The sequence below is a fragment of the Pinus tabuliformis genome, chromosome 6 (assembly GCF_031772625.1).
Source record: "Pinus tabuliformis cultivar Carrire ecotype Pingquan chromosome 6, CPIR1, whole genome shotgun sequence".
NCBI lineage: Eukaryota > Viridiplantae > Streptophyta > Pinopsida > Pinales > Pinaceae > Pinus > Pinus tabuliformis.
This window is the reverse complement of record NC_142292.1, coordinates 560,750,095-560,822,183: the sequence shown is the minus strand read 5'-3', so window position 1 is coordinate 560,822,183 and position 72,089 is coordinate 560,750,095. Positions and strand designations below refer to the sequence as shown.

At 35.9% G+C, this 72,089-nt stretch overlaps 2 pseudogenes; one reads left to right on the top strand and one right to left on the bottom strand.

Annotated features, from left to right (window-relative positions):
* Positions 1-21,095: 21,095 nt before the first annotated feature.
* LOC149259749 (NDR1/HIN1-like protein 6) lies at positions 21,096-21,850 on the top strand (annotated as a pseudogene).
* An 11,450-nt stretch (positions 21,851-33,300) lies between these two features.
* LOC149259748 (non-specific phospholipase C2 pseudogene) lies at positions 33,301-46,785 on the bottom strand (annotated as a pseudogene).
* Between the last annotated feature and the right edge of the window lie 25,304 nt (positions 46,786-72,089).

The following is a 72,089-nucleotide window of genomic DNA, read 5'->3' as shown; positions in this document are numbered from 1 at the left end:
CTCCTACCATTTTTCTCTTACATGCTCTCTATATGAATATATTTAGTAATAATTCCATTGGGATGCAGAGGAAGCAGTGTTTTAATATTAATTCAATGTTAATTTTGGTGGGGAAACCAATAATTAGATTGGACGAAATATTAAAATAGAGTGCAATTGTTTTTCCAAAGCCATTTTTGAATTTAAGGAATGTTGAAATTATGTGTAGATTTGCAACTATCCATGAAGTATTAATCAAAATCACAAGACAAAAGCCTACTTTACTGTTCTACAGAAAGTCATTCAAAATTTAGAACAAAAATCATAAACATACAATGAGAAATAACACACATGCAAACATAATTATTCATGGGGAAAGAAATATGGTAAAAACCCAATGTTTGTTTGCATTAATTTGATGAATAGAGATTTTTTATAATTCCTTTACTCAACTGAGCACACCCTGCAAGTGAATAACTTATCTCTCTACTCACTGAGAAGCTTTGACCCAGACTTAGTCAAATTATGCCTTTGCTTGAGCCTCTATTTCCTTGCGCAATTCCTGAGGAAATAAGCTCCTATTCTTTAGGAATCCCCCCCTATTTTCTTGCGCAATTCCTCTAGTTTGATCACTTGACCAAGACAATAGCTATACACGCAATCTACTATATAACTAATTTTACACTGCCTTAGAATGTTCATCACAACTGAGAAAATTTAATTATTTGCACACATGATCTAATTATTAGTTGATTGATTAGTTAAATAGATGATCTTTGAGTTATATTGTTGCCAAACTACTTAACTAACCACCCAGTAGTCCAATTAACAATTAGGATAGTTTAACTTATTACAAATGAAATTAACTCAACCTAGTCTCCTAAAATTTAGGAATCACTACATACCACTGAACTTCATGCCCCTAAGTCAAATTATCTAATTTAAAAGAGTGACAAGTGCCATGTCACCTTAGTCAACTACTCCAAGTTGTTTGCTAATTTGGAATTTCAAATTTCCTCAATTTGACCAAGGAAAAATAAAATTAAAAATTTCTTGTTGCATTTTTCAACACTCTCTCTCAGCAAGAAAGGGATCTTTTGTATCTTGTATATTCCAATTACTAACCACAGTAGCCATTTTTTTGTTTCTACGTTTCAAATCTATAACAAGAATCATCGTTCTTGTTATAGACTTGAAATGTCGACACACAAAAATGGCTATTGTGGTTAATAATCTGAATATGAGAGATACACAAGATTCTCACCACATAAATACTCAAACACTCAAGAAAGGGATTATTAACGACCCTTATCATGCACCTATGGAATGTACTGCATGAATCACCTATCACTATTTTTGTTTCAATTAAAACAAATGCAGCTAAGAAGCATTAAAAAAATCATTAAATCAATCTACAACTATCTACTAGGAAAATTGTGTTGCTACTGACTCTGCTACTGAGCCTTCTTCTCTAATGTAAACACTCCTTTGCACTAATCATTATCTGACTAACATTGATCCTCTTGCTACTGAATACTGTGGACCCCTGTAGCAAGGTAATGATCCATAAGGAGAACACATCAATGGAACCTACTCAAATTTCTTCAATTCTAGGACTAGAGCTTCACATCGCCCCACCTCACACTTGGAGGTATGGATGCATGTGCCCCCTCTTTCCCACGTAGCTCAAAATCTCCTCTTACTATAGGTCTCTAACTGGTCCTCTTCATCATCATCCTCCTTGTCAACCCAACTACTAACTCGATGAGGCTCCCTCTTGAGAGCTAGATCATGCTCCCTCTCAACCACAACATCTCTAATCCCTGCCTTGCTCCTCAAGGTTGTGAGGGCATCTTCCTCTAATGTGCAGAGGCTCTCGATTCTAACACCAAAATGATTGATTTGACAAGAAGAAATATTCTTTAGGTAGACCTTCCTGTTGGAAATAATACTGAGAGGGGGGGTGAATCAGTATTATCTAGTTCTTTTTAATAAATCTTCCTTATTTATACTTTGATTTATTCTTGTATGTCAGTACCATAAAACAATGAGCATGAACAAGAAAAACAGATAGTCACACCAAAGAACACCAGATATAAGGTGGAAACCCAAAGTGGGTGAAAACCACCTGCTGCAATATGTCTCTATCTTCTTTCAATTAGAAACTCCTTTTACAATGATTTTGTACGGGTGCAGTCCTTTACCAGTACACAGGCTGCAACCTGCAGAGAGCTACAACTCTCTCTCATTTTCCAGTCTCTCCTGGAAGGGAGCTACAACCCCCTACTTCTTTTCTTTCAAGGACCACTTTTCATAAATTTTCAAACTGGATCCATGAACATCAAATAATCATCAAGTACAAGTAAGTCACCCAGTCAACTGCAGTAACCAGATCAATAGTAACAGTAAACTAAACCCAAAACACCTTATCAACAGAGAAAAGTCAGTCAAATAAATGCCTTAATACAGATCCGCAGTTTTTCTTTATCTGGCATGCGTTGCTACGCACTTCACCTTCTGCATCTCTGCGTATCCCCGCAGAGAACCTTGAACTACACTGCGTATCCACATACTGTTCTTTTAAATGCGCCGCGTAGCTTCACTGTGCCCCGCACCCACTGCTTCTATCGCGCCGCGTACTTTCACTGTGCCTCTGCAGCTACTGCTTCTATCGCGCCGCGTACTTTCACTGTGTCTCCACACCTGCGGCTTCTGTCGCACAGTGTACCTCTGCGCTTCTCCTTTCTCTTCACTGCGAGCCACTGCACCTGAACTTCTGTTGTGCTGCGTACCCACGCACTGCTCCTTCTTTTGGGATGTGTACCCCCGCACTTGCACCGTTAATCTCCTGCGAACCTCTGATTAGGGCCAAATTAGCAGTCCACCAGTGTGCCACAGACAGTTAGATGCCCAGATCTTATCATGCGCCCAAGAGATCACACTTCATAGATTCACTTTCAACTTCACTTTTATATAGATCAAGCTTTTAAACTGATAACCCAATATTGCAGATCTTAAGATATTCAATTTGCAAAAGATACTTTAGCCAAGTGATCTCCTTCCCTATTTATAGTCAAGCCCTTATTCACACCATGGGACAAAACCATCAATAATCAATACAAGGGATCCAAACCGGGGCTAAAATAGATCCTATACCACGGGCCAAAACCATAGGATCAAGAACGGCGGGGTAAATACCACGGGCCAAAACATAAGAAACCCCTCGAGAGCGTGTTTTTCTGCCTTAAAGTGAGTGAACTGGGGGTCCGCACTTTCTAAACAGGTGACTTGCGTGTATGGCCACCGCTCCTGCACGGCGTACCTGCGGGTACGCACGCTTTTCACTGAGCACATGCGGACCTCTTAATTTTTATCATTTTGAGAGCCTGATCAGAGTTTTGCCACTTGTATGAGTTGCCATCAAGTACAACACATGAACCATAGAGCCAAACCAAAAATCATAATGCCAACAATCTCCCCCTTTGGACTTGATGGCAACCTCAAAATTCTCCATGTCATTCTCCCCCTTTGACATCAAGGGCAAAGGGTTATGCTCCCCCTAAGAACATGCTCCCCCTGACTATAAACCAGATCTGCAAAGAAGAACCATAATCCACCAAACACCATAAATGACCATGAAAGAGATAGAGGCATATTGCAGCAATATTCAGACCAGCATCCATGATCTCCTTCTGTACTTCCTTCATAATGCCAACAATGCATTATATGCTCCCCCTGAACCTGTGCCATTCGATCTTTGACCAATCCGCAACCCAGCACATGTACGCATATACCCCAGATGAGCCTTGCGTACAACCAACAATCAGAAGAGATTCAACAACAAAATGATGCATCAATAACCCCTAGCTTTTGCCTAAGGTATTCAAAAGTCTCCCTGGGCAATGGTTTGGTGAGTATATCAGCAACTTGTTCCTTAGAAGGAACATACTCCAACTTGACCTTTTGTTCAAGTACTTGTTCCCGGAGAAAATGATACTTGATCGATATGTGCTTGGTCTTTGAATGCATGACTGAGTTCTTTGAAATGCTGATTGCACTTGTATTATCACATAAGATGGAGATGGGTGGTATACAAGTGATTTGAAAATCCTGCAAGGTCTGCATCGTCCAAAGGAGTTGAGTGCAGCAAGATGCAGCAGCAACATATTCCGCTTCAACTGTAGACAAGGCAATCGAACTCTGTTTCTTCCTGAACCAAGATACTAATCTGGAACCCAAGAATGCACCACCACTTGTGCTCTTCCTGTCATCCACACTTCCGGCCCAATCTGCATCTGTATAAGCATGAAGTGTGAGATCTGTATCTCTAGGATACCATAAGCCATAGTTTTGAGTTCCTTGAAGATATTTGAAGATTCTCTTTACTGCCTGAAGATGAGTTTCCTTTGGACTTGCTTGAAATCTTCCAACTATTCCTACTGCATGCATTATGTCTAGTCGGGTACCTGTCAAATAAAGTAGACTTCCAATCATAGATCTGTAGGTTGGTTGATGCACTGCTGCTGATTCATCATTTGCACTGAGGCTACATCCTGTGACCATGGGTGTACATACTGGTTTTGCATCTTCCATGCCATATTTCTTCAAAATCTGCTTGAGATACTTGGTTTGAGACAAAAAGATCCCTCCTTCTTTTTGTTGGATTTGCAAACCAAGAAAATATGTCAGTTCTCCCAGCAAGGAAATTTCGAATTCTTTCTACATTACCAAGGCAAAGCTTTGACTCATAGCTTCTTCATTGCTGCCAAAGATAATGTCATCTACATACACAACAAGTATTAGCAATTTGTCATTTTCAACTTTTATATAAAGATTGCTATCTGCTGATCCTTTTGAAAAACCTTGTTGATGAAGATATTTGTCAAACGATAGTACCAAGCCCTTGGAGCTTGTTTGAGACCATAGAGAGCCTTTTTCAATCTGCATACAAGATTTGGATCATTTCCAAGAATGAAACCATTTGGCTGCTCAATATATACTTCTTCTTCCAAGTCTCCATTCAGAAAGGTTGATTTCACATCCATTTGAAATACTTTGAAGTTTTGAAAGCTTGAGAGAGTAAGGAACATTCGGATGGCCTCAAGTATTGCAACAGGAGCAAAAGTTTCTTCAAAATCTATTCCTTCTTGCTGCGCATACCCTTTACAAACAAGTCTAGCATTGTTTCTAATTACTTCTCCATTTTCATTCAATTTATTTTTGAAGACCCATTTTGTCCCTATAACATTCTTATCCTTTGGTCTAGGAACCAACTCCCAAGTGTTGTTCTTTTCGATCTGCTCAAGTTCTTCATCCATTGCTTTGACCCAACATTCATCTTTGCATGCCTCTTTCACAATTTGTGGTTCAGTGGAAGAGAGTAATGCCAAATAGCTTGAAGCTTCTGCAATTGTTCTTCTTGTTTGTACACCTGCTTCTTTCTGCCCCAAAATCTGAGATTCTGGATGATTCTTCTGAACATATCTGGATGGAGTCTTCTCTTCTATCCTTATCTGCTCCTCTGGTTCTTCTTGAGGTTCTTCTTCTTCATCATTCTGTCTTTGAGGGTAGTCTTCATCTTCTTCGATGTCTTCATGATTTACTTGCCTAGGAATGTATCCCTTCTCATCAACCACTACATCAATGCTATCAACAATTCTTCCAAGTCTTTTATTGTAGCACTTGTATGCTTTGCTGTGTGGAGAATAACCAAGAAGAATGCCTTCATCTGCTCTAGGTTCAAGTTTTCCAAGTTGCTCATCAGTATTCTTAATATAGCATTTTCTCCCAAAGATTTTGAAGTGCTTTACTAAAGGAGTCTCACCATACCAGAGCTCATGAGGGGTTTGAGTGCTGTTCACCCGAACATTTGTTTTGTTGAGAATAACAACCGCAGCATACGCTGCTTCACCCCAGAAAGTTGCGGGAGTTCCAGACTCATCAAGCATAGCACGAGCCATTTGTTGGACTGTTCTGTTCATTCTTTCCACCACTCCATTTTGCTGAGGAGTTCTAGCTATAGAGAATTCTCTTCTTATCCCATGTTCTTCACAGAAATCGAAAAATTCATTTGAGGTAAACTCCCCACCTCTGTCAGATCTGAGGCACTTAATTTTGTATCCTGATTCATTTTCAACTAAGGCTTTAAAGGATTTGAATTTTTCGAATGCTTCATCTTTGTGCTTCATAAGTCCTAACCAGACAAACCTGGAGAAATCGTCAATGAATAATATCAAGTATTCTTCTCCTCGAGGTGTCCTTTTCCTGAATGGGCCACATACATCTGTATGTACTAGCTCAAGAGGCATGCTAGCTGATCCTTCCTTCTCCGGAAAGTTAGTTCTGGTTTGCTTTCCAAACTGACATGATTTGCATATGGTGTTGTCTGGAATTTTGATATCTGGAAGACCGCGAACTGCCTGATATTTGCATGCTTTCCTTATTTGTGAAAAGCTTAGATGCCCCAACCTCCGGTGCCATAACCAGTGTTCATCATCCTTGCTTAGATAGCATTGTTGTTGTCCTTCTTCAAATATGTATAGATTATTTGGAGTTCTTTCACCTTTGATCACTGTTTTACCTGTATCAAGATCACAAACAAGACATCCATTTGATCTAAATATCACCTCGATTCCTTGATCACACATCTGGCTGACACTCAGAAGATTATGCTTCAATCCATCAACATACAAAACATTTCCAGCTTTGACCTTTTCTTTTAACTGAGCAGTGCCTTTTCCTTTTATAGCTGCAGGAGTATCATTTCCAAAAGAAACTTTCTTTCCCTTTTCTAAAGCAGAATATGATTCAAGTTTTTCTTTATCACCTGTCATATGCTTTGAGCATCCACTGTCAATGTACCATAGATTTTCCTGTCCTTCTGCATAAAATGCTATCCTACATCTTTCTGTTTGTGGTTCCTTTATTCTCCATGTTTTGGTGCTTGAGGCTTGTTCCTTTGTCTACTGAAACCTGCTCCTGCATTCAGAATCTTCATGACCAAAGTTATTGCAAATAGAACATTCAACTTCATTTTCAAGAGCCGAAAAGTTGTTATAGGTCCTTTTTGTAATCCCGGTCATACTTCTTTGTTTTTGAGCTTCTCTAGTCATGATTGTTTTATATGCAACACATTGAGCTGCTTTGTGACCAAAGTTATGGCAAGAGAAGCATTGTCCATTGAAGAAACTTCTGCGGTTATCAAATCTTCCGGCCAAATGATTGTAATTTCTATTGTCATCCATTCTTGAAGCAAATTGAGAGGATTTTACCTGTGGCTGGTTGTAGCTTTTGTTCATCCTTAGGACGGATTGCCCCTGGTTTACCTGATAGTCTTTGTTTGTAATTCGTCCCTGCTTTACCTGGTGATCTCCATTGTACTTTTGCTCATTCCTTCTTGCTGCATCAAGATAACTTCTTGAGGTGGATGCTTGAGAAGTTTCTCCATTATAGCCCAGACCTGTCTTGTTTAGAGGAGAACGTTGTACATTGATGATCTCATCCAGAGTTTCAGATCCTTTGACAAACTTAAGATTAATAACCTTTGTTTTCTCAATCTCTTTTCTAAGACCAACAATTTCACCTCCTAACTTTTCAAGATATTTTTCTTTTTCATCAATTTGAAATTGTAGGGTATCAATGATCCTATTCTTTTCTTCTATACATGTCTTGAGTCTAGAAATTTCTTCATAAAAGCTATCCACATCTATAGCATCCATGTAATCATCATCTTCAAATGCCATTAAAAGTTTATAGTCATTACCTCGTTCATCTTCATCACTATTTTATAGACCATCACTATCTTCATGGGTGTAGTAGCTTTTTGCTTTCTGTTTCTTGTTCCAACTAGCAGGTTCCTTTCCTTTGTCAATCTTATCCTTATGAGGACATTTCGCAGCATAATGACCTACTCTTCCACAAGAAAAACATTTAAAAGGTAACTTACCTCTGAACCTTCCAGTACCCCGTTGAAGATTTCTGACAAAATTTAATTCTTCTTCTTCTTCTGGCGCGTGACTTGCTTCATAGTAGTCTCCTTTGCCTGAAGCCTTGAAAACAACTTCTCTCCTGTCTGATGGACCTCCTTTTCTCATTTCATAAGCAGTTAGAATTCCGTGTAGCTGAGACATAGTAAGAGTTCGTAGATTTTCATTTTCTTCTATTGCAGACACTTTAGATTCAAACTTGGGGGACAATGATCTTAAAACTTTTTCAACCACAATAGCCTCTTTTATTTCTTCACCCAAGTTTTTCATGCAATTAACAATCTCGTCTACCCGAAGGAAATAGTTAGCCACACTTTCATCATTATACATTCTGAGATTCTCATACTGAATCCTGAGGGTTTGAAGTTTAGCACGCTTTACCTGTTCATCTCCTTCGTAGCTCAAGACAATCTTGTCCCATATTTCCTTTGAGGATTTATATTGCATAACCTTCACGAATTCTGTTTGAGATAAGCATCCTAGCAGAATATTGATTGCTTTAGCATTTGTTTCATATTTCTTCTTCTCGGCCGTATCTGTAGGAGTAGCTGAAGGAAAAGTGTAGCCTGTATCTATGATATCCCAAACTTCTGTACCAAGAGATTGAAGATAGGCAGTAACTCTTACCTTCCAATAATTGAAGTTTGTCCCATCAAAAATTGGTGACCTGATTGATGCTTCCCTCTCGTAGTTGCTCATGATGAATGATCCTCCTTCAAGCGATCAAGCTTCTCTGAAGGACCTGCTCTGATACCAATTGTTGGAAATAATACTGAGAGGGGGGGTGAATCGGTATTATCTAGTTCTTTTTAATAAATCTTCCTTATTTATACTTTGAATTATTCTTGTATGTCAGTAAAATAAAACAATGAGCATGAACAAGAAAAACAGATAGTCACACCAAAGAACACCAGATATAAGGTGGAAACCCAAAGTGGGTGAAAACCACCTGCTGCAATATGTCTCTATCTTCTTTCAATTAGAAACTCCTTTTACAATGATTTTGTATTGGTCCAGTCCTTTACCAGTACACAGGCTACAACCTGTAGAGAGCTACAACTCTCTCTCATTTTCCAGTCTCTCCTGGAAGGGAGCTACAACCCCCTACTTCTTTTCTTTCGAGGACCACTTTTCATAAATTTTCAAACTGGATCCATGAACATCAAATAATCATCAAGTACAAGTAAGTCACCCAGTCAACTGCAGTAACCAGATCAATAGTAACAGTAAACTAAACCCAGAACACCTTATCAATAGAGAAAAGTCAGTCAAATAAATGCCTTAATACAGATCTGCAGTTTTTCTTTATCTGGCATGCATTGCTACGCACTTCACCTTTTGCATCTCTGCGTATCCCTGCAGAGAACCTTGAACTGCACTGTGTATCCATGCACTGTTCTTTTAAATGCGCCGCTTACCTTCACTGTGCCCCGCACCCACTGCTTCTATCGCGCCGCGTACTTTCACTGTGCCTCCGCAGCTACTGCTTCTATCGCGCCGCGTACATTCACTGTGTCTCCGCACCTGCGGCTTCTGTCGCACAGCGTACCTCCGTGCTTCTCCTTTCTCTTCACTGCGAACCACCACACCTGAACTTCTGTCGTGCTGCATACCCACGCACTGCTCCTTCTTCTGGGATGCATACCCCCGCACTTGCACAGTTAATCGCCTGCGAACCTCTTATTAGGGCCAAATTAGCAGTCCACCAATGTGCCACAGATAGTCAGATGCCCAGATCTGATCATGCGTGCGAGAGATCACACTTCATAGATTCACTTTCAACTTCACTTTTATATAGATCAAGCTTTTAAACTGATAACCCAATATTGCAGATCTTAAGATATTCAATTTGCAAAAGATACTTTAGCCAAGTGATCTCCTTCCCTATTTATAGTCAAGCCCTTATTCACACCATGGGACAAAACCATCAATAATCAATACAAGGGATCCAAACCGGGGCTAAAATAGATCCTATACCACGGGCCAAAACCATAGGATCAAGAACGGTGGGGTAAATACCACGGGCCAAAACATAAGAAACCCCTCGAGAGCGCGTTTTTCTGCCTTGAAGTAAGTGAACTGGGGGTCCGCACTTTCTGAATGGGTGACCTGCGTGTATGGCCGCAGCTCCTGCACGGCGTACCTGCGGGTATGCACGCTTTTCACTGAGCACATGCGGACCTCTTAATTTTTGTCATTTTGAGAGCCTGATCAGAGTTTTGCCACCTGTATGAGTTGCCATCAAGTACAACACATGAACCATAGAGCCAAACCAGAAATCATAATGCCAACACTTCCCATCTCTAAAGACTACCTTATAACCTTTATCTTCAATCCTCAATTTTTTCATCAATTGAGGGTCTTCCACATAGAAAAGGGAGTCTCTTTTCCATGTAGTTTCAAGACTATGTGGTATCTCACACCCTTTAGGATGATCCTCTTGGCTCTAGTTGCATCTTTCCTCCACTAAGTTAGGTTCTGAGCATCAGATGCTTGTGGTTTTGCACAATATTTCTTGATGTATTCTAGCAAGTCACTGTCATCCAATAACGCCTCCATGTGATCCTTCGATGCGATGAAATTAGAGATGCCTTCCAAGGTATACTCTAGCCTCAACCTGTTAAAGCTCATCTTCCCAACTCTGTAGAGATCTTGCTAAACTGAACTGCAAATTCGAACCTCTTGAGAAAAAAACTTCCAAATCAGTGCTCTAATGTGAACCTTGCTCCGATACCACGTAGAAATTATGTGTAGATTTGCAACTGCTCATTAATTTTTAATCAAAATCACAAGAAACAAACCTACTCTATTGTTGTGTAGAAAGTAATTTACAATTTAGAACACAAATCATAAATATGCAATCAAAAGTAATGCACATGCACATAATACTTTTCCTAGGTAAAGAAATTTGCTAAAAACTCCATTTTATACTTGCATTAGTTAGATGAATAGAGATGTATTACAATTTCTTTACCAACTGAGCACACCCTGCAAGTGAATAACCTACCTCTCTGTTCACTTAGAAGTTGACCTAGACTTAGTCAAATTCTATCTTTTCCTGAGTCCATATTTCCTTGTGCAAATCCTAAGGAAATAGGCTCCTATAGTTTAGGAATTTCCCCTTGTTTTCTTGCACAATTCCTTTGGGTTGATCACCTAACCAATATAATAGCTATATGCTAAATCTAGTATATAATTAATTGTACACTGCCTTGGAATCTTCACGACAATTGAGAAACTTGAATTCTTTGCATATATGAGCTAACTATTAGTTGATTGATCAGTCAACTAGATGATACCTGAGTTAGATTGATGTCCCGCTACTTAACTTACCACCCACTAGTTCTATTAACAATCAAAACTAGTTTAACTCATTACAACTAAAATTAACTCAACCTAGGCTCCTAAAATTTAGGAATCACTACATACCACTGAACTTCATGCCCCTAAATCAAATTAACTGAGTTAACTAAGTGAAAATTTCCATGTCAATTCAATTAACTACTCCAAGTTATCCAAGTCAATTCAATTAACTACTCCAAGCTATTTGCTGATATGGAATTTCAAATTTCCTCAAATTGACTAAGGTGAAACCAAATTAAGAATTTCTTGTTACATTTTTCAAGAAGAAATTGTATTTGAATTGTTTGGCACTAGCACTCGCTTAATGTGTATTGATACACTCATATTGCTTTAAAATTCTATTATTGATTTTGTATTCATATATATTTTATATATTATCATCTATTTATAATTTCCAATAGACTTTCAAACATTAACCACTTATAATTTTCCTTTTGCTTCAGCCATCAAAATCTCTTCTATAAGAGTCTTTGAAATTGAAGCCGCATTTTTCATTTAGTAGAGTTTGGCTTTATAACTAATTGCATTTATTAATTTTAAGACAACTTTATTTGTGCATGGCTCCTTCAATCTAGATTTGTTTGTGTCATACTATTTAAATAGTTTAGCGATGAAGTTCTCATTCTATTTATTTAAATTTAAAGTAATTCTTCCTTGTGTGGTTGATTGCATTTTTTAATCTTCCATAAAGGAATGTATGTTTCAATTCTGTTGGCCTCTTTAGAATCCAATGAGGAATAATTACTAGATTTGACAGGAATAATCCACGTTAAGACCTTGGATGTCGACCCATAAATCTTGCAGGATTTTGTGTTGATAGGGATCTCACTTATTTTCGACGGAAAGGCCTATTTCCACCTCTATAGATCCATTAATACACTTCAAGTATAGTACAGGGTGATAGTATGCCATGGCTGTCAACCCGTGTGCATCCTTTCCCCGACGAACAGATTCCGATTAATAAGAGAATGTGTCGATGTCTCTGTATGTATTCGCATTCATCCACCATGACTTATGCATCCATGATGGATCCCAAAAATTCCGTTGACAGTACGCCATGCTTTTGGAGGTTATGGCATGGAGCATACATGATTGTATATGCTCAAGTTTTTAAATTATGCACGGGCTAATGAAATTCAAATTTGAAATCGTTCTAGAAAATCAACTCCACCCTCATTTTCTTCAAAACCCAAACCTCTATGAGAACCATGCTCATTATCATCGACAGAAGAACTCTGGAATTGGTAAAACTTCATCTAGACATCAGTTGATCGAGGAGAGTTCCCACATGATGCCCTGTACAGATAACAGGGTCTCCTCAGCCCGCTTGTTGCCGAAGCACATACACAAAACAATGCATAAGAAAGTGGTTCGAAACTAGTACACAATACTAACCGCTCCAACTGCTGCGGGTAGCTTCGTAACTCATTTTTTCCACCGGGCGACCTATGCTACATTCCCTCACCTTCCAAAAGGCAGATTGGAAATATTGGTTGCCGTGAACTAACATCTCTTTTGTGGATGCTCCACGCCTGTAGAATTCATTCCCATCATTGCGTGAAGGTCTTTAAGTTTCCGGGAGCCCCAGGATCGAATCTCATCAGCCTAAGTCGGTTCATTTTAAGTTTTGGGAGCCCCAGGATCGAGTCTCGTCGGCCTAAGTCGGTCCATTTTAAGTTTTAGGGACTCACAGGATCAAATCTGGTTAGCCTAAATCAGTTCATATCACTTTGTTCGCAGCTCAGGGCTAGGTGCCATGATGGCAGATCAATAGAGATTCTACCTGATGTTATGGGGAAAAATGCCTATGCAGGACGATCCTATCCACCTAAGGTGTGACAGTGCCTTAGCAACAAACAGAGACAACTATTCTAGTATTCTTCCTTTATGAAATGTGACAAAAGAGAGAGATAAATAGACTTACCGATGTCTTCCGTTTGTCCCTCGATCCGGTCTCTCTTCTCTTTGGGAGTTCACAGCTACTTGCCTTCTCGCTCGTCCAGCTTCAATAGATTCCTGCAAGATCACAAGAGAACAGCTACTTGCGACAAGAGAACAGCTACTTGCGATAAGAGAAGAACTCTACACAAAGACAGATATTCACATTCATAACTGATTTAGGATTAGAAATAAATCAAATACACTAATGCAATCATACATCAAAGATACACCAATGTATAGGAGAAACCAAGATAGCTTTATTGATGAATAACAAGGTTCAGGAAGAGATACAACCCAGAGAGGCCCAATCCAGCATCTCCTTCCCGGCAAATGGAATTCCTATCTTCACCTCCCTTCAAAGCATTAAGCACCCAATGATCTCAGTCTCAAACCAGCAACAATTCTTTGAAATAACAAAATTCCAGCCTCTAGATCTCATGGAGGAGAGATCCATATATAGATGTTTGGAGAGAGGATGAGTCAGCTTGAGATCTGACTAGTGTCCTCTCCCTCTGTCAGTTCTTGATTCCACTTGGAGGTTCTTGCTTCCACTTGGAGATTTGGAACCTCTTACTCATCACCAGTCGAATTCCCTGAGGCAAGTGTCATTTTGGAAGCTTCCTGGGTTTTAACACCTTGAGAAATGAGCTTGCCACATGTCCACTCTCGTTCAGCGCAGGTAGCCAGTGTTCCCTTTGACATTCAACGCAGGTAGCCAATGTTGTCTTTGACATTCAGCGCAAACAGCTAGTGTAGCCACTGAAATGATCCTGAATTGACTTGTTTTTGAGCAGTTTCTGGTGGAGAACTTCTGTGAATTGCTGTGGTTTGTTAGCCTTGTTCCTCTAGGGGTAGGAACAACATGTTTAGGGACTTTGGATCCCTTAGATTATGGACATTTCATGCTCAATGCTGTAAGGCACAAAAATGTCTATAACAGTTGCCCCCTAAAGTATGAGGCCGTTTATCAGGTGAAATGCTTTATCCAGGAGGGTCCAAAGTTCATCCAATGCTGGGAGGAGACCTGTAATAAGATACAATACAATACATTATCTTTCATACTGTTTTCATGATCTAGCTGAGGCGGGCATTCCCATGCTCAGCTTTATAAATTCATTTTCCTGTACATAGAACAGACAATCGTCTGATGGTAGACTGATAATTTTGATGAAATTATCATCCTTTAAGTAGGATTATTATCTGCTGCAATGATGTACATGTCAATGTCTTTATCTTTCCTGAATATATATCGCAGCCCAGATGGATGAAACTAGATCTGGGGTCTTCAAACTCGTTCGTTCTTCACTCTAAGTACAAGTCGATCCATGTGAGAATTGTTCTGAAGTCGAACATGGAAAGACATCGCTTGATTACCGGTCAATGAGGTAAACCGTTAACAAGCGCGAGAGGAATCACCGATAATGATAATGACCCTCAAGGTACTGCAGTACAATTCATGTGGTGTGAATAAAGGACTTGGCGTCGAACACCACGCAAAATCTTTTGGTCGAAGGTCATTGATGTATACCTGTCGCCGAAAGTGAGAAACTTGCCATTGAGGCATGCAAGCTTCAAAGTACTGAAGGGGTTGTTCCTAGATCAACTTCTTGGATAATGAGCTGATGTCGACAAGAAGCGATCCGTCAAAGGAGGGCCCTAATGAATCCCACATCAGTGACACGGAACGGAGCTAATGATTTTGATGGAGGTGAAAATGATTTGTGACATATGATTCAGGGTGGCGGTCATGAAAGGATGAAGGATAATGTATGGCAGTGGATGGGACACAGTTGACTTTTCTGAACGACTTCTCTTGAACATATGGCGACACTGATGCGATGGATCGGTAGCATTACCCCAAATATGGATGGTATGGCGAGACCATGGATGTGACCGGTGAATGAAACAACCCAACCCGATTGTGGTACGGAGGAAAAGTGTCATGTTCAAGAGCGACTTGCTACCATCAAAGTTTTCTTGAGTTTCTCCCAATTTTTCCCCGGTCATTGCTAACCAGTACCTCTTTATTTTTGTCAAGCTTGAGGAGGATAACATATGCTTGTTCTATAACCTGCCCTTTGGGCAAGCCCATCGCTATGTTTTAACGAGCCTAGCGATAGTGAAACTCGTTCTCGTCTAAAGACAAGTTTGTCGCTATTTAATGATTTTAACGAGTCTAACGACAAGGATAACTCGGTCCTTTTCATTTTTAGAGAGTCTGAAAAGGTACATAAAGTTAACTCCAAAAGTCCTTTTTCGTCATCTAATCCCTTAAGTCCGAAAAAGTATAAAACAATACAGAAGGGATGAGTTTTTGATAGTTTTAACGAGCCGAATAAAACAAGCGCTCGATCTTTTTGTGCAATAATCCCTCAGGTCCAAAAAGATTAAAATCTAGAGGAGGGATAGCACTTCTGGTCGCTTTAACGAGCTGGAAGGCCAAAACTCGGCAATCTTTTCATATTTTACGAGTCAGATGAAAAGAGCTTAAAGAAGACTCGTCTTTTGAGGAACGAGTGATAAAGCAGGTTAGCAGTTGATTCCATGTACAGGTTGGAATTTTCCAATCACGGCAGTGTCACAAGGATAGCTAGGTGAAATCACTCTTCGCAGCTGTTCCTCAAAATTGGTAAACAATCATATGGAGGTGAACGATCGGCCAAATGAAAAGTGGAGGTGATGGGAAAACACGACCAAGGCTTTAATGGCTGATGATATTACATTCACAGTGGTTATTTACCGGGATAGTTCATTTTTTAACGAGCTTAAATGCGGGTGGAAACATTTGCTCGATCTTATGTTTATTTTTTAACGAGCATGAACTATGCGCTAAAACTGCTCGGATCTTGCGTTTATTTTTTAACGAGCATGAACTGTGTGCCAAAACTGCTCGATCTTGCGTTTATTTTTTAACGAGCATGAACTGTGTGCTAAAACTGCTCGATTAACCCAGTCATATGATAAGAGTGTCTCATCAAGATTCTATTTTTTATGGAGCTTCATCTTACTAAGCTTTGCTCCGCATCCTTTCTTTATGCAAGTTAGGAAACGGCTAACCCAAAAAACAGATAAATAATCGCTCTTTGCTTGCACTCCAAAAGGTTTGCATGCCCCCAGGTATAAAGTACGGTTTCAAGGTTACCTCTACTTCTTTTCCGTCAAAACATTTGTTTTAACGAGAGAGGCTTACCTCTTTCAGGTTACCCAAAGATTGTCTCGTTAATATTTCAAACAAAACACTTCCTCGGCAATGTCTACCGAAATAGGCAAAGGTGAGCAACGTAGCCCATCAACTCACATAACTTTGACAAAAGAATCTTATTCTAGAACAACCCTCTTCCTAGACGAACGGGGTACGGACTAGTCATATTCTCCCGCGGAAACCTACTCTATACCCAAAGTTTCTCTGCCGAAGCAGACCAGGACGCATGCCCCCTGGGTTCCAGTCATATCCTCCCGGATTACTCGCGCTCATCAGGAGGACGGACCGTGGGTTGAGACACTTCTTGCATGAATAGACCATTTAGGGATGGTATATGACTATTTGCGATGCGTGATCCGGGGAATGAAAGTTGGTCCACGAGCTTGACCATTCTTCCTTCATGCGGAAAACACATTACTCTAAAGAGTGATGAGACGATGGCTCCCATGCAATATATATAGTCTCGTCCAAGGAGTAGGTTATAATCCAAGGGTCCTTGAACGACCATCACGTTCATTTGAATGGTCTTCCCTTTCAATGTTATGGGCACATTGGGGAGGATCCCTAAAGGTCGGCTGGTTCCTTTATCAAAGCCCGATAGATTTCTCATTTCAGGCAAAAGCGCTGGCGAACCAAGCGCTTTCCAAGCAATAGAGGAAAGGATACTCACAGATGCCCCCTCATCAATGATAGTGCCAGCCATTACCATTCTGTATATTTGAACGATAATTCTGAATGGTATGCTTGCTGGCAACCGGGGTCTGCCTAGTTGGTTCCAGTCGAACGAGACAACTAGGTTGCTTGGTGGTGGGACCGAATAGACGGCCAGATATGACTCTGACGAAGTTCCTTCCTGCGATAAAGGAATGGGCAAATTGCCCCCTTGTTCGTCGGAGTCTGTGTTGATGAAGAGAACTTGGACGGTGTCGTCTTTATTCTCCTTTGTGATGGTATCATTCGAAGATAGAGCCTCTGAAGGAAAAATCGGGTCAACTGCCGCCTCAACCTTTTGAATTTCGTCAGGCATGGATCCAGACGGTTCATCTTCGATGATAGGCGCTTCGGCTGACCACCTGGGCGGGCCAGCCGGGTTCTCAACTAGTGAAGGACTTGGCAGGAGTTTTTGATATCCAGGAGGAAGTTGCACTGGTAAAACCGGGCGATCTTCCAAAACTCTTTTAGCCTCGTCTAAGAAGGGACAACGATGGATGGCATGGTCGCCTTCACACAGTTTGCAGGGAAATCTAGCTTTCCCTCCCTGTCCTGTGACTTCACTTTCAGTAGTTGACGGTGAGCAGTCAACATGGCTATCAGAGGTTGATGCTACCGAATTGTGCAAACGGGGAGACCAGTCCCTTAGTATCCGAGGGATGCAGGGACAATCTCTGTGGAAGTGGTCTCCCTTGCATATGACACATGGCGATTTAGGCCTGGTCAGTGCTGTGTGTGGATTTTTGTCAGACGACACTTGTTTGCCCCCAGTCGCCTTTGGCTCCTTCTTCTTCTTCTCTTTCTTCTTCTTTTCCTTCTTCTCCTTAGGAACTCGGTTTTTTGTTTTACCAGTTCCGTCAAGCGAAGAGGAAGGACGAGAGGAAGATGAAGTAGAAGGCTGGTGGGAAACTCTGGTCTGGTCTAACTGTTGACTTGACTGTTCAGGAATAGTGGTGTTCTGAACGACATTGGTTGAAAAGAGCCAGACAGGCAGGCCAATCGTCAGTCCTGGAAGCGACAATGTGGCCATGTGGGGCGCACCAACATCTCCCCAAGAGGAGAAGGGACTAGGATTTCCACCAAGGGGAATTCCTTGGTTGGTGGGCTCCATCTTTTCAACCTAAAGATCAATGCGGGAATAAAGGGTGATTGTTCCCTTTAAAATAAATTGTTAACGACGCTTAGACACAACTTGCTTTTTCACTTTTAAAGAGTCGAGAAAAAGCTAAAGATGACTCTAGTCTCCTTCGATGTTTTAACGAGCCCGAAGTGACAAATGCTCGGATGGACTTTTTCAGTTATAGAGTCTAAAAAAGGCCAAAAGGAACTGCTCTGGAGTTCTAGGAAGAGGGTGTGCCAAACTTTTCGCAAAACTGCAGAATACCTTTTAGGGTACGGGCGGTCGATCTTCCTGAATGCTGTGTTCAGTGCATTGCGATCAGTAGGGCGGCCGACACGGCTTCCTAAGGATAAAGGTTTTATGCCTATAGGGGTCTCCCAATATATACGCGATGGTACGTGGGAGCACAATCCGTACTGGCGCTATCGTCCCTCAGGAGGAATCACCCACCTTCAACTAGATCGACAGTCACCAGGCTTTACGATGCCGGAACATGTCTCTAGCCTAGACCTCTATGTTGTGCGTTATGTTGCAAAGTGTTGTTAAGTTCATTCACTTTATTTTAGGTTGATATTTTTAGAAGTTTGCCTTTCAAGGTTCACCACGAGATGTATGATACAATTCCTAAATGCAGTCTAAAGATGATAAGCAAGCTTTATATCTTTTCAACTTTGAAAATCCTAGCTACTAAGGGAAAAGAAAGACACCATCTTTTCTCAAAGAGCAATCAGCACACTCTAATGCACTTTTCCTAAATCAAGCATGCAAACTATCAAAATGCAAATGCACAATGCAGGTGTTTGTTTTCCGCTTTCTTAGTATTGATGTCTACAAAGAAAGCTTTTTGTACAACTTTGAATTTGCTTTTAAATGACCAATACAAACAAGTTTACTTTTCCGAAATCAGAGAGGGTAAAAGAGATTACAACACTTAACGATTTTCGAAATGAATACTTGTTTCGACACTTAAAAGAGACAAACTCAAAACCAAATGCAAAAGCGAATGTATAATCAACTGCAAACAGCCAATGAACTCTCTCCTAAGATCACAATCAACAGATCTGAATCAAGGGCTACAGGATGATTATTTCACTCATGCAAAGGAAAACTGTAAATGATGCCACAAACACATAAAAACACTCACAGTCTTTTTGTACAAAAGGAGGCGGAATCTAAGCAGAGAAAAGGAGTTATCAGACTGGTACCTATGCTGGTTACAGGCTGCAAAAATCAGAGATCAAAACAAGGCAAAACAGAGCAGAGAACCCCAGCTGCACAAGGCCAAACTAGTTCAGCGCAACCTCAACACAGGGGTTTTGACATTCAACGCAGGTAGCCTTCATGGGAACTGCGTTGAAATGCAGAATCCCTTCACTGGGTCTGCGCTGAAGGAGAAACTCTCGTTTCCCACAGGTTCTGGGTCACAGATTGCTATTTAATTCACTGTTTCAGGCCAAATCAAAAACACAAGCAAGGTACAATCAAAGGGATGCTTTGAGGGGGTACTAAGATCTATCACAAAGGATCATCAAATCATTTGTGAGTCCATTGTTCAGATCATAGACAAATCCAGTGATTGGATCAAGGCAGCAACTGTCTACTTTGCATCTGGGAATAGCAGATGCAGTTCGATTGTTGCTGTCAAGTCTATGAAACAAACAATGATAGAAACACAAATAAAATGACTAAAACAAATCTCCCCAGCGGAGTCGCCAATTTGTTGTGGGGAAAAATGCCTATGCAGGACGATCCTATCCACCTAAGGTGTGACAGTGCCTTAGCAACAAACAGAGACAGCTATTCTGGTATTCTTCCTTTATGAAATGTGACAGAAGAGAGAGATAAATAGACTTACCGATGTCTTCCGTTTGTCCCTCGATCCGGTCTCTCTTCTCTTTGGGAGTTCACAGCTACTTGCCTTCTCGCTCGTCCAGCTTCAATAGATTCCTGCAAGATCACAAGAGAACAACTACTTGCGACAAGAGAAGAACTCTACACAAAGACAGATATTCACATTCATAACTGATTTAGGATTAGAAATAAATCAAATACACTAATGCAATCATACATCAAAGATACACCAATGTATAGGAGAAACCAAGATAGCTTTATTGATGAATAACAAGGTTCAGGAAGAGATACAACCCAGAGAGGCCCAATCTAGCATCTCCTTCCCGGCAAATGGAATTCCTATCTTCACCTCCCTTCAAAGCATTAAGCACCCAATGATCTCAGTCTCAAACCAGCAGCAATTCTTTGCAATAACAAAATTCCAGCCTCTAGATCTCATGGAGGAGAGATCCATATATAGATGTTTGGAGAGAGGATGAGTCAGCTTGAGATCTGACTAGTGTCCTCTCCCTCTGTCAGTTCTTGATTCCACTTGGAGGTTCTTGCTTCCACTTGGAGATTTGGAACCTCTTACTCATCACCAGTCGAATTCCCTGAGGCAAGTGTCATTTTGGAAGCTTCCTGGGTTTTGACACCTTGAGAAATGAGCTTGCCACATGTCCACTCTCGTTCAACGCAGGTAGCCAGTGTTCCCTTTGACATTCAACGTAGGTAGCCAGTGTTGGCTTTGACATTCAGCGCAAACAGCTAGTGTAGCCACTGAAATGATCCTGAATTGACTTGTTTTTTAGCAGTTTCTGGTGGAGAACTTCTGTGAATTGCTGTGGTTTGTTAGCCTTGTTCCTCTAGGGGTAGGAACAACATGTTTAGGGACTTTGGATCCCTTATATTATGGACATTTCATGCTCAATGCTGTAAGGCACAAAAATGTCTATAACACCTGATGATTGCAGATGTCAAAAAGGATGTAGGCGAATATGTAAACGAGAAGCCGAGCGCTCCATTGGCACCCAATTCTAGCAATCTTTCGTCTAAGAAGGGCGGAGTTGATCCTGCAGAGAGTTAAAGATTCCAAAGGACCAAGTTATCTCCAGAAGAGAGCATCCCAGATACTTGTCACCACCTCCCAAGCGTCGGTGCTCCTGTTGCCGCTGCTTGTGTTGCACCATTTGCTTTTTAATCGCGCTTGTCTGTGGCATTCTATACTTGGTCTTCCAGCCCAAGATCCCCAAATACTCTGTCGACAGCATCCATATTACTAATTTCACCATCAACCCCGTCGATTTCAGTACAAATTGCCAATTCGATGTGAAAATAAAGGCCCGGAATCTCAACAAGAGGATCGGTATATATTATCTCAACAACAGCCCTCTCGCAGTTTTGTATTCAGGCTCGGAGCCTTGCATAGGCTTCCTGCTGGTATTCTACCAGGGCCACAAGAACACCACTTTGTTGGACGTGGAACTCAATGGGACCAGTGCTAAGCTCACCAACGCCATGAAGTCTACACTCAATGCGCAGATAAATCAGGCGGGCATTCCCCTAAAATTGAAGGTCGATGTTCCCATGAAGATAAAGGTTGGGAAGTTGAAGTTATGGAAGATAACAGTTCGCGCGCGATGGGACCTTATCGTCGACCAGCTCGATGCCAAGGCCACAGTGACTGTTAAGAATTCCAAGGTGCGGGTGAAGCTGTGAGGATTGCACGCGACTTAGGATGCATTGAATTCATGGTTATGGCACGGTTAGGGTTAAGTGTTTTTGTGATAGGACCATATAGATGCTACGACTGCAGATATATTTTTTTGATATACAATTTGTTTTGTTCAGACTCCATATAAAATATTAACTGCAAACTTTCAGTTGGCAGACATATTATTTTTAATAGCGTGGCCCTGTTTTTATGTAGACATGTTTTAGTATTTCCAAAATATAATTGGATTCTTTACTCTCTATTGTTCTTTCCTTGCTCTCACGGATGAGTAAGTATTTTGTGGGTATGTTGGTGAAATTTACAATTAAAGATGGTATATTTTAGGAATATTTTAGAATGAGATTGGATGTAGAGTAATTGTTTGAGCCATTACTGTCAGTCTAAATATTTAAATTTTCCCATGGAAAGTTTGAGGGTTTGACTTTAGGATTTTGGGCTTCGTCGCACACAGTTTTTTCAAACCATGGTAGCTAGCATGAATGTATAGTATAAGGGAATTCCTCCGAATGAAGGCGTCCTCCAACTAACAGTGAAGCACCCACCAAACCCTGCTTAATGCAGCTATAAGCTACAATAACCAGACTGTACATAAACGAAAACTATGGAAGGAATTCTGTTAATATGTACACAAATCACATAGCCTCAAACTCATAGGCTACATACAAGAAGAAAAGAGGGTGCCATCAAACTCATAGGCTGCGCACATTTAAAAACCAAAAAAAAAATTCAATAATATATGCTAAAGTCTATTTTGAAGAGGATCAAAAACCTTGAAATGCAAACAATTTTCGTCTTAATATTGTAAACATTAAAGAAGGATCAGATACTTTGAAATGTAAACTATTTTTATTTTAATATTGTAAAATTCGAAGGAAATAATTGTATTGGGAGGAATTGGATTCCTTAATAATTTTGAATTTTGTTTTGTTATTAAAATGTTGTTAATTTCTAAGAGAAAAGTTATTGTTTTAATAGGGGATTGGATCTATGGATCACAGAATACATGCGCATCTTTGACATTAAAAAGTTGGAAAAGAAAAATTTTAAGCAGTGAAAACTGAGCAAAAAAAATTTAAATTTACACACTATGGATCACAGAATACATGCGCATCCTCAGTAAGGCAACATTTCAAGATTTCCGTTCCCTTTTTGCAAGTAAACTAAACTGCCTGAGTAAAGCAACAATTACAGATTTCTATTCCCATTTTGCAAGAAAAGACGCTGAAAAATACTACACCTTCAATAGGATCCGGATTCCCTTGAACTAAGCCTCAAAATCTCCAGTTCCGCAACGGTTCTACAGGTTGCTGGCGTGTTCTGGTCCTCACCTGATTTTGACATAACCGCAAAGTTTTTATTGTTTTAATAGTGGATTGGATCTATGGATAACCTCAAGTTTTTATAGTTATTTTAAAATGGGTTAAATTTTTCAAAAGTAATATATATAGAGATATATTTTCTTAAATCAAATGAATAGATTAAAATATAAAGTTTTTGTTTATTAAATAAAATTATAATTTTAAACAAAAATTTTATTTATTTAGAAAATAAGGCTAATTCACTCACTTGAGTGACTTAATAAATGGCCAAGTACAAAGTTTTATTCTATTAAATGAAATTATAATTTTAAACAAAATTTTTACTTATTTAGAAAAGAATTTCCACTTCTCATTAAAGTCATTCATGGAGTAAGATAATAAATTGTCAAATTACTAAAATACAAAGTTTTTATCTATTAAAAGAAATTATAACTTTAAACAAAATTCTTATCCATTTAGAAAAGAATTTCCACTTCTCACTAGTTAATTCACTCTTTGGAGTGAGTTAACAAGTAGTCAAAATGGTTAAGTACAAAGTTTACATCTATTGAATGAAATTATGACTTTAAACAAAAATATTATTTAAACAAAATTCTTATTCATTTAGAAAATAATTTCCCCTTCTCACTAGTTAATTCACTCTTTGGAGTGAGTTAATAAGTAGTCAAAATAGTTAAGTACAAAGTTTACATCTATTAAATGAAATTATGACTTTAAACAAAAATATTATCCATTTAGAAAAGCATTTCCACTTCTCACTAGTTAGCTAAGTGGACAAACTCATCCTTTAAGTGGATCTATTTTTTTTTGGTGGAGGCAATGTTCCCCCTTTATCTACTCATTTTTTCAAAATTATGAGTGAGTATTTGGATTGTATTAAAATAAGATAAACTCTTGGGAGAAAATTTCTAACTTTAAAATTCCATCATTCAATATGCATGAGAAACTTTACTTTTAACTTATCAAAGAAGAAGTGCAAATATTTTTATTTTTATTTTTCTTAATGCATGTGAGCATTACATAGGAGATGGATGTTACAATCTCTTCTATACTAGGTTGATAAGATTTTATTGTTATTTTTTAAATTATCAATGATGAGAGGAAATATTTTTATTTTTATTTTTATTTTTCTTCATGCAAGTGAACATTACATAGGAGATAGATATTACAATATCTTTTGTAATGGGTTATAAAATGAGTCTCTCTTTGCATCATAGAGAGTCAGACCCATTTTGGGACACATAAAACTCATCCAAGTTAGAGATAAACCCATTTGAATAGATTCATCTTAACTATGGATTTACTAAGCAAGAAACAAAATCAAATATCTTAGCCTCTAGAGTAGAGCCAGAGCCACTTTTCATAAGTTGACATGAGGGAGATTTGTAATCCTGTTGGGCTCTAAGTATAAATGACAAACAACATTTAAATTGCTTAAATAAAATATTACAATGTCAACCTTAATTTACAATTAAAAACAAATATATGTATCTGTATGTATATAAGTATGCCTATTCAATATTAACTTGGGTGGTTGGGAAGAAATATTAACTTTACTGGTTGGGAAGAATGATGGTTATCTTAAAGGAGGAAACAAATTTGATATGTAGATAATATAAAAAGACACGAGATAAATTAATAACCAACTAACTATAGTTGTTTATTACTTCAAAGATTTTTTCATTCTTTATGTAGAGTTATTTAGAGGGCCCTCCAACTCATAGGTTGAATACATGAATAAAGAAGGGTGAAGTTAAACATATAAGCTACACACAAATAAAAGGAGGAGAAATTTGGATAACATCTCCCTAGATCCATCTTAACAAGAGGATTGAATCATTTGAGATGAAAGCCTTTTTAACAATGTAATAATTCGAGGAAATGATTACATTTATGGATTAGCTTCATTATAGGTTAAGATGGATCTATGTTGGTGGATGTGTGTGTGTATTTATAGAATGGAACCCTCTAAATCCAATTGGGGGATTCAACTTTTTTGAAAGAATGATGTGAGCGTGGACTTTGATCTATTTATGTGTGGATGAGCTACTAGATCATTAATATATCTCCTTGAGTGCAACCACACATGTTTCCAATTATTATTTCATTTATCAAAGACAATTGAGAATATTATTTATTTACTTGTAATTTTTTTATTGATATAAGTAAGCATTAAGAAGGAGACGATGACAATGTTACAAATTATTCTATAGTGGGATGTAGAATGAGTTCTCTAATTATAAGAGCATTTGGGAAATATGAAACTCTAAGTTTCAAGTTGAGTTTATGTATGGAACATGAAACTCCTAATATAAATCCATATTAAATATAATCTTATTAAGCATGAAGAGAGATTGAATGTTTTGAATTATACATTTTTTTATAATTAAAAATGGATTTAGATTGGTTGTATTCTCACTTAATTTGAGAGAACTCCAAAATCACAATTATGTAAATATTACTATGTAAACATGTAATTTTGATTATTGTTATATAATTATATTTAATTTTTTATAATATTTCTAAGTAAATATTAAATCTATAATATTTTTTTTATATGTAAATTTGATCATTTTGAACATAATCATTTTTTTGTAAGCTTGGCAGGACTGCGTCTTCATCATGTACAATATACCCCATTCACAGTAGGGAATTGAATCGGTGACTTCACATTGAGGAGTTCCTTACAAAGCAACTGATCACCATCTATCCAAGGCCCTGTGGACTTCAACATAATCATTTTTTTAATGTGTGTAAATATTAAATTTATCTCTCCATTCTAAGATTTTTTATTGCCATTCATATTTATATTTGGTTAACATTATTATTGGTTATAAATATTATATATAGATGTACATGGTTACTCATTATGAAATTTTATTATTATTATTATAGTTCACATTTAATGCATATATTTATTGTATTATTATCTCTTAAATGATTGATGGCATGTATTTTGAGTAAATGATGACACGTATTTTGAGTAAATGTATTAGTATGTGTATATTTTAACTTTGTATTATTGTTGATATCGTAATTATTTATAGTTTTATAAGTACTATGTATCATCTCCATGTTGAGCATGAAATGAATTATATGCCTCCTTCATATTGCTTAAATTTAATTTTCAATTTAAATGTTTTTACTTATTTTGAAAGTTTTATTTCTATGGTACTCAAGAGGAAACCATTAATTTTGAAATTGCTAATTCATAAATTTTAGGGTAAGAAAATGACCTCCAATCATTTTCTCCTTATAGGGGTTCCCTTCATATTTTATGGTTTATCCAATAATCTAAATATATATATATATATATATATATATATATATATATATATATATATATATATATATATAGATAAGCCATAATAGAAGGAGAAAGCATTAAACTAGGAAGAAAGAGAAGTTGAAAACTTAAAACATTGATCTCTATACTAGGAATGACAAGGATTGTGTAAAATACCATTCCAATGGAATTCATGTAATGCCACACGTAAAAACCAAATGGAGAAAAGACTTCCCTAAAAAAAAAAGATAATGTTTGTGTGATCATTGGTCTTCCATGGGATGAAATGCACCATCTTTGAAAATCAAATAACAACCATAAATATAAAGTCAATATCTCTTTTCATTCTTGGAAATACAAAATTATAATACATACTAAATTCCTCCCATAGTCTATTTAGTAATGAAAATGGCATATACAATTCATTGTTTTGGCTTCCTCCTTTGCATGTTCACGAATTCAACAACCATCCACCCATTTCTTCACATTAATGGAAACTTTGGGGCAATAGTAAAATTTCCATATCAAATACTTTCTCTCTACAAATTGATCTCCTACGATGTTGTTATGCAATTCTTTGATGAGTTTTTCCTTCATTGATCCTCCTAGAGTAATTATTGATAAAAAAATAGACCCTCTTGGAATGCATTTTCATTTCTTCATTACATGGTTGTTTACAAGCCTTCAATGATTTACTAAAATCCACATCCCCTTCATACAACTATTACAAATTTTAAACGCAATTTCCTCTCTCGACATTTTGGTCATCAACGTTGTGCTTTGACTCAATGCATTGTCAAATCTAGTGGTTTTTTTCCTCTATGATCAATACAAATTCATAGATTTCAAAACTCAACCCACTTCATGTAGTTTTGATTCAATTTCTCCTGGGTGTTAATAAAATTCAAACATTAGCAGTTAGAGTACAAAACAAATCCTTTGGAAATACATAATTTGTCCACTTCTCCAACACTTGAACTATTGCGTAAAATATAAGCTTTATGGATATAGATATGGGGATGGTATTTGAAAAGATACATGGTTCTTTTAATAAAATGATTATATAATGTGATATAATATGCATAGGATACACACATAAAGACATACACAAACACACACAAGTGGTTGGATATTGACTAGTAAAATCTAGCACCAAGGCTTGAGATGGTATTGTGTTTGATACAAATGGGTGAGCTCTTTTCCTAATATGGGATGAATTTTACAATGGTAATAGCACAACACTACTTATACATATATGTAGGAGTTATCACAAATGAAAAAAGGTAGAAATATCATAAGTGATATTGACAGGAAATTTAATTGTTTAAATTGTTGTACATTAAATTATCAACCAGGGAATCATAAACTTATGAGGCACTAGAAAAATATATGTAGAAATAGAATTAATTGGTTAATACTATATCAAAGGTAACAACATTATAACAATAATATATTGTAACAAAGAATGGATTCATCCCTCATATGTCACATGAAAGAATAAAATATCTAAATTCAATATTCATTTAATTCATGAGCACCAAAGGGACGTGCGATCAATCCAGTAACTAAAACAACAAGCTCATTCGTACAAAAAACTACACAATGTTAGTTATAACAACAATCCAATCAACTGAAGAATCTCAATCTAAGTCCTGAGGTTGTGTTCACAACCTCCATTGGATCCTTGAGTCATGATTCTTCCACACATGGGGTCCTTATTCCATTCAATAACATGATTCAATTCGTAGTAGTAAAATTACTCATAAATAATGCAAGTCCTCACTTCTACAGAAAAGAATTCACTCAAGATATTCTACACAACTTTTATATATGCAGAGATTCTGCTTCATGTGCAACTTTTCTCAGATGTTTTTTCAATTTCAGTGTGTGAACTAGCCATCTCCATTTTATATAGAAACCCAAATCACCGACCCTACACAAATGCGCATATCTTTTGTATATGCACATATCTTATATATACATGCAGCTTTCGTATATGTGCATATACAGATGTTGCACATATATGGAAGATATGTGCATATACAGATGTTGCACATAAATGGAAGATATGTGCATATACAGATGTTGCACATATATGGAAGATATGTGCATATATGGAAGTCACATATACAAAGGTTAAAGTAGTGCACAACTTTTGTATATGTGTAGCTTTCGTATATGCACATATATGGAAGTTGGGCATATATGGTAGATTCACATATACAAAAGCTACACATATATGTAAGACGCAAATATACATAAATTAGCACAACTCTAGCCACTGTATATGCGCAGCCACCGTATATGTGAAATTTTTGTATATGCACAATTTTTGTATATGCGCAACTTCCGTATATACGAATATATGTTTATGCATATATGGAAGATATGCGTCTATACAGAATTTGTGCCTATATAGAGACTGAAGTTATAAACAACTTTCGTATATGCACATATATTCCGTATATGCGCATATCTTCCGTATATGTGCAACTTCTGTATATGTGCATCTCTTCTACATATGTGCAACTTCTATATATGCACATATCTTTTGTATATGCACAAATTCTGTATAACTTGTGCATATACGAAATTTGTGTACAACATCCGTAATATACATATACGACAACATCCATATATGCACAATTTCTGTATACGCGCACATCTTCTGTATTTACACAACTTCCGTATATGCGCATATCTTCTGTATATGCACAAGTTATGCAAAATATACATAATTTAGTGCAACTCTAGCCACTGTATATGCGCAACCACCATATATGTGCAATTTCTGTATATGCACAATTTTTGTATATGCACAACTTCCGTATATACGAATATATGTTTATGCATATACGGAAGATATGCATCTATACAGAATTTGTGCCTATATAGAGACTGAAGTTCTAAACAACTTTCGTATATGCACATATATTCCATATATGCACATATCTTCCTTATATGTGCAACTTTTGTATATGTGCATATCTTCTACATATGTGAAACTTCTATATATGCACATATCCTTTGTATATGCGCAACTTCTGTATAACTTGTGCATATACGAAATTTGTGTGCAACTTCTGTAATATACATATATGACAACATCCATATATGCACAACTTCTGTATATGCGCACATCTTTTGTATATGCACAACTTCCGTATATGCACGTATCTTCTATATATTCACAAGTTATGCAGAATATACATAATTTAGTGCTACTCCAGCCACTGTATATGCGCAGCCACCGTATATGTGCAATTTCTGTATATGCATAATTTTTGTATATGCACAACTTCCGTATATACGAATATCTGTTTATGCATATACGAAAGATATGCGTCTATAAAGAATTTGTGTCTATATAGAGACTGAAGTTCTAAACAACTTTCGTATATGCACATATATTCTGTATATGCGCAGATCTTCCATATATGTGCAACTTTTGTATATGTGCATATCTTCTACATATGTGCAACTTCTATATATGCACATATCTTTTGTATATGCGCAACTTCTATATAACTTGTGCATATATGAAATTTGTGTGCAACTTTCATAATATATATATATGACAACATCCATCTATGCACAACTTCTGTATATGCGTACATCTTCTATATATGCACAACTTCCGTATATGTGGATATCTTCTGAATATGCACAAGTTATGCGGAATATACATAATTTAGTGCAACTCCAGCCATTGTATATGCACAACCACCGTATATGTGCAATATCTATATATGCACAATTTTTGTATATGCGCAACTTCCGTATATACGAATATCTATTTATGTATATTCAGAAGATATACGTCTATACAGAAATTGTGCCTATATAGAGACTAAAGTTCTAAGAAACTTCTGTATATGCACATTTATTTCATATATGTGCACATATTCCATATATGTGCAACTTCTGTATATGTGCATATCTTCTACATATGTGAAACTTCTATATATGCACATATCTTTTGTATATGCGCAACTTTTTTATAACTTGTGCATATACGAAATTTGTGTGCAACTTCCATAATATACATATACGACACCATCCATATATCCACAACTTTTGTATATGTGCACGTCTTCTGTATATGCACTACTTCTGTATATGCGCATATCTTATGTATATGCACAAGTTATGTGGAATATATATAATTTAGCGCAACTCCAGCCACTATATATGCACAACCACCATATATGTGCAATTTCTGTATATGCACAATTTTTGTATATGCGCAACTTCCGTATATACGAATATCTGTTTATGCATATACAGAAGATATGCGTCTATACAGAATTTGTGCCTATATAGAGACTGAAGTTCTAAACAACTTCTGTATATGCACATATATTATGTATATGCGCATATCTTCTGTATATGTGCAACTTATGTATATGTGCAACTTCTATATATGCACATATCTTTTGTATATGTGAAACTTCTGTATAAATTGTGCATATACAAAATTTGTGTGAAACTTTTGTAATATACATATACGACAACATCCATATATGAACAACTTTTGTATATGCACACATCTTCTGTATATGCACAACTTCTGTAGATGTGTATAACTTGTAATAGAGGAAGTTTAAAGAGATGGATGAGTCAGAAGTTGCACGATTGAATGCGGTAATAGAGAGGTTGGTCTCAGAAGTAATGGTGATGATAAAAAATCGTTGGGTTAAGGCAGCAAGGACCATGATCTGCATGAAGGAGTGTTGGGTTTACCTTGAGGTAATACAAGCCATCTTTGTGCTCCAACGCACGTCTTCAGTGAGTAAATGGAGGTATGGGACTCAGGAAGAAGTGTGCAGGTCACCTAAGAATTAATTTCTCAGCATGGAACTCCGCACAGTCAAACAATGAAGGGCTACTAGGTCAATCTCCGCTTCTGCTCTATGACAAGCAACCACTGTTGATCACTCACAACTCTAGAGAGTGGGGAAGTCAGGCAATTAAGGTAAAATCAATAGGTGAACTGGTCGAACAACAAGAGAGGCACATTGTGGTAGAGACATGGCCTGATCAGAGGCCATAACAGGAATATCGTGGAGTTATTTTCCTCAAATCATAATTCAATTTTCCTTTTTCTTTTATTCTGTAATTTCTGCATTTTAAAGAACGGAATCAAATCTGATTGCAATGATTTGGGAAGCAAAACCATCACATTCTGAGACAGCTAGTCGATTAGACAACTGGAGCTTGGCTAAGATATTTTGTAACTATTGTTCAAAGCTTCCTCTCTCCTTATAAATAGGGGGAAGAAACACTTAACGTGTTCCCGAATTCTACACCCAAGAGACCAAAATTTTGTGGTTTCCATTTGTTTTAATTTGCCTATTCGTGAGGGGATTGAGCTATACAATTTCTAAATGTAATGGACCGGTGATAGGGAATCCATCTTGAAGGTTAATGAAATTATTTTATTGATTCCTATCATAGAAATGCACAATATGTTTTCTCCTATGTATATCACTTCATGTATGTTTTTCTTCCTATGAAATAGTGTAATGATGCTGCCAGTTTCACTCTGATACATTATCCTTTCCTAACAAGAAAGGATTATCCTTTAATCTTTATTACATTATGCCTACTTGAGGCTATGGTGAGATTGGATCCTACAATCTATGGTCCTCCCGCATCTTCTGCTTCAGTTCTATAGACTCGACTGAACATGAGATAGATCATAATCCTAGCCCCACTACTTAGATGCCTCTCGAAGCCCTATCTGAATTCAAATGTGAATTCTCATTTTCGCTACTAAAAAATCTCTACGAAGGAATGGAGTGGGAGGGGGATCGAACCTTGGCATTGAGTGATGATACCAAACACCAAATCTTAGTGATGGTGTTGCATCCACTCACAAATGAACTAAAAAGGGAAAAATAAAATGAAGAAACTAGAAGCCCATACCCAACTATAGCCAACATGATACAAGGTATCACTAAGGTAGTCATACTTTAGGATCAAGCGCGGCAGGGAATGAACCCATATTTCTATCTACGCCTATTTCTTTTCATTTCTAATAGGTTCAGAACAAGCGTTAGGTAAGGCAAACCGGTGGGTGAATGCAACAACCAGGAAAGAGAACTCAGGCAAGTAAGCACAGTGACAAGTTCGGATCCCTGTGTGATTCGATAGGAGACTACAATGATGCATATAGTTCAAGGTGAATTCTTCGACAGTCAGTCAGCATTCATGAAAGGTCAATACTTTGATAATCAGGTTACCTAACTATCATAGTCAACATACGTACAATATATCCATGGGGTCATTATACAGTTGGCATTTCATTTTGGATAGTAATAATAGTATGAACTTATTGTTCAATAGAATTATTAATGGGCATTATTCAATAGAGTTTTTAGATTTTTCTATGTTTAAAAAAAGAAAATCAATATTTTTGCTCTGAATGCACAGATCAGAGAACTTCCTTCCAAATTTCGTATATGTACATTTATCGTATATGTGCAACTTCCAAATATGTAAAGATATGGAAGATATGCACATATACAAAAGTTGTGCATATACAGAAGTTATGCGCATATATGGAAGTTATGCATATCTGAAAATTGACATAATATGCATATACGATAGTCTCTAGATATGCATAGGTTTCGGTTATGCGCAACTTCTGTATATACACATATCTTTTGTATATGAAAAAATTCTGTATATGTGCAACTTCTGTATGTTTTTCTTTCGTAGATAGATGTGAAGAGGCGACAACGCAATAGGAGAATAGTGAAAAGAAAAAGGGAGAAGCAAAGACTTGAAGAAGTAGAGAGGAAATTGCAGGAAGTCTAGCAGAAGCTCAAAGAAGAACAAGAGCTGCACAGAAGAGAGAAGGAAGCGAAACATGAACATGAATAGGAAGAAGTGCAAGGCGCACAGACAATGCAAACCGCGTCGATACAGGTTGAAGACTCTGAACCAGCAGCAGATGAGGAACAGGGTGAGTAGCCACAGGAACATGAACTTGCTCTGCAGGATGAGCCGATAGTAGAACAAATGGACATGGAGATGGAGCAGCCGGAACAGGATCAGGACACCGAATTGATGCTAAAAGCAACTTAGGTCACCCCACAGGCTTCACCAGCTCCAACGATAGAGAATGTCCCGAGTGAACAAGGGGATACCATTCTCCTTGAGGATAATCCAGGAACAGATGTGTACAACATATCCTTTGATGAGTCACAATAATGAGTTGTACAAGTACGTAGAGTGCACACACGGATGAGCATGCATCACCTACTTACTTTGAAGAACAGGTGATTGTGTCAGATGTACGAAGACATCCAGCTGCCTTGGCATATGCTACAAAGGCTTATGTCACTCTCAACCGAAGGATGAACTTGAGTCGTCTCTTTCCTATAGTAGAGGCATGCACAACTTTTGTAACTGAGTTAAGTTGTACAAAACTTCTTTATATGCGCATATATAGAAGTTGTGCATATATGGAAGCTACGCATATCCACTATATAGGCACAACTTCCATATATGTGCATATCTTGTATATATGCACAACTTCCGTATATTTACATATGCAAAATATGAGCATATATAGAAGTTGTATGCAACATCCGTGATATGTATACATAATAGTCTCTATATATGTACAACTTCCCTATATGTGCATATCTTTCGTATATGTGAAACTTTTATATATGTGCATATATGAAAACGTCTGTAATATGTCTACACAACAATCTTTATATATGTACAACTTCTATATATATGAATATATTTTATATATGTGCAACTTCCGTATATGTGCATAGATTCTGCATATGCACAACTTCCATATATGTGCATATCCTCCGTATATGCACATTTCTTCTATATATGCGCATATACATAAGATATGCACATGTATGAAAGAAGCACATATACAGAAGATATGAACATATAAGGAAGTTGTGCATATATGAAATGTTGTACATATATGGACATGTGCATATCTCCTATGCATGTGCAACTTTTGTATATACACATATCTTCCATATATGCATATATGACAATCTCCATATGCACCTATCTTCTATGTCTATATTGAAGAAATGCATATACGGAAGAAGCACATATACATAAGGCATGCACATATATGAACTATGTGCATATATAGAGGGTGAAGTTCTACACAACTTTCGTATATGCACAACTTTTATAAATGTGCATATCATTCGTAAATGCACATATCTTCTGTATATGTACACATTTTTCGTATATGCACAAATTCTGTATATGTGCATGTCTTCTGTATATGAACATACCTTCTCTATATGTGCAACTCCCGTATATGTGTATACACAGAAGTTGCACACATATGAAAGATATGTGCATATATGGAAGTTGTGTATATACAGAGGTTGAATTTGTGCATGGGTATGTGCATATACGTAAGTTGCAGATATGAAAAAGACATGCATAAATAGAAATTGCGCAAATATAGAAGATATGCACATATACAAAATATATGTGTATTTACGAAAGATATGAACATATACAAAAGATATGCATGTATGAAAGTCACACAACTTTTATATATGTGCATTTTCTGTATCACATATATTCCATATATGCACAACTTTGTATATGTGCATATCTTATGTATATGCACTTATACAAAAGAAGCGCATATATGGAAGTTATGTGCATATACAAGAGAAGCACATATATAGACAACATGCTCATATATAAAAGACATGCACATATATGAAATATGTGCATATGAAACCCATATCTTCCATATATGCATAACTTCTGTATATGCACAGCCTCCGTATATGCACATATACGGAAGCTGCGCATATATGGAGGTTGAAGTTGTGCATAGCTTTTGTATATGCATAGCTTCCGTATATGCACATATATAGAAGTTACTTAGATACATAAGACTATACAGAACCCACAAATATAAAGAGGATGAAGTTTTGTACAACTTATGTATATGCGCTTATCATCCATATATGCACAACTTATATATATAAACATATCTTTTATATATGTGCAACTTTCGTATATGTCGTTATATTTCGTAGATATGCATATCTTTCATATATGTGCAACTTCAGTATATGCACATATACAAAAGTTTCGCATATACAAGCATAGTATGCAACTTCCATAATATGCATATATGGAAACCTCCATATATGCGCAACTTCAATATATGCACATATCTTCCGTATATGTGCAACTTTCATATATGCACATATACATAAGCTGAGCATATCTATAAATTGTGAATAAGTAAAGATGGAGACCAAGGTTTGCAAGAAGAAAATAAGGAGACAAACACTTTATATGCCATAATATAATCTTATTTGTCTTCAAGGGAGTTTGACTTGACGGATGGACAAAAATTTGTGTCAGGGTCAAAATAGGTCTTGATATGACTCAACTTGATCTAATTCTACTAAAGGAAGAGTTTGACTAGGTTATCCCCTTCTTAGGGGTTTTTCCCTGGCTGTGTGCCTACATCTTGTATTTTGTGTTGTGATATTCCTTGTTTGGCATTTGTTTTGATGATAGTAATCTAATAAATTGAAAATAAGAATTAATAATCATCACAAGAAAGTGTCAAAGGAAGAGAAATCAAATTAATGATAAACCTAACTAAGATGCCCTAGATTTCTCAACAAGTCTAACTCTAGACTTTATACGGAAGATATGTGCATATACGGAAGTTGCGCATATACAAAAGATGCATATATACAAAAGTTATATATACTAAAGTTTCACATACATGGAGGTTATGTGTATATATGGAAGTTACACATATACCTGGAAGATATGTGTATATAGAAAAATTTCGCATATACAGAAGATATGCGCATATCTTCCATATATGAAAAATTCTCATATATGGAAGCTGCACATGTACGGTAGATGCACACACATAAAAGATGTACATATATGGAAGATATGCATATATAAGAAAGTTACACATATACGGAAGATATGCACATATCTTCCGTATATGCACAATTTCCGTATATGCGCAATTTTTGTATATGGAAATTGCGCATATATGGTAGATGCACATATATAAAAGATGTGCATACATGGAAGATATGCACATATAAAAAATTTACGTATATACAAAAGATATGTGAATATACTGAAGTTGCGCATACACTACTACACCAAGGGCACTTTTAAGACATTTTTTAAAGACAAAAGAACTCTTTTGTCTTAAAAAATCAATTTTTTTATTTTAGTTATTTTACATTAAAATTTAATATCAATTGAATTGTCTTAAATATAAACTTTAAGACAAAAATAGTTTGAGACAAAAATATTTTAAGACAAAACTTTATATTTAAGACAAAAATAGTTTAAGACAAAAGCAGTTTGAGACAAAAATATTTTAAGACAAAATTTTATATTTAAGACAAAAATAATTTAAGACGAAAATATTTTGAGACAAAACTTTATATTTAAGACAAAAGTAGTTTAAGACAAAAATTTAAAGACAAAGCCTTATATTTAAGACAAAAATAGTTTAAGACAAAATTATTTTGAGACAAAAACAATTTAAGACAAAATTATTTTAAGACAAAAGCAATTTGAGACAGAAATATTTTAAGGAAAAAACTTTATATTTAAGAAAATGACCACTTTAGATCAAACCTATTTAATACAATGAACAATTAAGACACAAACATATCAATTTAAGATGATATTATCTAACAACTACAAAATTGACTGTGACAGTGCGCCCTATGTCGGCCAGGTTGTAGACAACTACTGTCTTGCGCCTATACCAAGGTTGTTATTTTACTTACCATTCACGTTATCTTATATAAAGGCAATGATTTGTTGGGCTCTTTTTTTTGTGGGGGTAGTCGACCAAGAAGAACGTGACAAGTTTTACTGACAAGATTTCTCGGACATCAATTCCTCTTCTATCCCTTTCATATATGCTGATTAGAGACAACTTGTCTATTGTTGCATTCAGCACTACTACATGGAGGGGGACTTTAAGACAATTTTTTAAGAGAAAAGAAATATTTTGTCTTCAAAATTTCAATATGAGGCGATAGTAAAAAATGGTAAAGGTAAAGGATTAGGAGTCTGTCTACTAGCATTCACTGAGTGGTTGGTTTACCATGGTTGTGAAGTGATATTCAACAAAGGAAAAGCATTCCTGAGACAAATAGCCATAGGTCTAGAGTCATATACAACATGTCGCTTCCACAAGTATGGTTGTCCTAATAATACATCACAAACTTAAAGAGGAGAAAGATCACACAATACCTCATTCGTGAAGGGCTTAATGCTACAGGGAAGGTGACAGTGTTGGCTAACGCGAAGATCTCATCCTTGGTGAAGCCACCCGATGGTGTATGGCTATGGATGTGCTACAGTCAGTAGGCCCAACCCCTTTACGACCTCTATTGAAATGAGGTTCTTTTGGCTCCCACTGTCGACAAAACTGCAGTATAGAACACTTCACCCACATCTGTCAGTGGAAGAGGCGTTCCCCCTCCTCTGGATCTTCAGGCTCAATCTTCTAGATCTTGGTGGTGGCCACAGTAGCACTGGGCTCTGCGTCAATGATTTTCTTCCCTTTGTCATTCCCCTTGTCAGTTTGAATCAAAGTCGAAACATGTGTCTGATTCAGAACCCTTCAACTCGGCCACCAGTGATTTCTTGGCCCAACACACACTTGTGTTATGAGTGGAGCTCTTATGGAACTCGCACCACTTTCCCTTGTCCTTCTTTATTTTCGTGTTGTTATTCTTTGCTTGCGGCTTCAGCGGGTTATCCTGGGTTTCCCCACCTTGGCTTTTTCCTTTGCTATGCGGTTTGGGGGTGCCTTTCCCCTACTTCGAATTCACAGATCCAAAGTCTTTCTTTTTTTGTTTAAACTTATGCTCAATCTTGACAGTGTATAGGTATGTCGTGTCAAGCGAGGAGATGTCCATGAACTCCATATCGTCATGGATGTACATGTGTAGGCAGTGGCGGTACTTGAGTACCCAATGCTGCTCAGAATCCTTAATACCCAACTTCGTACGGAAACATTGGTAAACTCTGACACGTCTTGGTCCCTTCCCTATTGCAGCATGATCCACTTTATGTATTTATCCTCATAGCTCTCGACAAGGTAATACTACTCCTTGATGGTGCCCCAGAATGAATTCCAAGTGGGTGCGGCTGAAAATAGTGAGGGTGTACTTTTGTCCTTCTTCTCACAGTAGATTTCCCACCAGTCCTTAACATGGGGGGCGTCTTTGAGAAGTGCTAAAATAATATTTTCTTGGATGGAAAAATCATGAACAGAAAAATATCCTTCTAGCATATTTAACCTTTTTTCTACGGCGTTCACATCTATTTGACCTTCAAATATGGGGATGTCAAAGTTAAGTTGTACCTTGAAGGGTGTGGTGCTTCCAGAGTAGCTGCTGGAAGGATATGCGTCACCTTTGGGTAGTCACTAAAGGATCTGGGAAAAGTTGTCCATCATCGCATTCCTCTGTCATTCGAGGGCTTCTTTGAGCAAGATTTTGAAAGGATCTCCTGCCCCTTCATCTTTCTTCTCTTCCGCCATGGGAGGCTGTCGGGATTTGCGAGGCTGGTCTCGCAAAGGTTTGACCACTTCGAGCCCTAACTCCTTATATCCCGACCTCATTAGGGACATGCAAAGAAAAAAAATAAAGAGAAAACCCCCCGGATACCACTGATCCAAACTTAAAAAGGAATGCAACAAATTACATATATAACCATAAATATAGAGATGCAGTAGAAATAACACTTCATTTCATTAATATCAAATATTGAAATATGCTTACAAACATAATGGAAATAAGACTAGCTCGACCGATGTTATCTTATCTCTGAGAAGAGATGTGGTACTACATGCCTCTAAATTGTGTTACAATGGGGCTCGAAGACCTATTTATTATTGAGAAGCAATGGAAAACCCTAAACATCCAAAAACCTAACCCTAGGAGATGAAGCGCCAAAACTATGGGCCCCGTTTTAGTAAATTGGTACATCAACTTCCCGGGGTCGTAACTTTGGCATACGATCTCCATTTGACGTGCACAATACCTCATTTAGGGCCAAAAAAATGTCGTTTATGGCCTCAAAATGGCTCCAAAAGTTCAAGACCCGAAAAACTGCCAAAAATAGTAAATTGTGCTACAATTAACAAAACTAAAAAACTGAAAGAGACAGTGGTGGGGGGCCCAGTGGAATAGGTGGGTGACCACCAACATCCACCTGGATCACCATTTGTCTTTTCTTCATTTCCATGACTGATCCTCAACTGTCCCTACTTTTGCAAATTTGAAAGGCTCTAAAGGATGACTACATTAACTTCTGCTTGCTTTTCCTGAGCTTTGGCAAGTCTTTCCTATGCCTCAACCAACTTGTTATTATCTGCCTTACAACTTCTGATTTTTTCCTTCAAACTTCTCAGTGTATCTACTATATCAGGAGAGTACTCTTCTCCTTGCTGATCAATTGACCTTTCCCATTCCACTAATTTCATATCAAGCCTGTAAGGGGAGTCATTTGAACTGTTGTCCACTAATATTTGATGTTCTATTTCCTGCAATCATACCATGTTAGATAAACCAAATAGAAGACATAATCAAGATCATACCTCAGTGTATCTCAGTGGAGGCTATCACATCTGCATAACTCAATCCCTATTAGTACAACACATTATCACAAGTATACTGATGCATACATGAATATAATAACCATAACCATCTGCGCAGGCCAATCCAAATTAGCATGATACATAATAATATCAAGAACTTAACCGCAATGACAATAATCATCATACATATGACTACAATGCATATAACAACAAGTTAACTATCATGCATGACTAGCAGATGCACTTGCATATGACTGCACTAATCAAATAACATCTATCATGCATGTATCCACAACAATAATAGAATGAAAGGCATGCATATAACTTCGATGCATATAAAAACCATTCACCATCATACTTGCATGCCCAACACACAAACCTTTATGATTATCTACTTTTACTCTGAGGTCTAGTGCTACAACCTCGCTTTGATACCAATTTGTAATGCCTCCTCCCACATCTACCCACTTTTACCAGCTTGCCAAGGTAAACATGACAATAATGTCACTATGATATGACCTGACCTCCAATTTCCAATTATGGAAGTGGGGCTGACACACTGACAACTTACAAACATTCCTCATGGACTACAAACCACCCAGGAGCTTGGAAACCACCCCAGGTGATCAATCCCTGAGATAGAGTTATTTTCACAAGGGTAACTCCCCAACAACACGCACAACACAACATCAGTGCATTTATGAGGTCCCAACCACACGCATAGACCTGCTTCCATGTAGTTATGACCCAAAAACTCTAGTTTTTTGTCAATGGTTCTAAGATCTTATCCACTTATTTAGGCTAGCCTCTAGACCACTACACAAAACTACTTGTAACATTCCAAAAACAAAAACAAGATGATGACAAGGCCAACCAATCAAAGCTCAAGCAATAACTTGACCCAGACATGCCTAATCCATGATATACATTTCATCAAACATATAGTAAACATAGAAGCTACATGTCATGAATGCATATCTGATCATAAGAGTTTGCACTTCATCGAGAATCACCAAGAAGGTCTAATACCCTCTCAAGATAGTTGTAATAACACTTGTTATTCCATGCATTCATCAACCATCTAGCAACTTATCAAAACATGTCAAGAGCCATAGATAGAATATATCATATAACCAACATATAAACAAAATGGAAACCATGGAAAATCAACCATAAAATCACCAACATAATCACTATAGTGCTCATAGATCACAATAGGAAAATATCTCATACTAACGTATAAAAATGTCAACCAAGTCAGGGACTTCCACGTACCACCAGACCATAGATTTAGTTGAACCAAATCTCTCTTTCATCCAATCACCCCTGTGCCACATTCCAAGCATGAATGTGGGAGCATAAGGGATAAATCAAACCAAAATCAACCAGGGCTTCTAGAAGCCAAACCACCTCAACCCTCAACCATAGTGATCTCACCTATACGATCCAAAAATCACTAACATCAACCACATCGGTCTCTACCCAAGCTGTCCAAGGTTCCAAGAACTAGTAACTCAACCCATAGCTAAATGAGGGCTCCAGAGTGTTTGTTCCAACTTGTGACTCCAATGACTAGTAACTCAAACCCCAAGGCTCTAGAGAATTTGTCCTAACCTGCAAGCTCCAGGAACTAGTAACTCAACCCAAGTTGTTCTAGGGCTCCAAAGTGTTTGTTCCAATCCACAACCATAGGGAACCTAAGAACCAATCAGAAAAACAAGTGGAAAACCCACAACACCATAGCTATCCAGGAAATGACAAGGCAAGGTTGAAACCACTTTCAATCTAGGAAAATCTCCATGCCAATGACAACACATAACTGAGGAAGCACATGCATATACCATGCATCCAAAAATCAACAAGGAGATCACACATGCAACTTGTTACCTGCAAAGTAAGCCTGTTGTAGTTGTTGATCCAACTGTCTCCTTGCACTTCCTTGCTTTCCCTTTCTTGCTTCTCCATTTTCAAGTGAATGCTAGAGTGCTCCAAGCATGCTCCAATAATGCTCTAATTGTGCAAGAGTGTAAGAGAGCCAAATGCTAAACTGACAAAAGTTGTGCAAAAGCCATGAGTTGATTCTTTGACACCTTTTTATCATTGATATCTCCTTTTTCTTCATTTTCCTTCATTTTCCTTTAATTTCCCTTGCATGCAAATCTTTGTCTCTTCATCTTTTTTTCTCCTATTTTCCTTTATTTTCATAATTAAATGCCATTTATTGTCTCTTTGTCTTTGCCAATGCCTTTGCCAATTTTCATAGCCATTAATAAGTTGCAAGTGATGCCCATTATGATGTTTTAATCACTATTCAGCTTGGAATACGTATCCCATGACCTTGGTCTTATTTTTATTTACATGAAAGATCAACCAAGGGATGTTACAATTATACATTGCTATATCTAAATAAAACTAATTAAAAATTAAAAATATTTATTTATTAAATTCATTTAATTAACATTAAAATTTTTAAATTCCATCTTTTCTATTGACAATATATTTTTTTCAATCACTATACATCCCAACAAAATGTAAGATGTTATACTCTTCTTATTATAATTGAACTCATCACGATCATGAAATAACACATAATCACTAATTTAAAATCACTTTGTTGTTGGTAAATTCGATTGTCCAACACAATGGTTGTAGGTAATGTCCATGCCTTGAATGGATAGAATAAGGAAATTCTTAACTAGGGAAATATATATAGTATGGAAGTAGAAATTTATTTTGTAATGCATTTATACAACATTTAAACCAAGAATTAACGCACAACTCATAAGAAAGGACAAGAGTTAGTGCATTATTAATTCAACTTTGAATCCATTGAATGAAGGAATGAAGGAAAGTCTTGTAGGTGTTTAGCAACTCAAAAGTCAAACACTTTTAGTGACTGAATTATGGGGATTAGTTCATAAGGTTCACACAACCTAGAACGACTTGTTGATTATTAACATGGAATAACATCTAGTACCAATAGTGCTTCTTTACTAATGTTTCTAGTGACCTAGTAACACAACACTTAATTATTCTCTCCATGCCACCAATCAAGCAATTGGAGGATTGAGCTATGGGTTTCTTCCATCTATTCCATTGAATAAAAATAGGTGATGACATATGTTTTAAATTATAGGAACATAACACTTAGTCTTAGTAATTCGTTGACCACATAGATTTTCAATGCACCATAAACATAGAGCATTTTTATCCATGTAAAGCCCAAATGGAAAAACCAGATTTTATGGAGATTTTATTATGTAGGAATTGATTAGAAAAGGGTGGGTTGTACACAGATTGGGTGTAATATTACTCACTGGTAGGAAATTTGCAGATGACTATGGCTTAACAAAAATCCTGTCTCATTATGGGACCAAGTCAATGTCTTATTCTATTATGATCATCAAGCATACTGCTTCCTTGAGCTCTCATCTCTGTTATTTTCTTTCTTCATTTTCTCCTCTTTGTTAAATGCCCCACTTCTTCATCACAACCTTCATTTTTAAGGGGCTACATTGGAAGGTCAACCATCACAATGGTTCAATCCAACTTCTAAGTAAATTTTTGGGCATTTCCTCACTTTGCTAAAAAAAATAATTAAAAGCGTATTATAAAATTTGCAAAGAAATGGTGTTGAGGATTCAATTCGGGACTTGCCTCCATTCCTTCATTCCTCCCACATGCATACCCATGATACCAAAAACTTTAACATTGTTAAATATCCTTTACAAATACATCTCTTCTCCCTTTGTGATCTTTCAAAATATTTTTGTAAAATTCCTGCTAAATTATTGCAGCTTTTACTTCTTTTACTTTGGAATCCATTCTAATTGAACTTCATATTTATAGGATTTCATGTTTATGTTTTCACATTAAAGAGAATTTAATTTAGTAGTTGCATTCATAATTTCTACGTTTAATGAAATAGCTATTGAAATATAAAGCAAGGAATTTCAATACAGTAAGAATGATGATATGAGGTAGAACAATGTTTGTAGTAGTCGGTACCTCGTAGTAAAGTATTCAAGGCTAAAAAAATGTTTGTGGCACCATATAAGGTTAAATAGCCTAGAGTTCAAAAATCCCCATAAATGAATATGAGTAGATTGATATTTTATTCTCACACACAAATTTTATTTGTTGCTTGATAATAATATACATTTTTATTAATTAATTAATTAATTATTATTATTTTAATAATAGTTCAAAATAGCAAGGCGTATTCCTTATAACCATACAATATTGTTTTTACATTTTTATTAAAAATATAAATAAATTAAATATAAATATTGAAATTCACATCAAAATATGTAAAAAAAATTGAAACAAAATATCATTCATACTTTATCTTGGAAAACCTTAAAATACAAAAAGTGTAAACAATTTTCCATATAACTAATTAAAATAAAATTTATCAAACATATAAAACCAATAAAACTGGTCAACCATATAAAGCAAATTTCAAATATATTAATCTTGAAACATTAATCAGCATAATAAATCTAAGCTTGAAATATAATCCCAAACCTTTTTTATAAATTAAAAATATTAATGAGCATAATAAATTTTGAGAATCTATTAGTCAACGTAATGAATCCTTACAAAGCATCCAGTAATTGTTTGCTTTCTTACCTCACATACAATCTAAGCTTGAAATATATCCCCATTATAAAAGATATTAATTAGCATAATAAATCTTGAGAAGATATTAATCAACGTAGTGAATCTTTACCAAGCATCTAGTGATGGTTTAACTTCTTACATCGCATACTAACTCCACATAATTCCTATTCCTTTGATATAAAATTAATTAATAAAATTCGCTATGGCATTCCCATTCCCTTCCTTCAATGACACTATTTATGAAAATAACGTTTAACGTATAAATCTTAACCAAAATTAGGGTTAGTGGTTTTAAATTAATGTTGTTCTCAATAACGCATATCTTGAAAGAAAAGAGGGTAGGCATAACTGGCTGCAACCCACTTTAACATGTAAATTTCATGTTCAGTGCAAAAATTCGTGTAGGATGGATGAATTTTAAAGGCAGAATGCATAAAAGAAGGGAAGAGAAAAGAAAGAAATAAAATTATTTTAATTTTTATGAGGTGAAAGATAGTTTATTGGATAGATTATTTTTTTTATCAAAGGCGTCTCTCTTGCTCAGGAAATCGAACTGTAGATTGAATAACTTCTTGACTGTTGCAACAATGGATGAATGCTCAAACTGAGACGATGGATATGGTCCGTTAGCCCCATGTACCACTACAACAACAATTTATTTAATATAATACTCAATGTTATGGAAAATAATCGAATTATGGATGAAGGGAAGAAGATAGCGCCAAGAGAGTCGAAACCTGTTCCTTTGTCAATCCATGGAGAAATCATGATAGTGGGGACTCGAACCCCTAACCTGTCGAATTTGAAAAAGAAGGGGTCGAGGCCGATAATGTCGTCGGGGCTAGGCACGTCCTTCACAGGTGTGGGAATGTGATCGAAGAATACGCCGTGCTCGTCATAAGTTATAAGGAACAATGTCTCATTCCACTGAGGGCTGGATCTGAGCATCTCGTACACCTCCTTCACGAATTTCTGGCCCTCGGCTACATCGTGCGAAGGATGGTCATCGTTGGCAGGGAAGAGCTTGGAATCCATGTAGCGCTGCTCCACAACCACATAATTGGGCAACTTCCCATTCCTGGCATGGGCCTTGAATTGAGCCGAGTAGGAGTGGAAATCGCCAATATACTTGAGTTTTCTGAGATTTCTATAGAACAGAGTGGCCGGGATGTTCTGGTAATAAATCCCGAACGACAAACCCGACTCGACTATTGATTCAAAGATGGTTTTCTGTGGGTATCCGTTGGCCAACAGCTTGGGGATATTGCTGGTGGCTCCATGGGAAGTCGCAGAATGAACGTAGAGTCTGTTGGGTTGAGTCAAGGCCGGTACCGAAGCAAACCACCGATCGAATACTGCGAACTCACTTACGAGAGTGTTATATACGGGAACAACCTCGGGTCTGAAGCCATTCATGACAGTCTGAGACATGTTGGGACCCCCCAAGGAAGTCGCCTGCTGGGCGAATCTGTTCATGGGTGCAGGATCCACGGAGGTGTTCTCGGAGCCAAAAATCTGGTCTCGTATGGCCTGAAACGAGTGCCCCAGATCCGGATCCACATACTCTGCCTCGTCTTTGAAGAAAAGACTCGCAGAATTGGGATCAGTGGTGGATATGGGATTCGACTCCTGGCCGGTAACCCCATCGATTTGTGGATTCAGCCGCTTCATCCACGGCCAAATTCAAAATAATGTGGGCAGGCATCGATTTGTGGATTCAGTCGCTTCATCCACGGCCAAATTCAAAATAATGTGGGTGGGAAAATTTCAAAACTTGTTGGGAAAATTCAAATCTCGGTAGTGGTTTAAATTAATTCAATTCACATGTATCATGCGCATGGGGATGATGCATCTCGCATTGGCATAAGTCATGGATCAGTTCACATGTATCATGCACATGGGGATGATGCATCTCACATTGGCATAAGTCATGGATGGATGATTTACAAAGACATCAACCCAATCCCCGGAAAGTATTTGCCGGAGAAATTATGTCCACGAATTGACAGTCAAAACTGATGTCAGAGTCCTTCTCCAAAAGCGTCCTTAGAGGGTGTATTAATGGATCTATAGAGGTGGAAATAGGCCTTGCCATTTTCGACGTGCCCAATGATTTCATCTTGCGGTTACATTCGAATAGGAGCTAGTTGTTTTGCTGGTCTTCATGCTCTTCCAAGACGGGTTATTGAACTACAAAGACAATCTAATCATTGAAGAGTGAATTCTCTAACTGAGAACTCCCAAATTTAGTATCTATTAGTATTTAGAAGAACTGTATTGATATCGTGGACTCTGTTTTTTTGAAATGCATATTTTCTTTTCTTCTGAATTTGACTACTCCTATATTGATACAAAAATAAAATTACAGAGAGGCAGTGGCCTCGAGAGGACTAGCCCAGAGGAGCGGCATGCTTACAAAACCTCGCTTGAACATTGACCAAAAAGACTTGCTTAATGACTGACCAAGAAACAAAGATATATCTAGAGACTGTAGCTAAAGACTGACCAGAGATATATCTAGACCAAGACAAATTGATTGGGCCCATTCAAGTAATCAGTAAAGTGCTGCCCTTTAAAAACTGGAATCTAACCCAAAAACAGTTTGATCCGAAACTGAGACCCAAAGACAGGAGAATGCCACCCACGCGGGGGAAACCAACAATTTAACATTGGAAAAAATGGCCTAATCCTGAGAACTATAAATCATGTAATGACTATAAACCCGAAGGGAATTGAGCATCTTCGTATAGTGGAAAAACAAAAACCAATAAGCGTAGACATGATTAAGCTTCATGAGAGGTTGGAGGCAACTCTTCAACAATTCGACATCCATATTGGTAGGGGTCTTCATCCTCAGAGGGACGGCCCTCTTTGCTTGAAGAACCACCACCTGTAGGAACGCTCGGACTGGCCAGGGTGTTCATGTGCTGGGTTCCAGAGCCACAAGGGTCCTTTCTCTACGTATAGGAAATCTAAGAATTATCACGCTTGTCCTCCATCCTTGGCTCCAGAGATACCCCTGGAGTAACAGCAACCGAACCAAAAGTATCCTCTCGCAGCTCAATGGTAACTAAAGCGATGAAGGAGGAATTACTGAGAGTGCAGGGGAAACAAAAGCGAGTCTTGTGAGATTGGGAATGTTGAGAGTGTGCTTCTATATTAAGCTGCCCTCAACCCCGGTCTCGGCCACTCCTGGTCACGGGATAACTGTCAAAGCAAAAGTCCGAGGCTTCAAACGATGGGTCTAAGGTAGTGGAGGAGGGCTAGTGGATGATGCGGCCTCAGGAACTTCCTCTTCTGTAGCTCATTCTTGAGTGCACTCTAGGCATGTTGAAATGAGCAGAAAGAGCAGAACAAATAGCTGTGGGAAAGACTGAGTAGGAGCAACAGCGGAAATTACAGAAAGGATTATGAGGAGCATGAAAGCACAACGGAGAATCAGCACAACAATCTAGAGCCAGACAATACCTAGGGTTGTCTCAAGAGCAAGGAGTTGCTGCAACATTGGAATGACATGAGCGCATGGGAGGAGCAAGAATGAAAATTAAGAAGAGCGCCATAACAAATAAACTTGCATACTGGAGAGGGGGAAGGAGCTGCATTAATGCAGCATTGAAGTTGTTGGTAGGAGACTTTAAAACTGGCTTCATGCAAGGCCGGATGGCGATGGCATTAAGCCACGCGCCCACCCTCCAAGCCACCTTCGTATAGCTTGCCATGCTACACACCCGCATCCAGGATTTTCGAAATGCATATTATGGAGGTATAGTTCACATATATTATATTGTGGCAGGTATTAAATTCATATTACGATGGCAAAGTTCCCTTTCTAGGGTGATTTTCCCATCAAATGCAGTTTAAAATTTTTCCAAACCGTTAAGATTTTTCTATCAAACAGTAAAGATGAGTCTGAAAACTGACGGGTGGGTCTGTTTTCAAATACGAATCCTAATTCGCATATATTATATTCTGGCAGGCGTTAAATGCATAGTTCATTGGAAGCATTGAAATTATATTATCACGGTCATTGACAACAATGAATTTATATTATATGTATATTTTTTTATATTATATGGTTGAAATTATATTATATTGTGGCCATTAGCAATGTTATATATATTATATCATGGAAATATGTGGTCATTATCAAATAAAATTTCAAAATAATCACATCATTGTTTTGGATTTGACGTTTCGAACCATATATTGTGTTTCATCATGAGGACAAGGATGAAAAACCATATCTGAAATTAGGTATAAATAGAAAAGATGCATGATGTGCCAGAAGTAACTGTTAGAAATTTAGTTGAGTAAATTAAATAATTTTAGTGATACGAAGAATGTTAGAGATTATTTAGGTCAAAATAATATTAAAGAAGTAAATTAGTTGGGAAAGAACCACAATAGATGGTTCAAAACATCAACTCCAAAACAATGATGTGATTATTCTGAAATTTTATTTCATAATGATATGGATCACAAAAGTCTAATATAAAAAATATGTCATCATTTATATGTTGCATTTTCAGGGTTGGAGATCTCTGTTTATGGATACAAAAATTGAAAGGTGCAACTGATTGTGTTGTGAAAACACACCATTTCCATTGATTGACAAGAAACTTGATTATGCCCTCTCTCCACAGATGCAACTAGTGACGAAAAATTAAAACCATGGAGTAGAGGATTTCTCATCTCAATATCCTGAATAGATATATAAGATTACATTGGAGAGATCAACAATAAATAGCTCTAGTGAGACTGAACTAAATTGGACTATCTGAAACTAAACTAGGACACTTGGATGGAAGATTTTTACACCTAGCAAGTGGTTAGAATTATATTCTCCAACACTCCCCCCTGATTACAACCACATAAAAATTTAATTAAGATTCTTGTTGATCTATGTATAAAGTAGACTTACAATTTAAAAAAGAATTGAATTCAACTACATTTACTTTTCTTCTTCTCTTCTTCCAAATCCTATAGCCTCTAAATTGTTTTAGCTTTTTCTTTTTATTGTATCCTTCAAACTTTATTTTCTTCATTTGCTGGTGTAGGTCGTCCATTGTTCTAGGTTGCCTAAGCATGTACTGGACTTGTATGTGGATTATTGCTACATGTCATCTTCTGTAGTGTTCTTTTCATCATCAATCTTTTGCTTCAACATAAGTTCATAATACAATTTCATCTCTTCAAGACTCCAATACCTGAAAATGTTGTTAATGTTCTCATCATCAAAGTTATCTTCAAGGTTCATTGCTACAAATTGTATGTTGACCTCATCTAGACATGGTGTTGCAAGCCATGATTGAAGGAAATTTAACTCTTTTTCACAATCATTCAGAGTACCTACACGCTAGAAATCAATGTTAGAAAAAACATATTTGTAAAACCACATTGGTTCTGCTCCTCTGCTCTGTAATGAAACCTTTCTCCTATTGTGCTTCCTTTTTTGCTTCTGCTTCTCTCTCTTCCACTTCTTTACTAACTCGTGCTGCTGCAAACAAGTTGTCTTCCACTTGGTTTTCATATTCAAGTGGACTTCTCTCACTGAATATCATCATGTTGATAAGATGTTTTTGTCTCAACATCTGCGACCATTTATCATTAGTCAACAGTTCTTCATCAAATTTTACATTAGCAATACTAATTGTTGGATTTACCATAGCACTGAGTGCTCCAATGGCAACTTCATTGCCATCAATAAGCTTTGTTACTGGATTCACTATAGCATTAATTGATCTAATGGAAATTTCATTGTCATCAGCAAGCTCTGTTACTGGATTCACCAAATCTTCATCCACTTGCAATTGTCCATAATGGGAGTCACAAGAATCTATGTGCTCCTTCTCTGCTTCTTCTCCAGATTATTCACATGCATAATCCACTTGTGGCTAAGAAGAGTGGGATTAAACAAAATTTTCAATGCTCCCCCTTGCACCAAAATACCTCTCAAGGGTATCTCAGACTTCATTAGTTGTCGTGGCATCTGAAATGAGGGCAAAAACATTGTCATCCATAGATTATTTTATGAATTTTAATGCGAAGGGATCCTTTTGCCTCTTCATTTTCAATTATTTCAAAAACATTTCATACATTTCTAGTTATTGATTTGATTTTCTCAACCTCTTAACTTTTCCTATTTTTTCATTATCTTTCCTTCGCAAACAAGTTAAACATTGCATGTCCAACACTTTACTTTTCGCCAAAATAAAATTCCACATTTAACCATTCAATTTTAATTGTACTCAAATATTCTACGCAAATTACCTTTCCCAATAACTCATGCATGCTTCCTTTTAAAAAAAAATATTACTCATGCTATTTCCTGGAAAGATGTCTTAAATATTTTCATAAATCTCCACATGAATAGCTATTGTAAGCATTAACGTGAGGAAAGATGTCTTAAATATTCTGCTAAATCTCCATACGAATAACTATTGTAAGCATTAACATGAGTCACGACAAAGGGGTTTACACGGAGACTTTGCCCACTTCATTAAAACAAATATCTCAATGAAAAATATGGGTTTACATGGAGACTTGCCCACTTCATTAGAACAAATATCTCAATGAGAAATATTTTAAACAAGGAGGCATTTCAAAACTTTCTCAAAAGAACAATGCTTTTACAAAGGTTCACAAACCTTTTAATTCAAATGCAACCCTTTCAAATATAAACTATAAAGTCTTCAAATAAGCCATTTTATTAAACAAAATCTTAATCTTAATATGACCAGAGCTCTTTTTCTAAATATATGAGAAGCCCCTTTTTAAAATGTTTCATAACATTTAAAACAATATAAGCTTCAAGCTCCATTCATCCAACGCAATTTAAAAATAACCCATATCACTTTTGTGATTTACCTTTGACCGTGCTTCGTCTTTTGGTTACTGGAAGCCTTGTGAATACATGAAAGTGTTGAATATCAGGTATCAAGCCATCTCATCTAATCCTTCGTCTTTTGGTTCCCCGAAGCCTTATAAAATACATGAAAGTGTTGAATATCAGGTATCAAGCCATCTCATCTAATCCTTCGTCTTTTGGTTCCCCGAAGCCTTATAAAATACATGAAAGTGTTGAATATCAGGTATCAAGCCATCCTATCCAATCCAATTTCATGAATTCATGTTCATTTTTAAACTTTGTGCCCTTCTGCTACACGGTGGCTCTGTGGCTGCTTAATTCCTTGCGTTAACTGGTCAGCACACCTTTTTCAATGAGCATTAATGTATGCGTTGAAATGCAGAAATCTTGAATTTCGTTAGTTAGTGAAGGTTAAAATGCAAAAATCGTGAATCTTGTTAGTTAATGAAGGTCAATGGAGTTGGTCTCTGTGGATCGGTGCGTTGATCATTCATATATTTTTAAAGAAAAAGAACTTAAAACTTCTCTCCGCTTTCTCTTTCAGCTGAGGGAATGAATTGCTCCGTCTTTTTGGTCTTTTAAAAAATTGTGACTTTCCTTCTTCGAGAACCGACTTCATACAATTAGCTTCTTCAAATAACGGAGGCCGCTTCTTCTCTTCCTCGACTTCATGGTATCTGCTGTTTTTTTCAATTTTATGTGATCTGAAGTTCTGATACCATGACAAGAAATGAAAATGATGGAGCAGATAATTTTTTTTCTCAATATTCTGAAACAGTTATATAACATTACATTGGAGACATTAACAATAAATAACTATAATGATACTGAACTAAACTAACTATTTGAAACTAAACTGGACACTTGGATGGATGATTTTGACAACTAACAAATAATTGGAATTAAGTTCTCCAACAACGAACAAGATAGATATCTGTGGACATAATCATAAACTTTTATGTAAATTACCCACAAATTGGTGTCCTCTAACAACCCAACCTGAATCGATTGAAAAAAATTAGAAACACAACACTCACCCGAATGCAAATCAGCCAAGGCAAAATGTACTTCATCTATCGAGAAATTTAATAGATGGGATCCTTATGGCGTCGTCTCCACATTGGTTAAACACATACATAATTGACAAATAATCAATAATAGTGGTTATCATGTTATCCATATGTACTCAAACTACCAAATGAATGCAAATATTACGATGTCAAACACCTTTCATCAATGGTCTTCCAGTTTTAAACAATTGTATATTGTAATTTGATTTTTCAATTTATAATTCAATTGTGCACGTGATGCAACAAGGTGTGAAGGTGAACAATATATGTGGAGTTATGAGTTCATTAGTTGGTGGGTAGTATTTCATCAGTCAGATTTAACTAAATACATTAATGGAGGACGGTATATTTGGCTTTGTCAAATACTTAAATATATTATTGTAATACTCAAATAAATTATTGTATTAGCGGCATATACGGCCTTGCTCATTAACGAACGAATAGCTCCACATATATTGTTGCCTCCTGTAAATATCTATTGATGTCTCGAAAGAGGTACACGAAGACGCAATGAGAACAGGATTGAAAGAGGAACAGGATAGAAAGAATCAACGATAAGAGTGATTTACAAACTAGTGTTTATGGGGAATGATCGTTGCATCTCTTACCAAAACACTTCACATTCAACTTAGTGAGGGAAACACAAGATGGGTATTGATATCGATGTCTGCTTGGCTCAAGGGTTAGGGATTTTTCTGTTCTGTATTTTTTCGTAGGTGCTTTTGTTTTAGAATCAACGGCTGCCGCAAGCTGCAGTAGGAACCGAAACAACACCAATGGAGAACAGAACCCGAATGCACTTAACGATGAAAACCTAATATTTTAAATAAGTCGGAGAGTGGAAGCAGTGTCGAGTTTTGATCAGATGGGCATCCGTGACGACGTCCTTTGAGGTATTTACTAGTATATATCTGAGAAGCCTTTGGCCATGGAGAACAATGATGCATATCATCAATGGCAAAGACATTATTGTGCAGGCCCAGTCTAGTAGTGGAAATACCTCCATGAATCAAATCATCGACACGAATCAACTAGTTTCAGAAATAGTTAAAATGTCCATTACATTATGGTATACAAGGAAAATTATAAAAGCACAAACCAAAGGAACAGACTTGATTACATCAACAATGGTTGCCGAGACCCATAATTCCAGGCAGCGCTTCCATAGACCATTGGTATTGAATTTTTCTCAAGAAAATCACACTACAAGCAAACATGAAATTAAAACGTAACCCCCACTGTCATATGAACTATATGGTACAAAAAAAACCAAGATATACATTTTGCACACGCTGTAAAACAACAAAATAAAAAAACAAACAAGCAAAATAGTATGAGACAATGCAGTGCTACCGACCGAACAAAAAAATTAGTTGTTTCACTCACAAAATCATCTACGATGACGATAATTATTGTGACTTCGATTTTACTTGTGCAAAGGATGACCCACTCCTTTGGTGGCCGAGAATGAAATTAACCATATGCTCCCTATAGATTGGCATGCCCAAGTCAACTCCACAACAACAGAGCATGTGTGGAGGATGTTGGTAATCATGTGTCGGGAATTTCTAGTTATTCCAAACAAAATACAGTAAAAAAATCTTTTGTTTCCATTGTTGGAAATTTTCTAATAAATTCCGAAACAACAAAAAAAGATATGAACAGAGAGTAATACTCTGTTTTCGGAATCTCTGATAATTCAAAAACAAAAGAAGAGAGCATGAAATAATACTCTACTTTGCCTCAGGATCAAAAACTGATCAAAATAATACTCTGTTTTAATATAGCGAAAACCGAAAAAAATTCGCTTTGCTGTAACTGGTGTTGCAGCAACGCAGTTTTTTTCAGTTGTTGTAACTTGTGTTGCAGCAACGCTGTTCGTGGTGTTGCAGCAAAGTAAATTTTTGACATCAAGTATTTTTTGAGTTACGGTGTAACAGCAACGGTGATTTGACGCAATAACTTTTGGTGTAACAGCAACGGAGATTTTTTACGTCAAGCTTGTTTTTTACTTATGGTGTAACAGCAACGCACAGAAAGAAACTTCTATTTATGAAAATAAACCAACAGATAAAATTAAGTCTTCCTCACATAGAGGGATCTTCATAAACGATTACAGCAGGAATGTTTCAGTTCCACAAACCAGCTATCTCAGAAAATTACAATTTCAGCACTGCTGTGCAATACAGAAAAAAACTCTCAATCTGTTTCCTCTGTTTTCTACTTCTATTTCTATTTCTATTCTATTCTATATTTTCTACACTGCTGTGTCTGCATTTTATAGTGCGGGAAAGGGTCATCACCGCTTTAACTTGCTGATGAAGTCTTTGCTGCTCATGATTAACAGATTTGATCTTTTGCTGTATTTCTTGAGTCGGTGGTGATGAAATCTATGAGTGATAAATGCTGCAACAGCTCGAGGCTGGTTCTTTTCTCTTTCAGCCGTTCTGCTCATTAATACGGTTGTTGAGAAGTAATGGTGTAGCGCTGGATCTAATCCTTCCTCCTTCTGGAAACACAAAAATAATTAAAGAGTGAAAAGATGGTAATGGCGGTGACTTAAAATATCGGGAATACATGTGGGGCGCCGGATCAGGACAAATAGATAAAGTAGCTGCTGTTGTTTTGTTCACTGCAGTTGAAATTATAATTTCAACACTCCCCTTTAATTTCAACTGCTGGGTTATCAGTCATACCCAGACATTTTCTTAAAAACTCAAAACTCCTCTCGACCAATGGCTTTGTCAGAATATCCGCAACCTGTTCCTGATTCCTGCAGTGTTGTAAAATGATTTCTCCATTATTCACCAATTCTCTGATGTAGTGAAACTTTGTGTCTATGTGTTTTGTTCTCTTGTGGAATACAGAGTTCTTGGATAATGCAATAGCTGAGCTATTGTCGCAAAAAATAACTATTGCTGTTGCCTGCTCCTGGCATAGACTTCTCAACATTCTCCTCATCCAAATTGCTTGACATGCTGCTACTGTAGCTACCACGTACTCTGCTTCTGCTGTAGACAATGCCACAATTGGCTGTTTCTTGGAAGCCCATGAAATGGCTCCTGAACCTATGTGAAAAATGTAACCAGATGTGCTTTTCCAGTCATCTACACTTCCAGCCCAATCACTATCTGTGTATCCAACTAAATCTGAACATTCTGAAATAGTATAAAATATGCCATACTTTTTTGTACCTTTAACATATCTCAGAATTCTCTTTGCTACCCGCCAATGTGTTTCTTTTGGCTTCTCCATGAATCTGGAAATTAAACTAACAGCATACATTATGTCCGACCTAGTTGCAGTTAAATACATAAGGCTGCCAACTATGCTCTTGTACATGCTAGGGTTAAAATCCTTGCTGCTGTCCTCTTTGCTGAGTTTTAATCCCATCACTGTGGGAGTGATTGCTGCCTTGCTGTCCTGCATGTTAAATCTGCTCAACACTTCATTTACATATTTTTCCTGTGAAATAAAAATTCCATTTTTATTTTGATCTACTTCTATTCCTAAGAAGTATCTCAGCAAACCCATGTCAATCATCTCAAATTCTTCTTTCATGACTGATTTGAAATTTTCAATGAGGTAATCATCATTACTTGTAAAAATCACATCATCAACATATAACACAACAATTAAAATTTTACAGTCCTTTTCTTTGATCTAAACAGTGGGTTCTCCCTCACATTTCTCAAATCCGTTCTCCAGTAGATAGGAATCTATCCTACTGTACCACGCTCTTGGTGCTTGCTTCAGCCCATAAAGAGCTTTCTTCAATCTACAAACTTTGTGCTCTTGGCCTTTCTTCTCATAGCCTAGAGGTTGCTCAATGTAAACCTCTTCCATTAATACTCCATTCAAGAATGCTGACTTCACGTCCATTTGGTAAACTTTCCATTTGTTTTGTGCTGCTATGGATAGCACTGCTCTCACAGTTTCCATTCTTGCAACCGGTGCGAAAGTCTCCTCATAATCTCTCCCATACTGCTGCTTGTATCCATTGACAACAAGTCTTGCCTTGTGCCTTTCTATCTTTCCTTCAGCATTACCCTTGGTCTTGTAGACCCATTTAACTCCAATGACTTCTTTACCTCTTGGTAGCTCAACTAAATCCCATGTCTTATTTCTTTCTATGGCATTCATCTCCTCATCCATAGCTTCTATCCATTTTTTATCTCTAATTGCTTCTTCGAAATGAACAGGGTCATCAACATGACAATACAAAGCAAACAAGGACTTCATTCTTTCATCATAAATATCACTTAAATTTCTGAATTTCTTACCTCTTTCATTTGGTGTGCAAGTGCTTGTAGATGCACTTGAATTTCCTCCTTGTGGTGTGCTTGGAGAAGCACTCTCATTTCTCCTCAAGGGTGTCTCTTGCTGTTCTGGTGTTGGCGCTGCTGTTTGGGGTTGTGTTTCAGCCAACTCCTCATCATCTTCATCATTAAACAAACAGTTTTTAACATTAACTGTTTTCTCTATGCTTCCATCCCAAGCTTCCTCTTCAATAAATTGAACATCTCTGCTCACAAAAAACTTCTTGGTGGATGGGATATACAACCTGTAAGCTTTGGATTCCTCACTGTATCCAATGAAAATACATTTCTCCCCTTTGTTGTCCAATTTCTTCTTTAGCTTATCTGGAATGTGTGCATAAGCTACACAACCAAAAACTTTCATATGGGTGACTCCTTGCTTTCTCCCACTCCATGCTTCTTCTGGCACTTTGTTCATCACTGCTTTTGTAGGACACCTATTCAAAATATATACTGCACAGTGTACAGCTTCAGCCGAATAATCATTTGGCAAATGCTTTGCCTTCAACATGCTCGTCGCCATATCCATGATTGTTATGTTTTTCCTTTCAGCAACTCCATTTTGCTGCGGGGTGTACCTTGCTGTAAATTGCTTATGAATTCCATTTTCTCTGCAAAAACGTAAAAATTCTTTGGAAATATACTCACCTCCTCTGTCAGTTCTCAAAATCTTGATAGGCAACCCACTTTGATTTTCTACAAGTGCTTTGAAATTTTGAAATTTTTCAAACACTTCACTCTTATTCTTCAGAAAATAAACCCAAGTCTTTCTGGTAAAGTCATCAATAAATGTTAGAAAATATTCGCTGCCTGCAAGTGATGGAGCTTGCATCGGTCCACATAAATCTGAGTGGATAATTTCTAAGGGTGCTTTTGCCCTTATGCTTTTTCCGGTTGGAAAACTTTCTTTGTGTTGTTTCCCCAATATACAACCTTCACAAAGGTTGTCTCCCTTTTTTATCAATGGTAATCCTCTTACCATTCCTTTTCTACTCAACAAATTAAGACCTCCAAAGTTGAGATGTCCAAATCTCAAATGCCACAACCAATTTTCATCCTTTGGTACGCTTTGGAGAGCCTCTTGTGTCACTGCTGCAATTACTTCTTTATTTTTCAAATCTGCCCTTATTTTGAGAGGGAACATCCTGTTCCTTGTCATCTTCACTTCAGCAATACAACGTTTGATGGGTAATCTATCCATGATGGTGCAGACATCATTCTCAAAGAAAACATTGTAACCCTTCTGAACAAGTTGTCCAATACTCAAGAGGTTACACTTCATTCCGGGAACATAATAAACATCTGCTATAGTTTTCTTTTCACCTTTCTTTGTAAATATTTTAACTTCTCCTTTTCCCATAACAGAAATTTTACTATCAGTCCCAAGAGTGACTTGTGACTGCACACTCTGATCTAAAGCAGAAAACAGGGCTATGTTTCCTGTCATATGGTTGCTGCAACCAGAATCTAGAAACCATATATCTTCACTGTTTGTTTCAGCCATATTACAAACTAACAACACATTGTCTTGACTGATATTTTCTCTAGTGATATTTGCACTAGATCTATTACTTATATCATGCTGCTTCTTCCTACATTCATTTGCATAGTGCCCATATTTTTTACAATAATAACATTGGACATTGGATTTTTCATACCTTTGTCCTTGAGCATGATGTTGTCCACTTTGCTGGGTGCTGCCATGGCCTTGGTTCTGATTTAGATTGCTGCCTCTTCCTTGAATGTTTGCTGAACTGTTTCTTCCACCTCTGTATTGGCTTCAGCCTCTTCCTCTCTTGTTTCCTCTGCCTTGACCTCTTCCTCTTCCAAATGACATCTGGGTCTTGAAGGCTTGCTCTAGAGATGAGTTTTCATTTCTACTCAACCTTTGCTCATGTGTTATCAGTGATACATGTAGTTCATCAACTGAAAAATTTGAGAGATCCTTTGTCTCTTTTATGGTGGTAACAATCACATCAAACTTTGAGGGTAGGCACCTCAATAGTTTCTCCACAATCCTTCTTTCTTCAAGAGTTTCTCCATGAGACCTTATCTGTGTGACCAAACCAATTGCTTGTGTGAAGAATGAGTCAATATTGTCTGACTCCTTCATACGCAGGTTCTCAAAATCTTTCCTCAGCAACTGTAGTTTTGCTGTCTTCACTCTCTCCATACCTTGATAGGCTGTCTTGAGAGTTTGTCATGCTTCTCTGGATGTCTTGGCTACTGCTATCCTTGGAAACACACTCTCATGCACTGCTTGATATAAGAATACAAGGGCTTTTGAGTCCTTCTTCTTATTGCTCTTCAACAACTCTTTCTCTGCCTGAGTTAATCCAATAAACTCTTCTTCATTTGCTGGCTCTTCAAATCCATATTCAACAAGTTCCCATAAATCTTGTGAGGCAAATAGGGCTCTCATGGTTATTGCCCAGTAGTCATAGTTTTTCCCATTGAACTGTGGGAGCTGGGTATTAAACATACCCACGCTGGTGCTGGCCATTCTTTCAATACTTGACTGTGTAAAAAAAATCACTTAATTGTCTTCAACAGCTACAAAAAACTAATCTGAAAAATACCTTGATAGCGTTTTCGCTCTGCTGGATAATTTGCTGCAGCAAGAAATCTTCTTTCAGCTTCTTTGATGTCTTCAAAGAGCCTGGACAAGCTCTGATACCATGTCGGGAATTTCTGGTTATTCCAAACAAAATACAGTGAAAAAATCCTCTGTTTCCACTGTTGGGAATTTTCTGATAAATTCCGAAACAACAAAAAAAATATGAACAGAGAGTAATACTCTGTTTTCGGAATCTCTGATAATTCAAAAACAAAAGAACAGAGCATAAAATAATACTCTACTTTGCCTCAGGATCAAAAACTGATCAAAATAATACTCTGTTTTAATATAGCGAAAACAGAAAAAAATCGCTTTGCTGTAACTGGTGTTGCAGCAACGCAGTTTTTTTCAGTTGTTGTAACTTGTGTTGCAGCAACGTTGTTCGTGGTGTTGCAGCAACGTAAATTTTTGACGTCAAGTATTTTTTGAGTTACGGTGTAACAACAACGGTGATTTGACGCAATAACTTTTGGTGTAACAGCAACGAAGATTTTTTACGAAATAACTTTTGGTGTAACAGCAACGGAGATTTTTGACGCAATAACTTTTGGTGTAATAGCAATGGAGATTTTTGACGTCAAGCCTGTTTTTGACTTATGGTGTAACAACAATGCACAGAAAAAAACTTCTATTTATGAAAATAAACCAATAGATAAAACTAAATCTTCCTTACATAGAGGGATCTTCATAAACGATTACAGCAGGAACGTTTCAGTTCCACAAACCAGCTATCTCATAAAATTACAATTTTAGCACTACTGTGCAATACAGAAAAAAAACTCTCAATATGTTTCCTCTGTTTTCTACTTCTATTTCTATTTCTATTCTATTATATATTTTCTACACTGCTGTGTCTGCATTTTATAGTGCGGGAAAGGATCATCACCGCTTTAACTTGCTGATGAAGTCTTTGCTGCTCATGATTAACAGATTTGATCTTTTGCTGTATTTCTTGAGTCGGTGGTGATGAAATCTATGAGTGATAAATGCTGCAACAGCTCGAGGCTAGTTCTTTTCTCTTTCAGTCGTTCTGCTCATTAATACAGTTGTTGAGAAGTAATGGTGTAGCACTGGATCTAATCCTTCTAATCCTTCCTCCTTCTGGAAACACAAAAATAATTAAAGAATAAAAAGATGATAATGGCGGTGACTTAAAATATCGGGAATACATGTGGGGCGCCGGATCAGGACAAATAGATAAAGTAGCTGCTGTTGTTTTGTTCACTGCAGTTGAAATTATAATTTCAACATCCTGGTGACACAGGATCTGTTTACGGATGACGCCTCCTAAACGGCTAATTTGAAGCAATAAGAATTGAGTGTTTTGTTCTCAGACTATGGAATATACAAAGAAATTGGTTAAATTTCGTTCACTTTTCTACATTCGGTAACTTAAGCATGCAATCCTAATTGGAGCAATCTATATTCATGTCTTTGTAGCCCAAAAAAACAGATGTGGATGCATACTTTTCGAAAAAAGAGCTCAAGGTTTATTATTTTCATAATCTGTGGGAAATACAATGGTGCGTAAACATGGAAACCATAATTCATTATTGGTCATGAGGCAGGGTTTGCGATTAGAGACAAACTCCCGCTTAAACGTTCGCTGCATAGTTTTCGGACTGCCGAGGAAGTTAATTCTGTGGGAGTGGAGAGAACTGTGCTGATTAGTTTTCAGAGCGCGAAGCAAGTTAATTGTGCAGGAGAGCAAAGAACTGTGGCACTCCACGCTCGCGCACAATGGATTTTCTCTGCACCACCGCACAATGAATGGATTTTTTCTGCACGACCGCATAATGAATTTTCTTGGCATCATAACATAAATTTTCACATGGAATGTCGTGTTTGCGCAACTGACCACCGTTTCTACCCAACAGTAATCAATACATGTTTTTCACTAACAAAAATGAAGGAGTATTAAACTAATAATTGCCAGGAACAAAAATCAATGCAAACATTTTTATTATAACTCGAAATTGAAATGAGAGCCCTTAAAAAAAAAAAAGTGATTGGTGCATCTTTTGCATAAAACTGTCAGCAACGAGGTTATTCATGGAAATTATCTATATTGTGAGAAATATTAGAATGCATTGTTCGAATCCATTATGCACAAATATCTAATGAATTTTTGCAAGAAGCCATAACTGTAAACCTTGTAGACATAACAGTAAAAATGAGGTTATTCATGGAAGAAATATTAGAATGCATTGTTCGAATCCATTATGCACAAATATCTAATGATTTTTTGCAAGAAGCCATAACTGTAAACCTTGTAGCCATAACAGTAAACCTTGGACAGACTAGGAATTCGACCCAAGGGCCAAGACCTGTCCGGAGTTGGTGCGTCGTTCCACCTTTAGACTACACACCCGTGGATTGATTTTTCAACACTTTTTGCATTTTTCAGATTAGCTATGTGTAGCTATTCAATGACTTTTAACATAGAGTTATATGAATTATAAACTTCCGCAGAACAATCTTGATCATATACAAATTAGCATAAAATAGCTCATATAGATCTCCTCATACATAGTAAACAATTAACGTGTGAAGCCTTGATTTTGCGGAGTTTTGACAGCACAAGTCCAATAAATATTTTTAAAGACATTTGTTTGAAATTTTCAATTAAATCTATTTATACATTAAATAAATTAAACAACTAGTTAAATTTATAAAAATTAAAAATGTTTTACTTTACATAATCCTTAAATGTCTAACGTAAATCCCTACAAGTCAGCAAAGAGAGAGCCCACAAAAAAACAATTTAACAAAAAAAAATAATTGCTCAATATGACATAAAGAAGGTAGTTAGCAGAGTTACAATATGGCCAAAGCTTAAAATTATAGAATAAAAATAATTGAAAAATTATAGAATAAAAATAATTGCTCAATATGACATAAAGAAGGTAGTTAGCAGGGTTACAATATGGCAGGGTTACAATATGGCCAAAGCTTAAGATCATAGAATAAAAATAATGGTTCAATATGACATAAAGAAGGTAGTTAGCAGGGTTACAATATGGCCAAAGCTTAAAATCATAGAATAAATATCACCATTTCTCCGACGAGGGACCAGCAATGTCCATAACGTTGTTTGTGCGGACAAGTAGCGTGAACATATTTGCTTGGGTAGATATTTTCTCACAGTGAAAGCTTGGTATTTTATTCATTTGAATATTCAATAATAACTATTAGGAAATAGAAAATAAATTTGATGGAGAAATTTTGATGTGTAAAATGAGTCTTCTAAGGAATATTATAAAATAATAGTGAAAATAATGAAATAATTGGATTACCTCATCAAATTCTGAAGCGAAAAAAAAAGAAAAACTACTTTCAACACTTATTTTCAACATATATCCCCATAGTTTTACTAAAATTTTGCGTGGGAGCACTCGTTGGATATGGAATTTAATTCCTCATCAAGCAGTGCCAATGTTTCATAGACTCTACTACATGAAAAATGATAAATACACAAAAAATATTATTGCAATTACATTATTTCATGCATTTCTCATTTTTCGTGTAGTAGGGTCCATCAAAAATATGCAACATGAGTACTCCTTGGATGAAGAATTAAATTTTTCATCAAACAAAAGCTCCCACTCGAAATTTGAGTAAAAATATGGGGGAGATAAATTGAAAATACAAGTTGAAAAATAATTTTTTTATCATTTTATTATTTTATCTTTTTTACTTTTTTATTCCAAAAAAGGTGAATCATCCCGATGGCTAACATATTCATCTTGAATACTAATCATTCTTGTAAAGTTGATTTTGGTTGTACATTTTTTATTTAAGGCTCGTTTTTTACCTCAAAATTTCTCTAATAATTGTTGATTTGAGTTAAAAGATGCCTAAAATATACATGCTCTATGTGATCTATCACTACTAGTGATATTTATCATATATAAGCATTTAAAAGGTTATCTTAATGAAATTTGAACAATGCGATAAAACTCCTATGAAACCATCTAATTAAATATTTTATGGCTAACATTTTTAGAAAAAAGTGGAAAAACATGGGCGAAAACATTCTAGGTAAATGCACAAATCATTAAAAATTTGAGAAAAATAAAATGGGAATATTTTTAATTGAAATATATATTAAAAATTAAATTAAATTTTATTTATTTTACATAATAATATTTATTTTAATATATTTTTGTATAATTGATTTATATTTTATAATGAATATTATCGCAACATATTAAAAATGAAAATCTATTTTTTATTTCTTAATTTTCTATAAATAACTGTTTTAATTATTATTATTATTTGAATTTAAATGTTTTTATTTTCTCATATTCATATATATAGAGTAAACACATTTAATTGAAATTATGTTGAATTTGCATGTAGCTTCTTTCATAATATACCTTCAATCGTTTACCATCAATATTTTTATTAAATATTTGATTATTTCCATGCCAACTTCAATTGTTTACCATCAATATTTTTATTAAATATTTGGTTATTTCCATGTTGTGCAGGTAAATTTGAATTCTTCCCATCACGGACACTAATGTATGTAATGGGTTTAGTAGAAAAGTTATCCACTCATGTATGAAAACATTTTTTTGAGTAAATTCTTATATACTGAAAAATATAATATTATAATACTTATATACATACATCAGACTAAAAAATCAATTTTGGTTTGTTTCGATTTTAATTATCAAAATACAATTTTTATATAAATAAAACTAATATATCAATTTTGGTTTTTTTTAGGATTTTAATCATTATCATTAAAATATCCCTATCACCTTTTTATTTCAAAACTATGCTAAATTCTTAAATAACGAAAAGTTTAAGGATTCTTATTTATTCTATTGTGTAAATATCTTGGAAATTTTTATCAATTTATTGAAATGAAAACTATAAAATGTATGGGGAAACATTGTCATGGTATATATGTGAAAGATTTTGGTCTATAGTACAATATTATAATTTTATTAAAAATATATATAAAAAGTTTATTTATATTTTAAGAATTTTTTTAATGCGTAAGTATAAAAAAAATTGTAGAGAAATATAAGTAAATACAAGTTTTTTCGTAATATAATTGAAAGGTTTATTAATAAATTTGTAATGTTCGAGTGATTTCTACTCAATTTAGATAAGACAAATAAGAAATTTAGATTAAATAGTAGAGTAATTTTTAGGTTATAAGAGGAAATTTTAGCCCAATATGTCCATGAAATTTTCATGTAATCTCCATGTCATAATAGGTAAACAAGTCAAAACAACTTAAATTTAAAAAGAATTACATTTGAACATTTGGGAAGGAGAAAAGGAAAACTATTTTTTAATTATATTTTTGGCTAATCTCCTAATAGGTTTACTAAAATTTCCAGTGTAAACACTCATTGGATGCATAATTAAATTCCGCATCCAATGATTACCCATTATGCATACTTTTGAGAAGAACAACATTGAAAAACGTTGAAGATACATTAAAAAACATGTTCAACACTCTTTTTTAATGCATCTTAATTTTTTATCAATGTGGGTCTTCTCAAAAGTATACATAATGGGTACTCGTTGAATGTGGAATTTAATTATGCATCCTATGAGTGTCTGCACTTGAAATTTCAATGAGCCTATTAGGAGATAATCCAAAAATACAATTCAAAAAATAGTTTTTTTATTTAAAAAAATAGTTTTCTAATTAAAAAAGATAGTTTTCTTCTTTTCCCACTAAAATTCATAACTCTTATTTCATTATTTTAACTATTACTTTATTATTTTTCCTTAGGAGGGCACCTTTACGCTGAAACTTCCTCCAATACACTCACATTATCTTCCCCACTTAACACAAAAAGTAATTTCTTCTTTGCTAAATTGTACCTTAGAAAATCCCCCCCCAGTTCTTTCAATATTCACATATAAAGTTCAACGATGATACTTCATAAATTTTGCAAATTTCCCTTGGTTTCATTGCTCTTTATCAAGGGCTAATGGATCATTTTCATGGTTGATTGATTATATGGTATAGTAGTTCTATTTTTTTCTTTCTTTTTCCTCAAAAACTTCTTCGGAAATCCTCATCTTTTTCTAATGGCCTCCTCTCCCCCAATTTCAATTTCCCATACATGGTTTCTACCAAATGAGTTTTCCCATCACTTCTTTCTTGTTTCAAAAGTGTAGAGAACACAATTTGGTAATTTTTTGGAAGTGATGGCTTAGATTACCGGTTTTGTTTCCTCCACTCTTCATATTATCTTTCAACCAGGAAAACCAAAATTTGGAAATAAGTGAATATTCTATGTAATATAAGATATATGTCTTTAGGCATAAATTTTGTAGATCCCCACACCTTTCACTTATTATGGTAACATAGCTCTTTTAGGCACTCATTTTTTAAGGTTCTTGGTCATTTTGTTTTAAATTATATATATAAATAAAAATATTTACAATAATCACAAAACTATTGTATATCATAGTTTTAGTACAAGAAAAATAAAATATCCACGAAAAATATTTAACAAATTGATTAGATTTTCAAGGAGTAAAATTGGGATATAACAAATTCAAATCTATCATGCATCGAATAATATCAGAATTTGAAAAAAAAATGACATATTTAAAGATTTGCTCTGTCTTGATGTATACAAATTAAAACATTTTAACAATGTGTTATTTCTATGCAACTCTTTATATACTCAATATTAACATCTGAAATATTAAAAACTAACCGAAATCCAATTGAAATTAGTATCTTACACTCTTAAAAAATAAAAAATAAATTAAAAAATGTTTAAAAAGTCAATCTCTTTTTAATATATTATAGATTGAAAATCAAAATAAATATTATCAATAGTATTTATTATAATCCCATACAAAAATAAAATGATGTTAAAACAATAAGCATTCATTCATAGGTGTGTTGGCTTTCTTACTGAACTATAGATTCAAAATCAGAATAAGAAATATCTATAGTATTTATTATAATCCCATACAAAAATAAAATGATGTTAAAACAATAAGCATTCATTCAAAGGTGTGTTGGTTTTCTTACTGTGTTGGTTTTCTTACTGAACTTCAATAAAGAAAATAAATTTTAACTTATTCTCTTTATAAATGAATGGGCAAAGGCAAAACTTTAGGAAAAATAAATGAATGGTGAAAGTAAAAAATTTATGAAAAAAACACAAAAGAGATGAAGTTGAAATTATTTTTGTTGAGATGATACTCATGCTTGTGATTGAAGCAGTGAACTTGAGTCGTTTCATTTATCTTAATTTTTTTTACATTAAGTTCCTTGTATTGAGTGAGTGATTAGGTGGTTTCATTTATCACAAAAAAATTTACATTAAAATTTACATTAAGTTCCTTGTATTGAGTGATTAGTGATAGGTGAGGATGTTACTACCCTTTCTATAGAGAGGGGATAACATGTCATCTTCCCATATTATAAGTTGAAAGTACATTAAGTTCCTTGTATTGAGTGATTAGTGATAGGTGAGGATGTTACTACCCTTTCTATAGAGAGGGGATAACATGTCATCTTCCCATATTATAAGTTGAAAGGCGGTATTAATTGGTAGCCTAGGAATTTATAACATGAGATGGGTTTTTATTATTAAAAGGACAGGCAATGTGAATGAGATTATCTCTGCATGAACCACATCACTCATGCTTGCAATCAAATTCCTTTTCATCATGGTGTTCATTTTTTTAAGGTAAAATGGAATGTAGTTTTATTATCTTAGTTGTTAGTTTAGGATCAGAGGTAGTCATCCTAGCAATGACCTTCTATTCTAGTTATCTTTTCTTACCACCTATTTTTACGTCTCTTGGTTTTACATGCAATTTACTTATCAATTTCTCTTCTTTTCTTTTAATCTTTTCATTATAGTTCTATTTCTAGTTTACCCCCATTATCCTCTACTTCTCTTACATTCCCTATGCTATTCGGTCTGTTGCTTTATATGGTTCTCTGGTCTCATTTCAATTTATTGAAATGATATACATGGTTCAATAGAGAGGTTTCTATCGATAAAGAGGTGGTGGTTGTGGCTCATCAGGGGTTTCTTAGGCACACATGCGGGCAGAGACCTCAACCCCCATCTACACAAGAAGAATTCCTAAGTGTTCGAGAGTAGCTACGTGAGGCGGAATCAATTTAATTGGTGAGTGCAATTTTCCATCTTACTCTCAGGTTGTGGATATTGTGTTTGCATGGGTGTCATATGTAGCGTACGTTCATCATGACCAAAATCAATACATGTACACTATCAATCTCTACTAGCATGTGAAGTCTCTCGTTGCGCACATCATGCTTGAGGAGAACGATGCCAAATATGAAGTTTTCTTGGTTTTGGAAAATGTAGTGTTGCAATTGAAGGAAATGAATGATATGCTACAAAATATTGACAAGGCAATGTCTACAGGCCTAGGACTACATGACCCCAACCCTGAAGCTCCACTTCCCATAAAAGTTGATACTTTTAATTCTAGCTAATTTTCTTAGTATTTGTGATTTTAGTCTTCAACAACAAGTCCAATAAAATTAATAAAATTAATATAGGTAATTCCCCTAAACATTTGTAATCTATTTTATATTATAATTCTCATGAAAACCACAAATATATATAATCGATTTTATATAACAATCTTAAACTTATAGGAATTCTTTATAGGTAAATTAATAAACTTCTATTATAAGTGATTTGGTTTCTTATTATTCATGATACAATTTATTAACTTACTTGGAAAAAAATTGTATCAACTAAAATTCATCTATTAAAAATATTTTAATATTCAATATTATAAAAAACTTAATAGCTTCATCAATCAGATGGGTTCTAAAAAGTCGTGCATTATATAATCAACAGAGCAATGCAAAACAAATTGTGATTGAGATATTAAATCAAAATTTATAATTATCATTATTTTGATCATATTATTTTAAAATTATATCGATAATAGACTAATATTATTTGGTGATAAAAATATTTCTAAATTATTCATCAAATTAAATTTTTAAAAATAAAATGATTACAGAATTTTTTTTATTCTTTAAATTTAAATCTAACTTATAACACATCAACTTTAAGCAAAGTGAATGACCTTAAATATTTATTTAAATTTCTAATCAAATTTTTAACATATTCACTCAGACTGAGCACTGCAACCACGTTAGTTGCAAAGGTCACCTTTCAGCAATATGCTCCAGGGGGAGTTTGAAGTTGAGGCAATGTGCAAATTACGGAAGTTTGTATATCACTTGTTTGACAAAATCTTTCAGGGTCACGTTGGCACATTCGTTATCTGTAAAGATACTGTTGCCAATTTGAATAACCATGAAATACGGTAATGGTCCTACTAGAATTCTAGCAAGGTGTCTGATAAAATGTTTAGGTCAGGAAATCTGCAGATTTTCATGAAATGATTTATATTTTATTTGTCTACATCAAATAATCTGCAGATATTCGCGAAACTGCTTATATTATATTTGTCTACATCGGAAAATCTGCAGATATTAATAAAATTACCTGTATTGACTTTAGGTACACTCATGGAGAAGCTTTACGAGCGCCCCAGCACAATTAATTTTTTTTGAAAGGTAACAACTCCGCAATGGGAGAAATCAACTCGCGAGTAAAAGCTTTATAAGCGGGCGATCACAGTTAAAATATTTGGAAGGATAACATCTCCGCAGTTAAATTCAATACGAGCAATCAACTTGCAAATAAAAAAATAAAGATCAGGAGCAAATGGCTTGCCAGTCCAATCTAAACCACCTGCTCTCCTTTTTAATTCCCTTAGCTGGCCTTTTCAGGGAAAGTCTGTACGGGAATTCCCATTCTGCACATGCAATGGAGAATGGAACGATGGTATGGATAGTTTTAGCAGGGGTAGTGGCATTGGCAGTGTGGTTTTTTTTGCTACGACACCAACCGCCTAAGTAGAGCCAAAATGTGCCTCGGGAGACTCTGCCCCCGGGGACTGTGGGATGGCACTTTCTCGGAGAGATCATCTCTTTCTATTTCCGAACACCAGATTTTGTGAAGGAGCTGCGGGGAACGTATGCGTCGTTCCAATAACAAATCTCATTGAATGTCTTTTTATTTTTAACGAAGCAGGTTAACAGAATTTTTGGGATGTTCAACTTGGTTAGACCTTAAAGTTTAAACCTTACACAGACCAAAATTTTTCCACATTATGGAATATCTGTAAGATAAAAATTGAAGGTTCAAGATCAGAGTAAATCTGGAAATGGAAATGTTGAGATTTTCTGTTACACCAAAATTTGTAAGAATTACTAAACTTTTCATTTATTATCATTATGTTTATGAGTGGTTTTAGGATGATCCCAGACTATAAAGTGAGTCTGAAATTCCAAAAAAAAAATATCTTTGACTTGCTATCTTACTCCATTTTTGATATCTTACTTAGTATTTTTAATATTAAGATAAAATAAATATCCTTATATCCAGTTAAAAACTTCCTGAAGCCTAAATAATACCTAAATAATGGTAGGTTATCTATATAAATATAAATGTAATAAGAGGGACCGGAGGAGTCATCGACTTGCAAGAAAACTTCTACGTAGGGTTGGCAACCAACAATTTCGCAGAATTCTTTTCTCTCAAACTCCTACTTAAAATCTCTTTCCCTCATAATATATAAGCCAAATCCACTTATACGGAGACTTGCAAGCGGTCATACACTGAATGAATTGGAAACCTATGTTAAGGAACTACACTCTCCTGTCTACCTTTCAACAAATTTTGCACAGGGAAACATATTTCCTGATCATATTTACACGTCAAGAAATGCTGAAGCAAACATCCTCTCAAAGGCTTGACTGGAAATGGACCAAGGCATCTGGACATCGCAGAAAACAATGAAGGTCAATGCTCGTAATAATTTTTTTTACCCTTGAAAATAATTAAATTATATAATCTCTTCATTTGCAGTTTGAACCAACAAGTTTCTGTGAAATCAGGAGTCTTTTTCGGTGTTGCTTATGCTATGTATATATACCGCAGCGCATGTCTGTGCCTTACCAGTTATATCATACAGTTCTTTTGATGGAGCACACAGCTCATTTCTCACGGACAACACTAAAATCAGGCTGAACCTAGAACAATTTAGTGCTGATGTTCTATACTTCTGAGTTTTATCAGACTTCAATAAGGAAATTTTGTAATTTTGAGATTCCCTTTTACGTTAGAAACAGCCACAAGCATGCTTAAAGCATCAATACATGTAATTTTATTTACTCTATAATAAAACTGCAGCCTTTTTTATTGGAAAAAGAAATGTAATGAGCACAGATTTGGGATTAATATGAACGTTGAAGTTGCAAAGTTCTAAGGTTGCTTATATCAAGTCACACAAGTCTTTGTTGCATTACATATATGAAGGCGGTTAAATGTGTTTTCTTTATTTTTTCAGTTTATGTATTATGGAAAATTTACAGCTTTAGGATGTAACTTGTTTTTTCCATACTGATGACTTATATTATGGAAAATTTACAGCTCTAGGATGTAATTAACGTGTATATAGTTTCATAGATCAAATTATTTTTAGTAGATTCCAGTCTGGCTGGTAAAAAGACAATTCATATCATTGATATATGGTTTCGTTGATCAAATTATTTTAGGCAAATTTAGAAGAAATACCAATCTCTTGGTAAAAGAGAAAAAACAATTCATAGCTCTAACAGTCTGGAACATGGAAACTCATAGATAAAAATATTTTTGGCAGATCCAGTCTCTCTGGTAAAAAAATTATATATATATATATATATATATATATATATATATATATATATATATATATATATATAACTTCTAGAAGATTTAGAAAAAATACCAATCAATCTGTTAAAAAAAAAACAATTCATAGCTATAGCAACATGGATATGTTGATTTTAGCTTTTTCTGATAGAGTCATAGATACAGGATAATGGGTTTCAAGTTTTACACGTACATAGATTCAATATTAATGCAGTCTTCTACTAAAATTTGGATTTTCATCTATATTCGTTGCACATGTATTTTTTATGATAAAGGGAGATATTGAACATGCTGGTACAGTCCTATATAAATTAGAGAAAGTCATCAAAATAATTATATTATACGTAATAGTTAGAATTTGTAATGACAGAAAAAAGTAGAGGTCAGATACACTGTTTGGAAACTATTCATTTCATCTATTAATTGACCCTTACCGGTAAAAATATTCTCATATTATTAAATCCAAACCCTCTATAATTTTTTAATATTTTAAAAAATGGTAATTGAAAACCCTACTCTCTAATAGACCACACCTACAGACTTAAATAGATGGTGAATTTCCGTTCATTACTTACATGTTGCTGTTAATTACTTTGATGTGGGCAGGTATGGGAATTTGTTTAGAACGTTCCCGATAGGATATCCAACGGTAACCTCAACAGATCCTGAGGGTAACAAGTTTATTCTGAATAATGATGGCCGGCAGTTCGTTCCTGCATATCCGTCGTATTG